At 42.2% G+C, this 72,089-nt stretch overlaps 2 protein-coding genes across 2 annotated transcripts; both read left to right on the forward strand.

The window, feature by feature from the left end:
- The first annotated feature begins 4,134 nt into the window (after positions 1 to 4,134).
- Positions 4,135 to 32,133, forward strand: acsl3a (acyl-CoA synthetase long chain family member 3a). The gene is made up of 14 exons (XM_079571531.1): positions 4,135 to 4,627; positions 7,317 to 7,494; positions 11,183 to 11,292; positions 11,487 to 11,625; positions 13,597 to 13,747; positions 15,263 to 15,386; positions 15,478 to 15,549; positions 21,745 to 21,884; positions 23,201 to 23,373; positions 26,200 to 26,274; positions 29,677 to 29,868; positions 31,064 to 31,178; positions 31,595 to 31,752; positions 31,828 to 32,133. The coding sequence occupies exons 1-14, from the start codon at positions 4,253 to 4,255 to the stop codon at positions 31,983 to 31,985; spliced, it is 2,160 nt and encodes a 719-aa protein (XP_079427657.1). The 5' UTR covers positions 4,135 to 4,252; the 3' UTR covers positions 31,986 to 32,133.
- A 6,736-nt stretch (positions 32,134 to 38,869) lies between these two features.
- On the forward strand, positions 38,870 to 41,267 carry kcne4 (potassium voltage-gated channel, Isk-related family, member 4). The gene is made up of 2 exons (XM_079563307.1): positions 38,870 to 38,970; positions 40,410 to 41,267. Exon 2 carries the CDS (start codon positions 40,442 to 40,444, stop codon positions 40,934 to 40,936), a length of 495 nt encoding a protein of 164 aa, XP_079419433.1. The 5' UTR covers positions 38,870 to 38,970; positions 40,410 to 40,441; the 3' UTR covers positions 40,937 to 41,267.
- The last annotated feature ends 30,822 nt before the right edge of the window (positions 41,268 to 72,089 follow it).

A 72,089-nucleotide genomic window follows, 5' to 3' on the forward strand; every position in this document is an offset into this window, starting at 1 on the left:
AAAAAAGAGCACATTTCAAAAGGTCTGTGTTACTTAATGAACACTCCCTTCAGAATTCAACAGTCCAGTGACAGGGGGTCAAACCGCACCTTGTCGTCAATCCAAGAACTGAGTTCTTCTCCACCACTTCAGCCACTTCGTGGTGAATGACACTGCTGCCCAGAGAGGGCGCTGTGGAGTGTTCAAAATCAATAACCATGTCCTTGGTTTTTGAGACGTTTAAATCAAGATAGTCACACATTAATGCTCCAATTACTCGATGGTTCATGATAAATTAAGAAAAACAAATGTCAGATTATGTGATTATAGCTCAAATGTATTGCACATATAACGTTAAATTTGAACATACACATTTCATCACTTTCTCATGAATTGTGATTCTTGGCTCATTTGCTGTTCTTGTGTTTATCTAATGGCCGTACAGCGTTATTGACACAAATTACTAGTATTTTCATTCTTAACTTTCCAAAAGTATTTCTAACCTCCCAGTTCTGCACAGGAAGGGGCACATTTTACAGCTTTTAGGGAGTAATACTGTCACGACAACCGGGCTGCGAGTTCACCATCGACAAAAATGTTTTATAATTCGTTACAGAGCACACTAAGGTCCACTCCAACAATATTTCCAACTTTCATTTAGTGACATCTTTAGTGTGCTGCTGAGCAGCTGTCACAAACAGTTAATGCCATGTACCCACTTGTAATACTGAGGCTAGTTTACAGTGACCGTGAGAATTTTCTGTTCTTCTCCTGGGCCAATAACACAAACATGTGATTCACTCATTTCACAATAATTCAGAATGCCAGACATGAAGTGGCTGGAGCTGAGTAACTCTTAAGTATCTCGGAACATAATCCAATTTGGCAAATATTCACCAATAACAAGGAAGGAGAGAATGGACTGGAGGCCATTTATACTCGGGCAAAACATTCAAAACAGACGGGTTAGTACAGGAAAATACTTAACATTTGTAATACTTATACACACTTCTGGATTTGTTTAAGTAGTGACATACCTTTTATCTGCTTTTCCAGCAATTTTGCACAAATGTAACTGACCAAACATTCGAAAACCGGCGCACAAGTAAAGCAGAAACCACGAGTGAAAGGTTTTTGCACAGAAAATGACTTAGTAATGCTGTTCTGTTTAAATTTTCTTTTTTCCCTTTTTAGAAATGTAGTAAAAGTAGAAAATTCTCATCACAAATACTAAGTAAAGTACAGATCCTCAAAAACTCTTCTTCAGTCCAGTATTTAAGTACATTTACTCTGTTACTGACCACTTCTGCCACTGAGCGAATGGAGATGAATACAATACAAGTTTTTCTAGCTAGCTTCTTTTAAAAAACAAAATCAGAATCAATATAAAAGTGAACCAGTCTTTTTTTTTTTTTTAAAGATCACAAAGATCCAGCTCCAACAAAAGAGCCGTAAGTCCCATCACACGCCCATGTGACTAAAGAGCTTTTTCTATATCCAGAAAATAATGCCATGTCTAGACGCCCAAGGTCGTCTTACATCAGTGACACAAAAATACAAAGTCAGAAACTGAGACATGTCGAACAGATTGGACAAATTACAAAGGTGCTCAAAACTTTGTTTCATCACTGAGTAAAAGTACAGATACTACCGTACTCGTCAAAGATGACTTCAGTATAAGTAAAAGTTGCTCTGTCAACTATTTACTGTCTTGATCTTCACAAACATGAAGATTTCGCCTGATTTCCCCTCCTGTACGGCAACACGACTGGGACAAACATTCTTCTGTGATGTGAGTTAGTGACAGCGTCAGTACATCTACACAGCGCCCCCTGCTGTTCTGGAGTTGTGCATCATAAAGCTTATTATGAACAAAACATGCTGCCAACTTCAACCTTTAACTTTGAAGCCTTTACTATATATGTGTATAAATGTCAAATGTATTGGAATAATACATTTTCAATAAATAATGTACTCAGAGTGCTGATCCTCACAAACTCAAGTACAATGCTTAAAGGCACACTGCGTAACATTTTGCGCTATACTGTTGCCATCAGTACGAAACCTGCTCCAAATGACCAGCTCAACATAGAAAATGCTATTTTTGCAGTGGGTAATCAAAGTATGGATCTGGATGAGGACATAACCTGTTTAACCTCTTAACTCCCGCCTGAACCGAGAGGATCTTTTTCCTCACGTCATCAGATTTTTTTTCCATAATTTTTTTGTTGGGTGTTCAACTAATTTTTGTAACTTTTTTGTAACTTTTTTGTCATTTTTTGTCCAATTTTTGTCATTTTTTTGTCAAATTTTTATCACATTTTAGGTATTTCTCTGTCACATTTCGTCACATTTTTGTCATTTTTTGTCACATTTCTGTCCTTTTTGTCGTAAATTTTTTATCAAAATTTTGTCATTTTTTTGTCACATTTCTGTCAATTTCTTATGACATTTTTGTGACATTTTTGCCACTTTTTCATCAATTTTTCGTCGCTTTTTTGTCAACGTTTTCTCACTTTTTTGTCACATTTCCATCCTTGTTTTCGTCTCAGTTTTGTTGCTATTTTCACAGCTTTTTTCCAGAAGCTTTTGGACTGGGGTAAAGCCAAACTGGAGAAAATGTGCTCGGTTCAGGTGGGGGGTAAGGGGTTAAATCTCAAATTTAGTCACATCTCCATGGAGACAGGCTGGAGACGTACCCACTCCCGGTAAAGATACAGTCGTGTCTTTTTTCCCCCTATTTTTCAAAGATGAAAAAATATCTGTCATAAAATAATTGCTTATATTTCAATATTATTTTTGGGTAAAATTTTCCGCGGTGTGGCTTTAAGTAAACAAGCTTGGTTACAGACTACCTCGGGTGATTTATGGTCACAGTGAGTCGGCTTGTCTAAACTGGTGAGTTTGGGGTTTGCATTCTGAAATGTGGGAATGAAATGAGCCAGTGTTGTGGAGCCAGACGTGGCAAGATGAAGCAGGTCGGTCAGGTACAGAGGCGAGGCTTTGAATGCGAGGACAAGAACTTAACAGACATTCAGTATCTCCAGAAAGTAACAGTTGCAGAATGACTTCCTCTGATTGGATTGTTGATTTATTAACCAAATCTTTTACCACAAAACAAAGAACAAAGGTAGAGCTGCTAGATTCGCAATCCCAGCCTTACTCAACCTTTAGCCTCTTAACCCTCATCTGAACCGAGTGCATTTTCTCCAGTTCGACTTTACCCAAATCTAAAAGCTCCTCGAGTGGAGTTTACAGCCTCTAGGCCAGAGTAACGCCTCATTTGAAAGCTAAGACCTACAAAACTGATCTAAACATTTTTTGTCACATCGCAGCATTTATATCACATTTTTGCACGCTGTTTTGTCCTCTTTTTGTCGTTTAATTCATTGCTTGTTGTGTTTTTGATGCTTTTTTTGTCCTGATTTTGTCACATTGCGTTATTTTAGTTAGTTAGTTTTTGTCTACAGCCTATAGGCCAGTGCCATGCCTCATTTGAAAGCTAAGACCTTGTCGTTTCTGATGTGTAAGGTCTGTGTGGGTAAAACACAGGAACTGGTTTAAAGGGGGGGTATTATGCAAAATCGACTTTTTCAAGCTTTACATCATGTCATTATGTCATTCCCTCATTAAAAACATGCCTGAAGTGTTGCCTTGGCACATTCACATATTTTTGAGTAATCTGTAAAAACTCTGATGGCGGCCATTTTAGGGATAGGTTTGCCTGAGTCCTCCTAGGAACGCCCCCACCTCCTGGAGACGCCTCCGAGCTTTCGTCACCAGCCGAGTAACCAACCACTGCTCCTCAGCAGAGCCCCCTCCCCACTGATGCCACAGACAGCGTGTGGAGGGGGCGTGTCTGAAAGGGTCAGAGGTTCTTAAAGAGACAGAGGCCTATTTCAAGACATTCACTACAGCCATTTTGAGAGAACAATGTTATACAAGGCAGTTATTCTAATTTACTGCATTTACAGACCAACAGTTTGGTCATCATTGTAGTGTGATATAGACTGGTGCTATGTGATTGAAAAAAGCATAATACCCTCTCTTTAACCAATAGGATTTGACTATTTTACTCACACCACCAATTCATGGAGAAGTTATTGAGTTTTATTCTAATGCCGAATGTTTGTTTTTCTTTGTGTTCTCAGGAAGGTTCAGTTGGGGACCATTTTTTTCTTGAACAAGCCTCAGAAACACCGAAGACCCCCAGACTGACGGCACTTTAGAAAAAAACGGTGCGCGAGGAAAGCCCCGTCTGTTGTGCTGCAGCATGAAGCTAAAAGATGAACTCAACCCCGTGATCGTCGTCCTGTTCCACGTCCTGCTCGGGCTCTACACCCTCATCACCTTCGTGCCCTCCGGCCTCCTCAGCATGCTGTCGTCGTCGGAGCAAATCCGCTACGGCACGGAGGAGGAGCGGGCCCGGAGAGCCAAGGCCAAGTCCGTGTCCGGTCACCCCGAGGGACCCTACAGGGCCGTCTGCGCCGCCAAGAGGCTGCTGGCCACCATACACCCGGGAGTGGACACGCTGGAGAAGATGCTGGAGTACTCGGCCGCCAAGTTTCCGCAAAGGGACTTCCTGGGGACGAGGGAAATAATCTGTGAAGAGGATGAGAAGCAGAGCAACGGGAAAGTCTTCAAGAAGGTAAATGAACGAACAGTTTATTCCTGGGCTAGTCCTGGTTGTGTCCTGTAATGAACCAGTGACACAAAAGTAACTACTAGTCTACTTAAGCCACTGTACTTGAGTCATTTTTGTAAAGAACTAACTACTTTTACTACATTTTAAAGACAAAAATAAAACCTTCTACTCCACTACATTTCTACAAAGACTGTTCACATTAAAAGTCTAAAATGACATATATAATAATAATCTATGAACAGTAGGTGGCGTTGTGCAGGTGTATGGTGTAAAATGCATCTGACTCCTAACAAGGAAAAACTAAATTCAGGCGCAAACTTCGTGTTTTTGAAGCTTCGAAGTTGTGAAATGATTCCTTAACACTGATTGATACTTCCTACTTTAGTATTATCGACAGTGATTACTTCTGTACTTTCACTTATGATTTGACTGGGGAACTTTAACTCGTACTGCGGTAATGTTTGATCGGTAGTACTTAGGGCTCGGCAATCAGTTGATATCGTAATCTCTACTTTGGTGGTCAATCTCAACACTCGTCATGGGACTTTAGAATCGTAGGGTTTACAGCCAGTTCTTTGGCACAAACAGCTTTTGGAGTTTGGACGATGGAAGTTTTTTCTGTGTTAAATGAAACTTTGTTTTTTTCTGAGCTGAAGTTTGTATAAAAGGTCTGTCTAAGTTCATGAATCAGCTGCATTTATTAATTTTTTAGTAAAAAACAAAACAAAAAACAAATCAAGATCAATCAATATATAAAAAACATGTGATTCATTTCGCCATTATCGTCCAGCCCTAGTAGTACCTGTTCTTTACTCAAGTAATGAGACCAAGTCATTTGAACACCTGCATCAGATGATGCAGATGATGTAAATGATGCAGATGAGTTGATGCAGATGAGGTGATGCAGGTGATGCAGATGAGTTGATGCAGATGAGGTGATGCAGGTGATGCAGATGTTGCAGGTGATGCAGGTGATGTAGATGATGCAGGTGATGCAGATAATGTAGATGATGCAGATGTTGCAGGTGATGCAGATGTTGCAGGTGATGCAGATGATGCAGATGTTGCAGGTGATGCAGATGTTGCAGGTGATGCAGATGATGCAGGACTAATAGTTTCAGCAGCTCAGATTACTGAACACATTAATATACATCCAGAGGTCTAAGTTCATGGTCATGAGATTTGGGCAATGACCGAAAGGACGAGATCGCGGAGTGTCCAGGACACGCTGGTGGGACTATGTCTCCGAGCTGGCCTGGTGTCGCCTCAGGAAGTCTGGGCATCTCTGCTGAGACTGCTGCCCCCGTGACCCGGCGGGGATGGATGGAAACTTTTGGTTTCCATATTTTTTACATTATAAAAAATATGTGTAGAAAATTATAGCTTTTATTCTTCTGGAATTTCACAAATAGAAGTACTTTTTTTAATTTTTTTATTCTAATTAATCTAAGAAAATAAAAGTTGATTCTGGTTTCATGTCAGACGGTGAGAAAAAAAATAAAATGTGTCTTTTACTGAAGTGTATGTAAATATATGGTTCTTGCTGTACATTTTTCAGTCAAACTACTTTAGTGTTTGTATGTGGACATAATAATGCCTGAAATTCACAAAACACTTAACTAACCAAATCCTTTCACTTGTAGTTTTATTTTAGTGCTGCCCATATTTCCACATTAGGCATTAGGCTTCGATTGCTCCACTAATCTCATAAATCTGATGGGAATAAGCCATTTACAGCTCGCTGTTGAAACAGACTGTGTTAAAGCCAGGGCAAATCTCAGCTGTTCAACACAGCACGCATGTTTCAGTGCATGGATGATTCATGACCAGCAGGTGGCAGTATACACTCATTAATGGAGTAAAGAGACACTGACTATAACATGCGATTGCTGCAAACTCTTAGAGTTTGCCATAACATGTTGTGATCTATAGGTTTTCTAGTAATGTAGTGCAAGCTGTTCGTAGTTGTAGAAGTAAATAAGGGCTGCAAGTTTCATAGAAATTACATTTAAAATCATACTTTGAAGAATTGCATATTTGCATCTCACTAAGGCTGCAATTATTGTTTTTGTGCTGAAGTGCATGAGTCTGCAGTTTATGTTTCTTCTTACTTTTGTATTCATTCTCCTGAATGGATTGCACTATTACTCAAACTTAATATCAATAAATATGTCCAAATTTAATCGCAATTGCAATACTTCAATTATAAAGAAAGAGTCTATTAGGTTTAGTGATAATAGCAAAATAAATGTATTAAACGTAGTAAGAGCCTAATCAATGCAGTGTTTCCGTGGTGATAAATCCTGATTCACTTTGGGAGACATTGTTAGAGCTAGAAACGAGTTGGAGCAGCAACATTTCATGGAGCAGCGGTTAGTGCTCGTGCCTCACAGCTAGAAGGTCCCGGGTTCGATTCCCGCCTGGCGATGGGGTCTTCCCGTGTGGAGTTTCCATGTTCTCCCTGTGTGCGTAGGTTTCCTCCGGGTACTCCAGTTCCCCATACCACTAAAAACATGTACAATAGGCCAGGATGAACGAGAGAGTGTTTGATAGTGTGAGTGTGGGACAACAGTTAATTTCATGCATGGATCACTGTATGTTCATTAACCTGCACCAAATAAACTCCTTTTGAAGGATAATACAGCTGGTAATCATCGTCCCTAACACGGCTCCTCTGCGTCTCCCCCTGCAGGTGATCCTGGGTAAGTACCGCTGGCTGACGTACGAGAAGGCCCACCGAGCAGCAGCGCAGTTGGGCAGTGGGCTGGCAGCTCTGGGACAGCAGCCCAAAACCAACATCGCCATCTTCTGCGAGACCCGCGCCGAGTGGATGATCGCCGCCCAGGCCTGCTTCATGTACAACTTCCCCCGTGAGTCCCGGCGCGTTCACTTTGTCTCTATCTCTTCAAGTGCTCTGCCACAAGCCAATTTTAGGCTTGGTTTAGCCCTTGCACTGTCTGATCTCTGAGCTCTCGAAGGCAGTGGTTTAAAAGTGGGTCACGGGGGCCATTTTTGATCGGGTCGCGACGTAAGACTGAGTAGTGAGTAGGAAACGGCAAGTTAAGTCACGATCCGATATGTATCGCAATATTCAGGGGCCAATCTGTAATTATGAGAAGTTATGTTTACCTTCATATGTGTCAAAAGAAAACAGTCGTGTGTCCAAAGTTTATGAACCAAATGCCATTGTGTTATGAAAAGTGTTGCAATCTGATAATTTGTCCAAACAAATACTGTACATTTAATGCCACAGAAAATGCTTTTCTACTTATGTTATTTCCTAAGACTTGCAACCTAATAGTTAATATATTGGGGTTGTGGCTCGTCAAAGTCGGCTTAACTAAAGCTCTGCAAATGTTATTAGTGTGCTGTCATTATTAAGTGTAGCCCTCCTTGTCTCAGCGCAGTAAGATAAAGCATATGAGCCGTATAGACATGGCCTCATGAAAAAGGCTGTCTTCCTGTGTGCATTGAGTTTATTAGGTCTCGCAGACTGTCCCCAAAGGATCCTGCTCCTCCTCCTCCGTTTCCTTCATTAAACTGTCACATTCTTAATACACTGCGTCACCAAAGCCTCCAACGCACGGCTATAAAAACGCCTGTCGCAAACACAGACAGTGACAGATGCGTCTAGTGAGGGCTGAAGAATGAAACCACTCGGAACAGTCAAATATCAAAGTGGAAGATGTAGTTAAAAAATGTATTGGCAAAAAACCTTCATCAAAACTCTCTTGTTTACATTTCTTAAAAATCGTACATTTAGAAGGGCTAATTCTATGCTTCCCTCCTCTAGTTAACCCCCTGCTTTTCTTACTCCTCATCAGCATTAAAGACTCAATACAATCCAAAGTCCGCACCAAAATCAGGACTAAACAAAGACTTAACTATGAGTAAGCTGTTGAGAACCTGTAGATCTGGATATTTTTGATTTACTAACACCTGGAAGAGGCCAAATATTTTCTTGCGATATAATGAGTTGATACCCCAGTGAGTCCAGAGACGGCACAAAAGAAAGTCAGTTGTCAGTATAAATGGCACACACAAATCAAAACTATTCGCCTTTGTTAGAAAGAAGGAAATTCAGATTGATGTTATGTGCTATGTGCAACATAGCGAACAACAAACGCTGGTGTGAGGCCTGGTGTGTGTGTGGGGTGGGGGGGGGGGTGACAGGCCTGGACGTACACAGGAGGAGACAGGGAGGGCCGTGGAGACGTCAGAGCGGAGCTGAGAGCTGGTCTACGTGAGGATCTGGTGTTGACAGAGGCTTCAGGGAGTCAGTCCCCGTGAACCCAACGCCGAGTGCAACTGTCTGTGCACTGCGGAGGAATGCACTGCAGCCACATCCAGACCTTTAGGCTGCATGAAGCAAAGGACACACAGAAAGTTCAGGTGCTACTCAGAACCTTGGATAACGCTTCTCTAAAAGCCATCTTAGGGTTAGGGTCTCCAACGATGCCTATGCAAATCTCAAGGCGTATTGACAGGAGAGCTTATGTGCCAGGATTATATCAAAAATGCAGGGAAGTTCATTGATGGACTGCAAAGGTCAAGCAGATTACAGTTGGAGATCACTTGCATTTCCGAGACAGTTCTTTCCTGTTTGAATATGTCAAAAACAAAAGCCAGACTTTTGTTGAGCGTTTCCATGGCGCTTGCTACTGCTTTGACCTCTGAGAATGTCACATGAAAATCTATCTCATCCTCCGAGAATCTGAAGCCCGTCTTTCCCACTTCATTCCGTGCCTGTGTGCCGGAGCGCGAACCCGCTGCGTGTTCGCTTGTTTACATCCCTCGGCGGGAGGTGTCACGGCCCCGTCCACTCGTCCGACGGAGCAGGAAGACGATGACGCAGAACGGTGATGTCAGCGCGCCCTGTCCCACAAACCCAGCGCCTCCTCTCGCGCTCTGCCCGCACCTCGGCTGTTCACACTGACGCCTCGGACTTTTCCATTGTGTAATCGCCAGAGCAGACGTATAAGGGAGGCTTTGACGGGCGGTGGAAAAGACTCCAGTCACTGCAATAATGCTAAGTTTATTTGAATAGGCTTTATTCTTTTGTGAGTTCTTCTTCTGCGTTATCAAGTGATGTATCTTTGGAACGACCGATGTGGGTTTTTCTTTGGCCAATGGAATTTTAATTGGCTGATGCCGATATGCACGGCGGATATTTTTCCAAATATCTTGTCTATTATCTTGTATATGAAGCTTCTAAACTGTACAATGTGATGAACTGTGACAGCAGGGGGCGTTTTATTTGATTTATTAAAAACATTCCTTTCCTGTCTTTCTCTGAGGGAAAAAGTGAATAGTGCTCTTTTTTCTTTCAAACGAGATGTTACCATGTATCAATTATATCAATTAATATATAATTAAAATCAGATAAGTTGTTTCATAAACAAAAATACAAATACTTACAACTATTTGTTTACAGCTATTTAATTTGATTTCTTTACGTGATCCAACCATCTTTTTTGTCCCAGCATACTGTTGCTAGCTTAAGAATACTGTTGCTAGCTTAAGCATACTGTTGCTAGCCATGGCGGTCAAAATACAATTGCGGAGGTTAACTCAGCGATTAAATTCTCCAGGTTCTGAGCCTCAGAATGAGGTGCAGCATGTCCACATTGACTGAGGTTTAATAACGATTTTCATTCCGATCTTTCTCAGTCCCCTTGAGGCCTACGAAGTTGTTGCATAATAACATAACGACATATTAAAGCTCTGACTGAGCCCTTTCCAGTACAAAAAACTACAAGTCTCTATCACTTTCGGTTCCGGAGAAATCCCAAAATCCAAAATATCGGCCCGATGTATTCTCTCCAGTTCAGCTTTACCCAAATCTAAAAGCTTCTCGACTGGAACTTACAGCCTATAGTTCAGTGTAACACCTCATTTGAAAACTAAGACCTACAAAACTGATTGTAACTTTTTAGTCAACGTGTTTTTGTTACATATTTGTCGCTTTTTGTCGTGTCTGTTTTTTGTTGCTTTTTCATCTTTTTATTCTTTTTTTTTTTTTTTTTGAGTTTTCGTATTTGTCACCTTTTTGTCGCTCTTTAGTTGCTTCTTTGTCAGTTCTTCTCGTTGCTTTTTCTTCTCGTTTCGGTCGCTGTTTTGACGCTCTTTTCAAGGAGCTTTTAGATTTGGGTAATGCCAAACTGGAGAAAATGTGCCCGGTTCCGGTGGGGAGGTTAATGAACACAAATGCGGGAACTTGTAAGTTTTCTCTTCGCCGCAAATTCATTTGAACAGATATTCAACTTTTTGCTTCTGTTATTGTAGCAAATATATTTTACAAAACTGTTATCGCTCTGTTAATTCAAGCTTTGATGATAAAGCTAATTAGGCTAATAAGGGTGTATATATATATATATATATATATAGCCCTGTTGACTATTCACAATAACATGCCAGCTCAGGGCTCTTGTACACAGTCAGCGAGAGAGAGCTTGCAATAACATACGCAGTGTATCGACCATATAAAGTCATTACTGCAGGGTGAATATAGGCTAGCTTTCAGTCATCCTAAGCTTTCTTCTTCTGATGTTTTGTCAGTGGTGACGCTGTACTCCACTCTGGGAGGTCCGGCCATCGCTCACGGACTGAACGAGGCCCAGGTCTCCCACATCATCACCAGCAGAGAGCTCCTGGAGACACGGCTCAAGGTAGAGTACAGTACAGTACTTAAGGGTTTGTTGATCTTGGACATGCCATCTATGTTGATATCAAAGCATACCCTGAGTACTGAACTTAAAATAATGTGAATGGAAAAGAAATGACAAAAAATGAAAGGCATGAAGGTCATACGACTTTCTTCACGTAAAAAACTCTGGTCCGTTTGGTTTGTGTTTCAATCCAGGCAATCCTAATAGAAGTCCCCCGCCTGCAGCACATCATCGTAGTGGACGATACTCCGACCTCATGGCCCGGCTTCCCACGAGGCATCAGCGTTCACAACATGGCCGCCGTGCAACAACTGGGAGCCAAACCTGACAATGGTAATAGTATTGAGATGTTTCTGCCTTCTTTGTTCAATATAAGAGTGGGTAACATTAGGAATTGGTCCATCATGTTTCAGAGACATGTAGAGATGAGGGACAGGGAAGATGTGATAGAAGCCTGCTGAGGTTAAAGCTGCCAGGATACATTTGTTAGAAGATAAGATAAGAATAAACTTTATTGTCCCCTGAGGGATATTTGTCTCGGACTTGGCCGTTTCCACCACACATTGTCCTCACAACAGTTCACTCTCTACAGAACGACATTAAAAATACATAAATGTATTATTATTATTATTTATGAACAAATAAACAAAACAACACATGTATTCCTATGCAGAGCTCTCCTGGATTCAAATAAAGTATAGAATGTTTATAAAAGCTGTATAATCTAATGTTAATAGACTAAAATGTTATCGAACGCACTAAATACAACAGCTAAACCAACATTAAATATAAGTGAAGACTGAAATATAAACCAAACGTTTCAGTATAAGTTAGAATAGGTTTTAAAGCTGCTCTAAGAGATCCCGTTTTGCTGGTCCGGCACTGTTGCATTGCTGCGTCTTGAAGCAGAAGACGCAGCAACAGTTTAGCATTATGACAGAAGTTTACAGAAAGCTTGTGAACTGATAAACATCTGACCGACCTGCTCTGATACAGCTGGAACACTCGTGAAATGTCTGTTTGTTTAAAAATCCAATATCTACGGGAGCTGCCAGGTCTTTTCCCACCTTGTTATCACAATAAAGCAAAGCAGCACCGGAGGAGAGGTTGATGAGGCAGAAAAGAGAGACTTTCATGAAAGTTGCAGTTTAGCAAATAAGTCTCAAAATGTTTACTTTACTACATATCTTATTTATGCTGATAAATGTGTGTTTCTCACAAGATTAATAAGATTTCCGTGTCTCCTTGAAGGCAATCAGAGCAGCGTGTGGTCTAAAGCGTGGGTGACTGGGTAAAGCCAGGTGAGGGGATGGGGGTGGTGGTGGAGCAGATCAGTTCACTGCTCCCCACCTACTGATGAAAAAAAATCAAAAAGACATCACTTAAGGCAGCTTTAACTTTAGGGGTAGCAGGTTTTATACATAAAAAAAAAAACTGAGCCAGGACTTTTTGTTGTTTACAGAAAATACACCCTTGATCAAACCTTGTTAAGTCCAGAAATTGAAGAGCAAGCCATTTATTAAACACCAGTGTTAATGAAACTGGCTGTTCATTTGCTCTTCAAAAACCCCCTTCTTGTCTGCATTGTGAATTTATTTGCATTCATTCCCAAATAGCCCTGTGGTGATACCTAAAATGTAGTAAACAGACAGAGAGAGGCCGTATTTTGCTACACATGTGACCATGCAAGTGTAGCCTCATAATGCTAAACAAAATCATCACATGTTTTTACCACAAAAATGTAAATAAAACGGGGATACTCGTCCCGTCACAGAAGTGCTGTGTCTGCGTGCGGTGGTCATATTGTGTGGTGATTTCCTGTGCTGGTCGTTTTGGGTCGTGTGAATGAGTGGCCTGCACATGTGGGTCAGATTAGATTCAGTGCCTGCCTGTGACTGGGAGAGAAAGCTTGTCTCCCATTTGTTTTTGCTGTGAGCCTTTGAACCGGTTGACCTCAAGCCAGGGGCAGAGAGGAAGAGCTGCAGGAAAAGGAGGATTTAGCTTCTGCAAGGGGAGGTTTTGTTTGTATGAAAGAACAGTGATTTCCCAGAATTAGCCAACCGATTGTATTTACAGTTTTTCTCAATAGTAAGACGCTAAATGCCTTGATTGAACTCATGTCTCAAAAGCTTTTTTTTTCTCTTTTTGTCAGAGCTCTGGGTACATTTTCACTCTTTTGAACACATTTGTCAGTCACAGAACACAATATCCAAAACGGGCCCCCGCACCTATTTGTTTTCCATTTTCAAACGTCAACATCTCCTTGACTTTTTCTTACCGCGTGTGTGTCCCTGTGTCCCTCAGCGTCCCGTGAGCGTAAGCAGCCCCTCCCCACGGACATCGCGGTCATCATGTACACCAGCGGCTCCACAGGGATCCCCAAAGGAGTCATGATCTCCCATAGCAACCTCATCGCCGGCATCACGGGCATGGCAGAGCGCATATCCAACCTCTGGTAAGTCGAGGTGAACGCAGGAGTGAAACCACAGATTGATGCAGGAATATCGGGGACGACACTCGGGATGCGTGACTTTGGAGAAAATATCGGTGCCATTTGCTTTAACGGAGACATATAATGCATAATAGACTCTTAGCCCTTGTTTCCGTCACTCCACACACCTGGAGTAGTGTTTCGCTTAATTCGCGCGGATTTGTGTAATCCTGTTCACTATGGTTGTCTCGTCTTCTACTACCAAAGCGCTCCGATCTGTATTTCTATTTTTTCCGTCATAGAGTGCTCATAAAACGGTCCTCCTCATTTTCAAAGCCCATTATCCGTCATCAGACTTGCGCTGACCACTTCTGCGCTCATAGGGGGTTATTTACCAAGCGTTTGCTCATGCGCAGACTCATTAATGCTTATTTTTTATTCGCACACAGTTATATACATATCAGATTCCTGTTCCTACTCTCCTCATTTTGTGAACCAGTGGTGCGTTCTAGGTAACTGGCAACTGGGAGATTTCCTACCTCCCACTTGGAATTGCCTTGCAATGCCGCTCGAACTGGTAATTACAACTTGTAAACTCGGAGACCTCAAGACTGCTACGAGTTCGGATGTGAAATAAAGACAGCAATGGCGCCCCCCTCAGTGGAGGAGCAGCTAATGATAAAACTGTAACAAAAGTGATGTGAATGTTACTTTTGGTCACAGATTTTAACATAACTTTATGTCGCGTGATGTAATTATATCTGGTTTGGAGAAACGTTCATATAACGCTAGCATTGTATGAGCTAGCTGTTGCAGCATTGGCCGTTTTGTTGCACAAGTTTAATCACCTGGGACGCTCTGAGGTCGTAAGTTGTGATTTTCAAGTGGGAGATACCGTAGTTGCAAAATTAGAAATCCAAGGCACACAAAATCAATGGTGGTCTTTATTTAACACCAACTCATTTCATCCGGGCATTAAGACGCGTTGGCCTTAAATAAAGACCACCATACAGCTGATATTGTGTGCCTCGGATTTCTATTTTTGCTACTATATTTTTCTCTGCCCATGCGGGATCCTGGACAGCACCAGATCGCTGATACAAGGTTGGATCCGGGCAGCGCTCCTACAAGTTGTTTGTATTCTAGGGAAAAATATCTGTTCCCTGGAGCGCACCATTAGAGGGGAGGAATTTGATTGTTTACTTAAAAAATTCATTCCATCTCTCCTCAGTTTGCAGACTTACTGACTATCACTTCAAGTGCATGCCCACAAAATAGCAGATTTTATTTTTCCGCTTGCATCTGTTATTTAGCACCTGCCTTGATAAATGACCCCCATATTGTGCTCATCACAGTGCTATTGATTTGCCAGCATTCCGTAAAATAGCTAAAAAAAAGTCACGGCTTTTGTTCAATGTGTCATTGCCGTTGCTACATTCAGAGAGCGCTCCAGGCTAGTTCGAAAGCGTGACCGTCCGTGTCTCACTCCTTACTGTTGTGTTTTTCATTTGTAATAATGCAGTTCCACTCATTTCACAGTGAGGATGACACGTACATCGGTTACCTCCCGCTGGCTCACGTGCTGGAGCTGAGCGCGGAGATGGTGTGCGTCGCCCACGGTTGTCGCATCGGCTACTCCTCACCCCAAACGCTCTCCGACCAGGTACGGGCATCGATCCAGGATTAACGTGTTGCTGCTTTTTTTTTTTTATGCCACATGAACAACTATCTCCCTCTTCTGTCTCTCTGGACAGTCAACAAAGATCAAGAAGGGGAGCAAAGGAGACACCAGCGTCCTACAGCCCACTCTGATGGCAGCTGTGCCAGTGAGTCCAAAAGGTTTCCCCAATTTTCGCCAGAGTTGGAGGTAGATGAGCATAAACTGTTCGCTGCAATCCCAAGTCGTTTCTGGCTCTCACAATACCTCCTGCGCACCCCGATTCTTCACATACATACAGCGCCTCTCGAAAGTATTCATACACCTTGAATTTTTGCACATTTTGTCATGTTTACAACCCTAAACATAAAGATTTTATTTTGATTTTTTTACTGAACGTTCACACACAAGTAACAGACAACTGTGAAGTGAAAGCTAAATGATACATGATTCTGTTATTTTTCAAAAAATAGAAAACCGAAGAGTGGGGCGTGCATAAGTACTCATACAGCATGAATGAATACTTTGTGGAACCCCCATTGTAGATGTATCTTTGTATTTAGGGTCATTGTCCTGCTGAAGGTGAATCTCCGCCCCAGCCTCAGTTCTCTTGCCGACTCCAGCACGTTTTCCTCCAAAATGTCCCTGTATTTGGCTCCATCCATCTTCCCAACTATTCTTACAATCTCCCCAGTCCCCGCTGAGGAAAAGCAGCCCCACAGCATGATGCCCCCCCCGTATATTTGACACTGGGGATGGTGCACTCAGGACGATGAGCAGTGTTAGGTTTGCTCCATACATAACGTTTTGCATCTGGGCCAAAAAGTTACATTTTTGTCTCATCTGACCAAAGCTCCATATGACTCTTAGCAAACTTCAAACGGGATTTCTTATGGCCTCCTTTCAATAATGGCTTTCTTCTTCCACTCGTCCATGAAGGCCAGATTTGTGTAGATACAACTTATCGTTGTCCCATGTACAGATTCCCCCAGCTCAGCGGCAGGACTTCACAGCTCCTCCAGAGTTATCTTGAGGCACTTGGTTGTATTTCTGACCAGTGCTCTCCTTGTTTGATCTAATATTTTAGATGGGCGACCGTGTCTTGGTAAGTTGGCAGTGGTGCTACACTCTTTCCATTTCCGAATGATGGATTGAACAGTTGCTCCGAGAGATGTTGTTTTGTATAACTTAACGCTGCTTTACACTTCTACAGAGCTTTATCCCTGATCTCTCTGGTGCTCCTTGACCTTCATGATGTTGTTTAGTGACCAATACACTCCGACCATAGCTCTGAGGGCCTAAAAGAACAGCTGAAATTAAACTGAGAGTACAGTACACACAGGTGGCGTCTATTTAACCGTTAGGCCAAGGTGTGAACATTCTGCCGTCATTAGGAATGTTATAAAGGTAATTTAATGCACTAAATGCTGTATGAATACTTATGCGCCCCACTTTTCACTTTTCTATTTTTTGAAAAATAACAGAATCATGTATCATTTTGCTTTCACTTCACAGTTGTCTGTTACTTGTGTGTGAACGTTCAGTAAAAAAATCAAAATAAAATCTTTATGTTTAGGGTTGTAAACATGACAAAATGTGCAAATGTTCAAGGTGTATGAATACTTTCGAGAGGCACTGTATATATTAAATGCATGTGTCAAATGGCACAGTGAATAAATAAACGTAAATTCCGCAGAGTAGATACATTAAAATGTGCTATATTTAGAAACAGCTTGTATTTTTCTCTTCCTTTTAAATATAGGACATAAAAAGAATTTACTCTGCTACAAGAAATCCACTGCATTTAGCTTTAAGAGTCCTATATTGTGTAAAATATAGGACTTTTATCTTTTATCTATCAAAGTTGCTATTCCAAAGAAGCACGACTTGATACTTTGGCCTGAAAAACATCGGGGATGCCTGAAGGCTTTTTCCGAGTGTGGCCTGTCACTTTTCTAGTGATGGTTTTGAGTCCTTGAAAAGTCCTGGAAAAGCATGGGAACATCCTCTGACTCAAGCCCCCCTCCCCCCGCTGCATGTCCCAGCGCTGATGCCGAGGTCGTGGGTCCACAGTGTGAGGCGGTCTCCAATGTAAACACAACGTGAGAACTCGCCATGAGCCTCTATCACATTCAGAGACGCTCTCATCCTGGTTTGGAGCCATTGTTTAATCTTGCGTTTGATTTTCGCGTGGTCCTTCTGTGCACACTTGACTCACTCTTGGTTTAACTGTTGTCCAGTAGCAGGCTGTAATTTTCCTTTGGCCAAAGTTGGAGGGGCTCTCGACATGGTAACCCAAAGTTAGCTGTTGCTTTTAAGATATACTGAGACGAGAGATCTGGGGGAATTACATGGGTCCCAATAGGCTCCTACAGATGCATACCTCTGTTAGCACGGCTTCCCAGACCTGTTGAAATTGTGCGTTCTATCCCCATACCAACAAATAGTGAAGCCCGTCCCTTTATTAAAGTAAGGTGCGGTATGGCATGTTCGTTTCATGACATTTACAGTGGGAGGGAAAAGTGCGTAAACCCTAATGTAATTTCTCACATTTCTGCATAAATTGGTCATAAAATGTGGTCTGATCTTTATTTAAATCAAAAGAATGAGTAAACAGTGTCTGCTTAAACTAACACCACCCACACGATTAAATGTTGCATATATTTTTTGGCCATAACATGTAAACATTCACAGGACAGCGTGCGATAAGTAAGTGAACCCTTGGATTCAATAGCTGGTTGACCCACCTTTGGCAGCAATAACTTTTTAAAGAAAGACCAGACCACATTTTATGACCAACTTAGGCAGAAATGTGAGAATTTCCCAAGGGTTCACATACTTTTTCCTCCCACTGTATTTAGTTTTTGTGGTTTCTCCATCGTGAACATAAGAGGAGGGTTTGGTGGTTGTTGGATGTGTATCTGACCCCTCAAAATGTTTTAACTTTACCGAATGTGATTTAGCATTTAGCTCAGAGGCCACTTTTAGTTCAGATCTGAAGTAAAACGCCAAACGGTCTGCACATTTATTAAGGATTTCTACCCAGGCTTTAATGTGGCCGATGGTTTGACAACGGCAGAAAACATCTGGATCATTCGTAATTTGCGATGTTTGATGGCTAAATGCTAGCGGCTATAGGAAAAATACATTGAACAGACTAGCTGGCTTGCTAACTGTCTGCCTAAGTTACGATCAAATGCCATTTTGCCTTTTTATTAGGGGTGTAACGGTACGCTAAAATTGTATTCGGTTCGGTTCACGGTTTTGGAGGGCTCGGTTCGGTTAATTTTCGGTACAAATAAATAAGAACTAACAAAATTTTTCTTTTGAAAAGCTGCCAATACACAATAGAATTCTTGCATAAAATGAATAAAAGTGACCCATTTGGGTGATATTTTAAATAAATTGCACTCTTATAATGAGTTACTGTAACGCATGAGAACCATGTGGATTCAACTCAACAAAAAGGCCACAGTGAACGGCTTTTTACTCTCGTCTACTCGCCAAACTACTGTCCTGATACTCTAGACTCACCAGACACAATAAGAAGAGAGTTTAAATGAGAGTGAGGCCCAGAGTCCGCGCAGAGAAAACATGAGAGCTGCGCCCGGGACACAGGTGACATGATGCAGCCGCGGAGGAGCCGCGCATGAGGCGAAGCGAGCACCGGGAGACAGACGGCCGAGCGGGACACGAGCGGAGAAGCACTCGCGCTTTGGATGAGACAGGGGGAAGGCGGTCGGTCTCTCCTGCTCATTCACTTCACCAGACTACTCCGTTTTGGTGTTATATGTGGCGAAGAAGGCGGAGAGTGAGTGCGCGTTGGAAGAGCCTGTCCCCGTAACAACAACGCGTTGATTAATCAGTGAAACAACACTACGCACCTTGCGTAGTTTGCGTATAGGAAGAACCGGCTCTGAGCGCTGGTATAACTTTTTGGCTGAAGTGCGGACGTGACGGGATATTGTAGCGAGGCTCAAGACTTTTAATCAAATACTTAAAGCCAGCGCCTTTAACGACTGTAGTTTCTCTCGGCTACTCATGCAGCTTCAATGTACGTCACTCAATAGCGTCCGTGCGGAAACTCGCGTAGGAACTTTGTTCCGCGGCACTTAATATGACGCTAATAATAAATTTACATTATTTAATGAAAATAATACACCGAACGGTACGCAAGTGGACCGAACCGAACAGGCCGAACCGAACGGTTCAATACATTCCCGTGAACCGTTACACCCCTACTTTTTATTATTTCTATAGTGGTTTCTGTGGTAACTGTCAAAATGCACATATTTCGATTTAACTTACGGCTAATATGTCGGTAATCTTTGGGTCTATCCACATGAGACAAGCGCTGGCACAAAGCTCAATGTCTCTTCGGTCCAAGATCCAATTATTTTCACAACAAAAGTGTCCAAAAGTGGTGACAATATTCAAAGATCTAGGTGGAATACTGATTGACGTATGTTGGCCACTGCTCAAAAAAAGACAAAGACAAATACTTCCCGTTGGCATCATCCCATCAAACTACGCAATCATTTTAGTCGTTAATCTTGCATTACTCCGTTCTTAGTTTTGTACCATTCTCACTGTTCTGTGGGACACTGACTTGCAGGAGCCACTTCCTCCTCTCCCAGTACAGCTGTTTTACATCTCCCTGCCCTTTCCCCTATTTCTCTATGAAGTCAAGTTTTGGCAGCTATTTGTGTAAGTGTGATAGATATAAGGCTTTTTGTTGTAAATTTCCAGTTTGGGGGGGTGTTTGTCATGTTTAAGTGGAAGATTACTGGTTTACCATAATTTCCTTTTTGGGTTTTTCCATTTCGGTAGTCAATAAACTTGAAACATTTACATTAAAATGAGCGTTGGCGGGATCAGTCATTGGAGTGCAATAGTCATTTTTCTACTGCTGGGCAAGGCAAGGCAAGTTTATTTGTATGGCACATTTCATGTACAACTCAATGTGCCTCACAGCAACACCAAACACAATAAAAAATGCAATAAAAAGCATTAACACAATCAAAATCAATAGAACAAATCATTCAATGCAATGAAAAAAAAAAATGCGTATACTAAAATTCATTAAATTTACAATCAATCTCCATAGGCAGCAGTAAAAAGGTGTCCTTTAAGCCTGGACTTAAAAATACTCAGGGTTGAGGCCCGTCTCATGTCCTCACTGATTTCTAACTTGACTTTTGGGTCCCAGTGAAAGAGCTTCAAGATGACCAATGATAACCTCTCTGTGTTTTTGTGGGCAAAGACAATCATCTCAGTTTTATCAGTATTTAACCGGAGGAAGTTGTTTTGCATCCACACACTAATCTGTTTGATACAATGACACAATGTATCAGCATAGAGCTCAGTATCGTTTCCATAATTGTGATAAGACACATTGTTACTTGATATCAATTGACCTAATGGAAGCATGTACAGATTGAACAAGAGGGGCCCCAGAATCGACCCCTGGGGAACCCCACAGGTCAATGGCATTTACTGCTTTATTTCAAGAATACCGTATTTATTTGGTAAAGCCTTGAGTTCTAAACCAGGTCAAATACGGTACTAGTCTAAAGTAGAAATAAATCAGGCCTTACCCTGAACTAGGTCTAAACCAGTTATGCTAGCATAGTTAGCTAGCATAACATTATTCTCCTGATTTTCGAACCCATTTTTATTTTACATACAAAACCTATTCCTACATTTCCGAATGCATCTCTAGCATCCCAATTATTCAACAAGCGAATAAGTTTATTCGCTTGTTTTGCAACGTTTAGCATTATTATCAATATAATGCTAACAACACCTAGCCTGCTACTTCACAACCAATAAAAAACAAACTTTATAAGAAAGCAAATTCGAGAACCAGAAAACATTACTACGAAGCCCTTGACCTCACATTAGTTTTGTTGTACTTGTGTATTGTATTGTATTGTATTGATATTGTTCCTCCTTTGTGGAGGACAACATTTTAAAACCGTCTTAAGTGTCCATCTGAGCTATATCACTGAAGTAGGTTTGGATTTTACTTTCTCTGTAGTGAGTCATGCCTCCCGTCCATATCCTCAGGGGTATTTTGCATGCAGCACATTTATTTTGAGCGATGGAGTCTGAACTTGAGTTACTTGAGTTTGTTCCTTTGGTTTTTTGTGGGTCACTCCGGACTGTGTGAGGTCCGGTGGGATCATTCAGTTATGCAACCAGGAAAGAACACATGTGTTAGATTGATTTTCTCACCAAATTTGTCAACAAACAGGGCATTTTTTTTAGAGGGTACCAAGAAAGAAGCAAACAGAGGACATGTTTCCCTTTTCTTATTATTTTGATTACACGCAATACAAGTCATTTTCCTTCCCCGTTGTAGGAGATCATGGACCGCATCTATAAGAACGTGATGGCGAAGGTGGAGGAGATGAGCTACTTCCAGAGAACCCTCTTCACTTTGGCCTTCAACTACAAACTGGAGCAGCTGAGCAAAGGCAACAGCACCCCTCTCTGCGACAGGTGGGACAGGACTAAAGCGGGTCTAAACCAGATCTCAATTAGGACGGGACCAGGGCAAAACAAGAGCTAATTGGAATATATGATCACTAAACCGGACTAAAACAAGACTGGGATGGAAGGGAGGAAAAGCTATATGACGAAAATAGAGCTACAAAGTCTATACCAGGAGACTCCAAGTAAATTTACCCGGGGGCCAAAATATATCCGGAGGGTTTTGCCGGGGTCCATAAACAAAAGCTCCAGTAAAAAAGGTTTTGATTGTGAATATTCTATTGAAGAAACCCTTTTTCTATAAATGACTAATAATGATCCGGACTGTAGCTTCATAAAAAACGGCTTACACTTGTATTGCACTCGACTTGTGTCCCAAGTTTCTGATAGTCATTATTTATTTATTCCACACTTGGTGGTGGTAACTAATGTAGCCACAGCCGCCCTGGGGCAGACTGTCTATTTACCATATGACTTTAATGTGTTGTTTATATCCTGATCGTGTGGATTTCTTTACTTTCTTTATTTAAAGAGGGGGGTATTGTGCTTTTTTCAATCACATAGCACCAGTCTATATCACACTACAATGATGACCAAACCTTCTGTTGGTCTGTAAATGCAGTAAATTAGAATAACTGCCTTGTATAAAATTGCTCTCTCAAAATGGCTGTAGTGAATGTCTTGAAATAGGCCTCTGTCTCTTTAAGAACCTCTGAGCCTTTCCGACACGCCCCCTCCACACGCTGTCTGTGGCATCAGTGGGGAGGGGGTTCTGCTGAGGAGCAGTGGTTGGTTACTCGGCTGGTGACGAAAGCTCGGAGGCGTCTCCAGGAGGTGGGGGCGTTCCTAGGAGGACTCAGGCAAACCTATCCCTAGTTTTTACAGATTATTCAAAAATGCGTGAATGTGCCAAGGCAACACTTCAGGCATGTTTTTAATGAGGGAATGACATAATAACATGATGCAAAGCTTGAAAAAGTCGATTTTACATAATACCCCCACTTTAAGCTGCCCCCTAGTGGCGAGAATGAGCATTCTGGTTATTTCTTTAAAAATTCATAACTCCGCACAGGAATGGGCTAGAGACGTACTCTTTTTTTGTGCTCTACAAGTCAGGGGCCGTGGGCTGCCTGTTGGAGACCCCTGGTATAGAATGACTAAGCAAGTAACAAAAATGCTCAGACTCAGAATTTTATTTATAACTGTTGTTTCTTTCTGGTTGAGGAAAGAAGTAGCCCCGATGTTAAAAACAACAGTTGATGAGAGATGTGCTCATGAACAAACGGCAATCATGAATGAAGATGCCCTGTGTGTTTCGTTTTCAGGTTGGTTTTCAAGAAGGTGCAGTCTCTCCTCGGGGGTCGGACGCGGGTGCTCCTGTCGGGCGGCGCGCCTCTGTCTGCAGCCACTCAGCGCTTCATGAACGTGTGCTTCTGCTGCCCTGTGGGACAGGGCTACGGGCTGACGGAGACCTGCGGCGCCGGCACCATCAGTGAATGTAAGCGCGACACTGCTGCTAGAACCAACAACAAAGATCATTCCACAGATTTATTTGGACATTAAACATTTCAAAAACTGTTTTACAGATTTAAAAAAAAACAGCCTAAGAAATGTAAGAAAATCCTGACGTTTCTTTTCCTGTGGCCTGTATGAGTGTCTCAAGGGAATTTCCTGAAGAAAACTCCATCCACTTAAATCGATAGTGCTCGGAAAGTGCGTCTTTTTCAACTTATCTTCTTCCTTTGACTCCTGCTGCTCTAGACTCTTGTGTGCCTCCCAAATTATCAGTCTGTGGATCAGGGAGGAGAGGTTCCCAGACGTCCCAGAGAATAATGGAGTTTCCACACAGCACAGATAAAGACGTAGAACTGTTTTTGTTTTGTTTTTTTATGGAGGGATAAAGGACGATTTATAATAACTGAGTGTGTGGGACCAAAGGGTGAAGAGATTTGCACTAATAAGCTTTAAGTAAGTGCTTTATTTGTCATTGTACAAAACGAAAGTGCTTAGACAGGACAGCTCAGAATGAAAGTGAATGAAGAGCGGAGAGAGGCATCCAGCAACACATGGCAGCAGCCTTAACCCCTGAGGTGTTACACTTTGTAAGATCATTAAACGTAGGGATACTATTCATTTTTAGGCATTAACTGTAGTAGTTAAGTAGTGATTGAGTGTCACCGATGAAAGGTCAAAGGGGCAAATCCTCATGTAACAGGACGTTATATAAATCCTGATTGGAACCAGGGATGCTTTGTGAGTCATAGGTCGCGTTTACTTGACATCACAACATTCTAAAGAGTCTATAGTTTAAGATTGAATTCAACGATAACTGTCAAACTGCAGATTTTTTTGTCTTGGTTTTTTGGCAAATATCTCTGACGTTACTGGGACGAGCCACATGAAACAAAAACAGCAACAATGTCCAGGACTAGGGCTGTGCAATTAATCGAAATTCGATTATGATTTCGATTATTACACTAGATGATCACAAAAATAGCATAATCGAGGAACAAACGATTATTAAGGATGCCCTCCCGCTCTGATCAGCTGAAACACCAGCGCAGCCTGACAGAACTGTAAATAATATCGTACTAATATTTTTTATACCTAACTCTTGAGAAAACACCTCTGTTAAGAGCTCACCTTGTGCTGAAAGGAGAACAGCTGTTTAGAAGCCTCGATATCCTTTGCTCAGGCTCTGGTTTTGTTTAGTAGAAAAGTCTAAAACTCTTCTTCAGGAGCAGATCAACGGAGCTCAAACAAACTCTTATTATTTCTGCTGAGATGATTGTTTCTGTTCCCTTCACATTTCACGTGCTAAAGGCTCAGGCTTTGGTTTGACATAAAAACATCAGCGCTGTGTGATGATGTCATCAGGCCGCGCGGCTCTGTTGGACAGGTGTGAGGGCTGGACAGCAGGGGGCAGGTGTCCCTATAGGATTAGTTTAGAAGCATCTAAAAAAAAAAAAAAAAAAAAATGCTTTTATTGTCCAAAGAAAATGTAGTCCATAGTTGTTTTTTAAAATACGAATAAAAATGAATAAATAAAATAAAGATTTTTTTTTTAAGGGAACAAATAATCGTTTGAATAATCGTGATTTCAGTTATTACTAAAATAATCGTGATTATTATTTTTTCTATAATCGAGCAGCCCTATCCAGGACACATGATAGATTTTCTCATGAAGGTTAGGTTGCTTTATTTGTACCTGTTGGTAAATTTATTTTGCAATTCCGAGAAAAAGTTAGTCAAACATTAGTCAAACTAGTCAAACGCATAAAGAATAAACATCACCACACACTTCTGTAAATATAAAACTTGTAAGAGCTCCAGATACTAACAGGATGTGCTTTCACTAAACATACCAAGGAGGTTTAAAGGGGCTGGAAGCAAGTTCGCCATTTTATACTCACTACTGCCACCTCAGGCCATATGTGTAACTGCACCTTCTATATTAAGCTCGTGCATGACGGCAATTCGGGCCGAAGTGACACATTTTTGAGTGACAGTGCAGGATTTTAGAGGCAGTTGTGGTGAACAGGTCTGAGCTCATTCTACACATTAGGACATGGCTGGAACATGTTGGAGGAAAATACTTAATTTTAACATTTTTAAACTCCTTATAGTCCCTTTAAGTCATCAGAGCATAACAACAAAGACAGAAAAGAGACGATTAGATCCCGACTTGTTCATCAGGGAAACGGCAGCAGGAACAAAACTTTGCTGAACTTTCAGGACATCAGAAAAACCCATGTCCCGAAGGAAGCAAACGAAACTCCAAATACAAAGGGTGCTCAGCGTCCAAAAGTCGTGACAACAGACAAAAACATGTCAAGTTTGTGAATCCAAATCCCAAATTATGATGAAATTCAACATTTGTCCATTTTCTTTTTGGGAATTTCTTTTAAAACATGTATGTAGGTCGTCGATTATGAAAAGTCAGATCCTACCATGAGCTGTTTTAAGCCGAGACTTAAACTAGTTACTCTTCTGCATGCGTGCTGCGACCTAACCCCTACTCTCAGTCACCATGCGGCGGCCCGACACAGATCAGATTTGTTGCAGCCCTGTCACGAAGATAAGACTCGTTTCCCAGTATTCCCCAAACCAAACGAGCCAAATGTCCAGCTCAATTTTTTTCCCCTCTGCGTTTTGAACCGAGGGCATGCTCTGTTTGAGTGTGTTGTTTCCTCTGGGATGCGGTTGCCATGGCGAGGGAGCGCGTGAGGTCGCGTTGCCGTGGGGACAGGGCTGATGGATCCGGATGATGTGGTGTCGTGATCCTGATAATGTCATGTGTTTTTGCTTTGTTTTGTTTTTGCAGCGTGGGATTACAGCACCGGGAGAGTGGGAGGGCCTCTGGTCTGCTCTGAGTTCAAGCTCAAGGACTGGCTCGAGGGTGAGTCGGACTTGAATGTACATTTGAACGCTTGGAACCTCCAGAGTTTCGGTCACTGAGCTTTACTACAGGCTCTATGCACATGAGTGACACGTGATGACTGTGCGATCTCCGGAGGTCGCGGTCCTTCCTCTCGCTATTTTCCCAATTAGTACTAGCGAGGTCTTGCACAAATCAACGACAAGTTCAAGAAAACACCGCTGACACGTGTTAAAAACATAACTTTGGATGCATAGGCGCCGATTTATGTTTTTCCCAGTGGGTGCCCAAAAAGAAAAAAAGACCGGGTCAGAATTGATCTCACGATCTAGTGTTTGTGAGCCGTGTGTTCTTCCTACAGAGCCAAACAGGAAAAGCACCTATATGGATGTAATGGACCGTCCCACAGAAAATATATATCTATTTAATCATTTTGTAATTAGGGAAAATTGGCAGTATTAAGTGGGTGCTCGAGTCCCACCGCACCCACAGGATCAGCACCTATGGTTAGATGTAAATACTTGACTGCAGGAAACGTCTGTGTTTATCGAGGAGGACTTTTTATCTTAGGCTAGCATAAAAAAACAACAACACCAAAATTAAATGAGTATTTATACTAAAGTATTTTTGAGTGGCTCATTCAAAATCTTGTTATTTCAATTTTAATTTACGGTTAGCCGTTAGCTTCAAGACAAAAACATCTACAGTGATGAACATGGAAGAATTCCTCCAGTGAAGTCTTTGCTCCTGATGCAGTATTTTAACATGATGCTGAAACTCTCTGCTCGCCATGGAAGCTGTTGAATTGTTTGGACAAGACATCGATACTAAGTCGTTGGGAAATGACGGGACAAGAAGAGCAGCGCCTCCTGAGGATCCACTTGACTTCACGTGATGCTCCGTGCATACGTATAGCCCATTAGGCCAAAACAAGCTCATAAACAGGCATGTCCGAAGAGTCTGGACCCACAAGGGGGTCGGGAAAATATTTCAAAATGATCTCATTTGAATTCATGAAAGACCTGAAATGACAGTGTAAACAGCTAAAATACGCATTATTAAATGTCTTACCATTGAAATGACAAACACTAATTACACTTTACTGTGGGGGTCCCCAGTTGTTTATTGCTTTAACTGCTTTCCTTCATAGTTGTCTTTTACAGTAGTTGGTGCTTTTCTCGAGCTTTGGGCACTTCAGAATAATTTAAACTTCATCAAAAGGTGGTATCTGTCCACAGTGTTCACCTCGCAGCCCACAGACTTTGTTTTGATTGTCTTCATCGTGTGTAAGGCAGCAGCCGTGTGTATCCTGTTTCCTCCGTGGCACCGCACACATGCCGTTTGTTATGGGAACGGTAGTAGAAGTGAGTGGAGTATATTCACTCTCTGAAGAGCCACGTTGGGTTAAAGCATTGCTTCATGGAGAACCACTATTTGTGTCCATTTCCCACAAGAACTGGCAAAACAAAATATACAATTTAACATGAATTATGGATTATAAATTACATCATGCAACATGTGTTAAACCAATATTTCATTTTGAACAGGTTTATCTCAGACCTGGAGATAATGTGTTTATGAAGTATTTACCAAAAAACAACAACTTTGAACTAAACCAGATAAAACCACAGACTGGGTTTATCCAAGTTGTTGATATTAAAAAAAAATGCCAGAAGGCGGCAAGAGTCTTGTCAATCCAGTATAATGACATATACTGAGTCAGAGCATCAAACTGCAGCTCTTGCGGGAGGTTCCTGGACAGGGCCCTTGCAAGCTATTTAGGCGCCTAAAGCAGAAAAGTTAGAAGAATTAAAATTAATTAGAATTAAATGAATTGATTTTAGATGTAACAGGTTAACAGTTAGTGCCCCTCAGAACCTGAGTTTCTGAGGACATCTGAGCTCGAGTTTGCTCGTGAATTTACTTAGTTTGTATGAACGAGCCGTGCGTGAAGTCTTGTCGGGCGGCACCGAGATTCCTATTCCTGTGTTGTTTGTAAAATCAGTCACATTGGCCACATTTCTATAGCTCATTTTTCTCATTGTTCTCATTGAATACAGGCCATTCTTTCGTCAGCTGCGTTAACAAAACAGCGGCGCAAATACTGTACAATGCCATTCGATCACATTGGCCTCAGTGTGGTGCCCACAGAGACTTGATGCCTGACGTTATGAGCCTGTAGGGAGCGGCGGCTGCAAGGCTTGTCAGTATCCATCAAAAAGCCCTGGAGAAGTTAATGGATAGAAAGAATTTAGCCTTAATTTAGCCAAAATATCTCAAGTTATATTTAGTCTGGGAACCATCCATTCATTTTCTCGTCCTCAGAGAGGTGTGGTTTACGATTGTCCATAGCCGTTTAATGGGCTATACAAATAGCGTCTGCACGTAGCCATAGCCAATCGTATCAATTGTACCTGATGATGCATGACGTACCCAATGTTCTTCTTTTAAAATAAACTTTCGAGCTAAACTATCTCTAGCACGGGCTAAAGCTTGATCGAAAGATGGCGTTGCGTCTGCTGCTGTCATGTTGGATCTGTAAATAAACTACAGGCGTCCATCTGCTGAATAGCGCGTCATTGTCTTGCCGTTCCTCCCCGTTCTGTGATTGGTCCCCAAATCCATGTGAAGATTTCAGCCACGGTCCCCAGTAGTGATGCGCGGTTTGACCCCCCGTTGTTTACATACATGCACATACAGTCCATTCTTATCCATAAATGCCACAAAAGGCGGCTGTGTTTAGTTGAATGTTTAGTTTTATGGGGTAAAGGTATCATTGATGTCACCTGGCCTTGATCACCGCTACAAATGTTAGCCATGCCCAAGCACATAATGACACGCACATGTCATTATGTGCTAGTTTCTTTTATTTTAGGTAAAACTAAAACTAACTGTAAACTTCTGCGCTCAAGTTTCAGTGACAGCCAGCTGCAGCGTGACTCATACTGCTGTTTTTTAATGTGTGCGGGTTCGGGTTGGGTCGGCTCGGCAAACTGAGAGGCTTTTCTTCAGGTTGGGTGGGTCGGGTTTAAATTACAGTGGGTCGGGTTGGTGCGGGTCAGAAAAAAAGACAACCCGTGCATCTCTAGTCCCCAGGCTGCTGAGCAGTTCGAAATGATTCGAGCACGCAAAGCATCATGGGTATTCACAGGCTAGAAAGAATTCACATTTAGAATTGAATTAATAGGGTTGATTTGATTCCTTTTTTCCACTTTGTCCTGAAAAAAGGCACTTAACCCAAGAGCACATGGCAAACTACGCTTGATACACTCAACAAAGAGGGCTATAGGTTGCTACATTGCTCGATTCTAATCTTCTGTTTCCACTCTAAAGGCGAAATGAAGGCAGCAAAGAGTTTTTAGATGTTGCAGAATGCAAGTATTTAAGCTGCTCATGTTTTACTTTTTTTTTTTTTTTTTTCAGGTGGTTACCGGAGCACAGACAAGCCGCACCCCAGAGGAGAGATCCTGATCGGGGGCCCGAATGTGACCATGGGCTACTACAAAAACGACCCCAAAAAACAGGAGGACTTTGTGGTGGACGAGAACGGCCAGCGCTGGTTCTGCACCGGGGACATCGGGGAGTTTCACAGCGACGGCTGCCTTAAAATCATCGGTGAGGATGTAGATGCCACTCTGCAGTTCATGTGCGCCTCGAGAGAAACGTGACCATCCCCCACACTTCCTGTCTGCTCGTTCACACACATTATCGCCGTGTTTAGTATGTGCCGAGTAAACAGTCATATGTAACACGCAGCTGGACACGTGCCATGTCATGTTGACCAACACAATCAACTTAAAATCACTATTTGAAAACCTGGAAACAAATAAACTTGACTGAACAATATTTTGAAGTTTTTTTCAGAGGGATTTTTTAAATATCTAATTCCTAGCCTTACCTTTACAGATTTTTCCACAAATAAACTGCTTATTTTTAAACTAAGCAAGATATCCAAAATCCCCTCTGAACAAAAGTTTTTGTAACTAATGAAAAAAGATTAATGGGACTATACAGAGTTTAAAATTATTAAAGCTAAGTACTTACATCCCCCTAAATGTTCCAGCCATGTCCTAATGTGTAGAATGAGCTCAGACCTGTTCACCACAACTGCCTCTAAAATCCTGTCACTCAAAAAGGTGTTAATTCGGGTCGTCATGCACAAGCTTAATATAGAACCTGCAGTTACACGTAAGACCTGAGGTGGCAGTAGTGAGAACTTGCATCTAGTGCCTTTAAATACATTTTTCTGATTTTGTCGCCAATGCATTTTTAGGCATAAAACGCCTTATTTTATATGAAAACATAAAATGACCGTAAACTTCTACAATACATTTTTCCCCACATATTTATGGCAGTAATCTACAGTAAGTTCACTGAACGTAAAAAGTTCACCTGCAGTGTCTCGCCATAATACTATTCTCATTACTTTTATATCAAGATAGATTTACATCTTCCCACTCCTTTTGTGCATCTCCAAACTTGGAGATGTACATGAAACAAAATGTATAACTTCATGTAAAGATTTCTTTATTTTATTATTTACATTATTTGAATATATATATATATATTGTGCATCTGTTCATTTGCCAAGGGTGCCTATAATCATGAGAAATTTGTCATGTAATTGTAACTCTAAATAAAAATCATCTAATCTAGATATTGTCCAGGTTTGTCACAGACCCCCCCGTATATATTACATTGTGTACATTTTTTAGCCGTTAGATTTTCTTCTATATACTGATTGCACAAAGAGTTTAAGAGTAAGTTCCTACATTTTACTTTCCTCCCTCCTTTTCTGTCTCGTTCTCAGACCGAAAGAAGGACTTGGTAAAGCTTCAGGCCGGAGAGTACGTGTCTTTGGGGAAAGTGGAGGCCATGTTGAAAAACTGTCCACTCATCGACAACATCTGTGCCTACGCCAACAGGTAGAGTACAAGGTCACGTGGCTCCATTTATGTGTACTGCAGGGGTGTCCAAAGTGCGGCCCGCGGGCCAAATGTGGCCCTCAGACCAATTTTTGGTGGCCCTTGGGCTGCTTGCTGAATCGGTTCACATCATCAGAGATCGTCCTTTTTATTTAATATGTAATAATTCTACACAATTCTAACCTAACAACTAGCATTATATTGTGAGACTGAGCTGGCATTAAGGTTTTACGCATAAATAAAGGCATGAGGCACAATTTAAACCTCTGCTATTCGAAGGTTTCGTGGAACTAACCACCGACCCATGGCCCTTTACCCCGTGTACGCTCCAATATGTGGCCCCCCATGAAAAAAGTTTGGACACCCCTGGTGTACTGTATCAATGGGCCCAGGGTCACTGTTTTTTTCCCTTGCAGTGACGAGACGTACGTCATTGGCTTTGTGGTGCCCAATCAGAAGCACTTCATGGCTCTGGCCGAACAATATGGCGTCCGCGGATCCTGGATCGAGCTGTGCGACAACTCAACGATGGAGGAGCTCGCGCTGAAGGTCATCACTGAAGCTGCTCTGGCGGGTGAGATACGCGAGAACATATGAATGTGGTGAAAGGGGACATGGAGTTAGCTTGTGTTTTCCATTTTTGTTGCAGCCCAGTTGGAGCGCTTCGAGATTCCTCGGAAGATCCGGCTCAGCCCTGACCCGTGGACTCCTGAGACAGGGCTGGTGACGGACGCCTTCAAACTCAAGCGCAAAGAGCTCAAGTCGCATTACAAAGACGACATAGAGAGAATGTACGGAGGGAAATGACCGGGACCAATCCAACGGTTTTAAGAAGAAATTTCAACCAACATTTGAGTTCTCTTTACACGACCTTCTCCCCACGAAAATGTCACACCCGTTGGTTGTAGAATCTGTTTACATTACAGTGTCCTCCACTAATGTTGATCATAGACAAATATATGCAAAAGTTTGTTCGTTTTTATCTGTAGCACCTTTCTTAAAGGAACAGGCCACCATTTTTCCATACTGTGATACTGTATGTTCTTACCTGAGCTTAGACGAGTTTATACATACCTGTCTGGTCTTTGCGCCCGTGGAAGAGCTTGGTTGCTTCTAACTAATAGGAATATACTGGGAGAGGCCAAATGCTAGCAACATCTCATTTTGCATGACTGAGGGCACGCACAAAGACCAGACAGGTACAACTCGTCTAAGCTCAGGTAAGAACATATCTTAGTGTGGAAAAACGCTGGCCTGTTACTTTAACAGCGCAGTAATAAGATGGTAATAGTATAGTAACTGCTCTTGGGGAAACATACGAGTTGCCACATTTCTATGGAAATTCAATCCTTTTCATTTTGGTGGAGACATAGCAACCTACAGTTTCACCATGAATGCAGTCACTGTTTGCCTATTTCTCATAGAAACAGGACCCACAGGCTATTCTACTTTAGTATGTAAGGTATCCAAGTTCATAAAGAAAGACATTACCAAGAAACATTGTGGAAAAAGATGGAAATAGGGCTGCAAAATGATCTAGTTACCACATTACCCTGCTCTTTCGAACCATGTTTTTATGAAATTCCAACCAATTTCTTTCTTTTTGGTGGAGACATTCCAGCCAGTAACTGTGAATTTTCAGTAAACTGGAGAGAGGAGCGCCGAGAGTCGAAAACCTCCATAATACATGACTGCAGAGCTCGGGGTCAGAAAGTCTCCGGCGTTACCGTCATTAGTGGAGGACATCGTACATGCATAGGACAAACCTCCCCCTTATACTTGAATCTGTGTCGTGATTGAAACTGCACGTGTCTGAAGTGATCCACGGGGATGTTTTGTTTTGTTTGTCCGCGGCGCCCCAAGTTTTGTCTTTTCACGCAGGAGAGAGAGAGACGGTTGTATTGTTTCAGGTGCGAGTTACGAAAGTGGCCTAACAACGGACGCCAGGCTCCTCCTCCCCCGCTGGTTACTGAGATTATTTATTTAGTTGCTTTTGCTTATATTCAACTAAAGCTGGTCTATGGGTTTTGTTTCTGCTTTCTGTGTGGAGTGGGCATGTTCTCCACGTGTCTAGTTGGGTTTCCAAAACGTGCACAATACGCTAAATCCTGCAGCTTTTTTTTCCTTTTTTCGTTCTTTTTTTTGTTTTCGTGCCAGATGTTTTTCCTGGTGCAGCGTGTCAATATTGTGACTGAACTTGGTCAATGAAGTATCTCGCGCAGGAACTACATTCTTTTTTTTTTTTAAATGTGTCAGGGCAGAGTGTCTCAACTGGTGGCCCGCGGTCCGAAAATGGGTCGATGAACTGAATTCAGTGGGTCGCGATTCTTTCCCGGAAGACATTTTTTTCCATTTTTATCTCCTGGAAATGTATAGAAGCACTACCTGAGTTTGTTGGGTTGTTTCTGTCATGATTTCAGCGTTTTAGGCTCATTCAATGCTTTTTCCAATAGTCATTTGTGGGGAAATGTACACAAATTGTACATAACCGTTGAACTCTCATTGGGGTCATGGCGTCGTCCTTGGTTGATGGTCAGTCCCAACGCCATGCCAGTTGAGAAGCACCGCGTTAGGGTGAGGTTAAGCCCACCTACCCCCTTGCTAGTCGGGGGAACAGAGGTTCAACAGCCTTGTCTGCTCATGTTTGCGTTTTCTGAAAAGCCTTTCTGCGGGTCGGAGATGGCTGCGCCTCCTCTTTGGCCAAACGTTTTGTCAGGATGTCTCAAACAAAGCACAACAGGATGACCATCGTCGTCTGAGATTTTAGTAGTATGCAGCACATTAAGTCTGTTTGTGAACTAAAATAGCCCTTTGGTACAGGCAAGTGCAAGTGATTTCTTAACGTTGAGCTTTTTAAATCCTTTTAAATCTGCGATGTTGGATCACTGTATGAACAAATGTACTTTCTTGTGATATCACTGATGACGTTGGAGGAATCATTGTGCAATATGAAGATGTATATGATTTGTGCCTACAAGCAGCTGATTAAATAGAGGAAAAAAAATGTACGCGGAAATCAGCCAAAACATTACAACCACTGACAGATTCTCTTTTCATCATGGCTATTAAGAGGTTACAAAAAATGTTACCGCGAAGTTGAGTTGAACACAGAAAAATGGGTTTGCTTGAGCTACTTTAAAGAGATTAATTTCTTGTAAACATTAGCCAAAAATGCTGCACTGAGCTTGAGTTCCCGGATGCCATGACCAAAACAATTTTCCAATACTTTAAACATAAAAGGACTCTCTCTGATGTAAATTCTCATTATAAAAATGTCAGAAGTCCCGAAGAGTAGCTGTTCCTTTAAATACCGTATTCTGAAACTACCAACAGTAACTCCTTTCCCTTCAGAGACCGGTGGTTGTAATGTTACGGCTCGAACGTGTTTCTCTGTGATTTTTACTTTTGTTTGTGTGGCTGAGGAAATCTTCACTGTTGCCTTCTTGTGACATGGTGATTATTATTTATCGTCTTAACACGGAGATGCCTTGTGTGTAGGAACGAGCCACGTTACGTTCTGTTTAATCATGCTTAAAGCCACACTGCGGAACATTCCAGGTTATATGTGTTGCTACATCACAAAAGAAACCAAGCTAGAACATAAAACGGACATGCCAGGGAGACGGAAACCCAGCGACAATGCGACTGTTGCAATGGGTTACCAAAACCAAGTATTTGGATTGTGACCAAATATAGTATAACTCCATTTGAGGTATTTTTCCACCCGTGAGAACACTTGTAGTGTATTTAATTCTGGAAATGTTACGCAGGATGACTTTAAGACGCCTGTGTGTAGGATCTGCCTGTAACTTTCCGTGAGTGCGTCACTATTTATTTCTAACCTGCGTTTGGACAGAACAGCGAATGAATAAAAGTCTGTTTGGTCTATGTGTCTGCGCTGTTATTGTTTTGGGGGGGGGGGGGAGATTGAAGAGCCCCCTGCCATTTCACAGTACAATGTGCTCTGTTGCCTTGGCCACATCATCTCTACTGTAGATATGAACATGTGCAGACCGAGGACCTCAGCCATTGACGGTATATGACCTCAACAGGCCCGTCATAGAAGTAAAAAGGAAGAAGCGGCAAGCCTGGGAAACTTTTCAGCGTCCATGAGCCTGCTCAGTGTATTTTTCAGCATTTAGCCATCAAACATCACAAGTTATCAATCAATCAATCAAACTTTATTTATAAAGCGCTTTTCATGACGAAAGGTATCACAAAGTGCTTTACAGATTACAACATTTAAAACAATGCGCCTGGGACAACCTCCCATATATATACATTTTATATATTAGGATTAAATAAATAGATTAGTCAGTTAAAGGCTAAGCTAAAAAGGTGGGTCTTGAGCCTGCTCTTAAAAACATTTTCGTTCTCTGCAGCCCTGAGCTCCTCCTCAGCCCTGAGCTCCTCCTCAGGTGGTTCCAGAGGCGAGGGCCGTAATATTGGAAAGACGCCTCACCATGAGTCTTTTTGGTGACTTTAGGAACAACTAGGAGACCCCTGCCGGAGGAGCGAAGGGGCCGTGAAGGTTCGTAAGGTAAAAGCAGTTCTGAAAGATAAGAAGGACCAAGACCATTAAGACATTTAAAAAAGTTAAAATCAATCCTGAAACACACGGGGGCCAATGCAGCGATTCTAAAACCGGTGTAATGTGGTCCCGCCTCCTGGTCTTCGTCAGGACACGAGCTGCTGAATTTTGTAAAAGTTGTAAACCTGAGATCCTCTTTTTGGGAAGACCAGAAAGCAGGGCATTACAGTAGTCGATACGACTGGTGATAAAAGCATGCATGAGCGTCTCCGTGTTGGCCCGAGAGAGAATGGGGCGACTCTGGATCTTTGTGATATTCTTAATGTGTGGAATAAAAGTCAGCTCAGAGTCAAAGATCACACCCAGGTTCTTCACCTGTGAGGAGGGATTCATAGACAGTGACTGTAGTTTGGGTAAAAGTCTCTCTCTCAGGGCCGATGATTAACATTTCAGTTTTGTCCTGGTTAAGCTGGAGAAGAATTTTGCTTTAGATAAGATTTGGCGTGTAAAAGTGACCAATGAGCTGAATGCTAAGTCATATTCAGTTGGGTTTCAGCTTTTCGTGGGATTGGATGAACACTAAATATTTTATAATGATATGTTAATGATAAGAAAAAAGGCTGTGTCATACTTTTGCATAGGGCCTGGCTTCTCTATTCTGTTCTCTATTCTTCTCTATTTTGTACGTCGGCTAACAGACATTTGTAGGAACTGTGTCGTCTCGTGATCGGAAGGTCGGGGGTTCGAATCCCGGCTCCGGCAGGTGCAGGCTGTCGTTGTGTCTTTGAGCAAGACACTTCACCCAATGCCTATGTGTGAGTGGTTGGTGGTGGTTGGAGGGACCGTTGGCACAGATGTGTGCAGTCTATCTTCTGTCAAATCCAGGCTGTGACATCTTCAGTCATTTCAACAAATAAGTAAGTGATATATTTGTCATTGTACAATGAAATTGTATTCAGGTGTTAGTCCTGAGCCGCTGCAACTGAGCACGCCGCCACTGTGAGCCATTCTGACCAAATCAACACATATTAAAGGTGCATTATGTAACTTTTTATTCTGAAAAAAAAGTTTGATATTTGTGTGTATTTGACCTTGTAATTACCCAGCAGCTGGTTCCATCACAGAGGTCTCTACAGCGCTCCAAGACCAATTGTTTGGACAGTTTTCTGGTGAGAGGGTCCGTCTGCAGTGAAAACCTTCCAAATGGGTCAAATGCAGAAAGCTAACTTCTCTACAGAGATTAATACAGTATAACTTAACTTAACAATTGATCCTGGAGCTTTTTTTTGCATAAAAAGTTGCATAATGCAAATGAGCCTTGTCTACAGACACATGACGCAGACACAGTGTCCTTCCCATAAACCCCTTTGCTCCGCCTCAGAGTGATCCAAACTTAATAGTTTTGTCCTTTTCTCTTCATGTTTACTGTGATAAACCCACATTAACTCAAACTTAAACACATCTGCTGGTCAAAGCCAATATGAAGGACAGCACTGGGAATCGAACCCCCGTCTCTCAAACACTTCATGGAGCGCTAGACTGACTTTAATGCTGAGCCTACGTTGCAGTTATGATGTGTGGTCCACTAGAGGGAGCCACCATTTATCACTGTAACATTAATCAGTTCCACCTGGCACCTGTAGCACCAGCTGGAAGTGTTTGATGGTGATGACACCTCTGGATTTGGAGTCAAAGGTCTCGCTGTGGCGTCAGACCGTATGTACTCGGTGACTTGACGTAGACTATATCCACACGAAGACAAATGCTTTAATTTTCAGAAACTTAATTTTAATCCACATGGGTCGACTCAGGTCTGTGAAAACAGCGCAATTCATCTTCCAACGGCGCCATGTAGACGGCGTTTTGAGATCTTTCCACTCTGGGACCTAGTTTGGAAAATGTTCGTTCACAGACCCCAAACGCCGGGCTCGTATGAACGATACACTGGATTGATAAAACATCTTTGCGTTTGGTCCTCAGCTTGACTTCGTATGGACAGGGCCTACGAGCCCAATGTGTTCCTTCAAAATTATAAACAACTGTAACATTTCTCAATTCAACTGAAATATATAGGGGAGATTTTAGAGCAAGCTGGATCTGAATCCTGGAGCTTCAGGTTCTTAGTCCAGAGAAATACACACCAGGCCAATGAGCACAGACAGCCCTTTGACTTCAAATCCAAATATGGAGGCAGAATCATCATGGATCAGTTCCACCTGGAGCTGCAGGTGGAGAGGATTGAGCAGGTTGTGGACAAAACAGTTCCTTGGAATTGAACTGACACGTGTGAATCCTGGAGCTTTGAATTGTCATGTTTCTGAAGTGAACTGTAAACACACCACACGTGGCTATCGGCTTATCTGATTTCTAGTTGTTTGAGTTCTCTGACCATTGTAACATAACCAGCCCTATATATAATCTATAGCTCTCCTTGAAAAGACCCTGCACCAAGGAGTGAAAGTGCCTTCACTAAGGAATGAATGAAATACCGTGCGACTTATAAGGCCTGGGACACACATCTTGCATGTCCCCCAACACTTCACACACGCTTTAAAAAAAGGATTGATGCTGCTCAGTGTGGCCACAAATACACAACATCAAAACTTTAGGCTAAAGCTACACAGTACCATGTTCATCTCCTTTACCATGCCGTACCAACTTTATTATAAAGCACTTTAAAAAACTTTGCATTGGCCAAAGTGCCATACACAAAATATGTGCTATATCAGTCGTGTGTGTTGATAGGCTAACATTGGCACCTTTCACAATGCAGATGTGCTGGTTTTGACCTGGCTTAATAACAATGATTTGGACAGTGCCCATAGTCCCCATGCAGTAAAGCACATAGCTAGTCTAACTTACAGAGGACAGCTTCATCTATTAGGCTGTTATCTGATAAACCATCCTTTCAACTCTATTTGTATTAAATGCCAATATTAAATAGATGTTTTGAACCAAAAATGTAAAGTCAGGAGAGTCACAGTTATGCTGCACTGTTCTACGCAGACTGTGATCATCACAGCGATCGCTCCTCAATGGAAAATGTGAGTTGTTTTTGTTACCGCTCCTTCCCCGGCCGGACCTCCTCCCTGGACGGGACAGCGCTGGAGGGGGCGGTGGTCACATGACTGGTCACTGACGCCGCTCCTCCAAAAGTGTATAAATGTCACTGTGGTGTTAGAGAGAGGAGCCAAACCCCGCTACAGGACTGAGGAGAACCAGGCCCCGCACTTCCACATGAGACCATCGCTCCACCGTACGGTGAGGAATGATCCACAGGCTTCACATGCTTCATCGTTAGTTTGCTGCTACTCGGAGTAAAAAGTCATTACCTCTTATACTAACGGCTTTTCTCATCTTACCCTAAAAAGTCAAATGGGTAAATATTGGAACCTAATTTCTTTACGTTCTTTTTGTTGCAACATCATAAACATAATTGCAATTTACTCTGGTGGGAAATGTCTGCCCTGTCATTTGCACGGTAACTTTCTACTTCTTTCATGTTTACAGCATTTGTTTTTCTCACTCAAACACTTCTGGATCTGAAAAAAGCTATTCGAATACAACTCATGCAATGCAAACCTTTTAGAGTGGATTGTTGTTGCTTTCAATTGCCAATGCTCAGTCATTTGGGAAGGGATCGATCCTTTAATGTAAAGTATAAACAAATGTCAAAACTATGGACTGAAACATAATGTACAGCTGACAGCAAAGTGTGACTGTTCCCCGTGTCAAGGAATGTCCTGGGAGCTACAGTTATGCATTGTAGCGATGGGAACACTTGCAGAGCGTATGACATGTCTATCCATCGTGTTTACTTAGTTTGATGGAATAATGCTGGTGGAAAGTGATAACCGTCGTTTTACACCAGTGAAGTGGCAATTTAAGGAAGAAAAGGTTGAAGTCTTTATATAAGAGGGAGAGTTCTATATTTCAAGGTTTAAACTCCTTATGTATAGTTGAGGTTATGTTATGCTCCCTCTTCTTAGGTCACTACTCATTTCAAAATCTTCAAATATAATAACGTTTTAGTCAAACTTGGAAAATAACCTTTTATTTGCTTTAAGTGATTCTAACCAATGATGCCTTACTCGCTAAAAGAACATTCAAAACATCTTTTTCCTTCACTGTTTGCTTGTGGGCTCAACATAACCCGTCAGAAGCATCATTTTACCCAATTGACATATAAATTGTCCCCTTTTTATGTAGAATGCCTTTCCACAGATAGAAATCAGTTTATGTAAGCTTGGAAACAAGGGATGGGCAGAGATATAGACTAATATTCCTTTAAGCACCTTTAAGTTAATAGTTGCTCACCAGTGTTTAGAATATATTGGTTTGTACTGTTCAGTAACAGGAAACATCTCGGCTGTATTCAGAGATTTATATTTCACACATTTGCCTGTTCACAGTTGCTCTCTTGTTCCTTGTTTACATAGTTTGTTTTGTTAAAAAATGGCTCAAATCATGTTAGGATCTCGTCTTGTTCTCGTGAACCGTCCATATCCTGCATCACCTCGTGGGGTTTTCGTTTGGGACCACCCCTTTTGGAAACAGTGCGATGGTGTTTGCAGGGCCCTATCTAGCCTCTTAGGAGTGGGGGGATCACGAGTTACTGACGGCCCCCCTACAAATATGTTCTAATAATGTTGGCAAGACTTTTTCAAATAAATGTAAAAGTTGGTCTTCTCATTCCCCAGATCCACTGTCCATAACAAGTGGTGCCGAACAAATGGAGAACTCCACATCCACACAGCAGCGGCTCCTCCAGCAGCTCCCCTCTGCCTCCGGCCCGCCCAGCAGCGCCTCCTCCGACAGCAACGCCTTCCTCTACATCCTCATCGTCATGTCTTTCTACGGCTTCTTCCTCTGCGCCGTCATGCTGGGATACTTCCGCTGCAAACGCCGCGAGAAGAGGCGCGTCAACGTGTTCACCAAACTGGTCCACGACAAGGAGAAGCAGGAGTGGGGGGCGCTGCCCAAAAAGAAGCACACGATGCCCTTCCCCTCGCCCGCCACCGCCATGCCGGGACTTAACTCCTTGACTTTGCCGTTTTGCAGCGGGAGTAGCCACCCGGGGCACTCGTCGCCGCTGGCGTGCGCCCTGTGCACGGAGCAGAGCAGCGTGAGCTCCCTCTGCTCCTCTGCGGACACTCGCGTCGCCATAGAAGAAGAGGACGTCGTAGCCGAGGAGACGGGGAAAAGCAGCGGAGACGATTCAGGATGAGCCGGACTTCAGCCAGAACTTCCTCGGCAAGGATATACTCGTATTTCACTTGTTGTTTTGGGTTTGCCTTTGACCAGGGCCGCTTGTAGATAGGCAAAGTCTATGCGCGTTTGCCACGATGGCCTAGTGGGTTGGCTGCAGAACACTCACGCGGAGCACAGTGTTGAGAGAACCCGTCCCAGACAAACTGAAACAAACACTCCATCATCAAAACACAATGCTGTCTAAATCCTACAGGTAAAAACAAACAAAACAAAGTACCCTGCGCAAGCAAAAGACCCCCAGTCCACCAGGGGGCGCACCAAAGAGGACGTATTATTATTATTTTCAAATCTTGAGTTACTTTTTTGTTTTATTGTGACTGATAAAAGCAACCTGTGCCTCTGTTCAATTTAATATGCATTTTCATGGACCACCAAAAGAGAATAGGGGCCCCAAACTATACTTTTGCCTCGGCCCCCCCATAAAGCTAGACTCGCCCTTGCAAATAACACAAACAAATCTGGACTTTATTTACATATCGAGCATTTCGATGCTTAAACTGCCTTCAGCACAAAGCATAGACTTCATTGCGCTCACCGGGGTAACTTTCCTTCTGCATTTGACCCATTCTTCAGTGTCTTCAGTGGTTTATAATCCGGAGTAGCTATAGCTGGAGGACCACGGGCCACAACTAGGACAAAAATTAGAGCTGAAAAGCTGTTTTTAGTGATTCAAATACGCCCTTAGCTAAAGACAAAGGGGTGAATCAGTGTTTTTCCTGTGCTCCCATCTTCTTCAAAACCCTCAACAGCTTCTGATAACTAATGCTGAAGGCTTTATTGTCATTTTTAGGGACTTTTTTTGTGTGCTCCTGTCGCATAAAATCAAACCTGGAACAGACTTGAACTGGTTTTGAGTGAATGTGTTTTTTTTTCCTGTGTTTTGAGGATGTTTCTTCGTAAGTAAAGCGTGTTTTCATTTGCCGTTTCCTTTTATGTATGCTCACTTTGTAATTTAAGCTCTGTAGCGTTGAAAGATGAATAAATAAGCAAATGAAATGCCTCGCTCGTTCCATTGGAGGGCACTGGCGCTGCTCCGAACGCCACAGCAGAGGATGAAAGGAGCGGAGATGAAAGCCGCTCTTCTGTGATATTTTTAGATCTGGTTACATGAGACGGGAATAATTAACTGGAGAAAGTAAATGAGTGAAATTTAAAAGGCCCGTCTTACTGTTTCTCACACTGTGGTGCATGTACAAAGGTGTTGGTCATGACATATAAACTGCCTATAACATATACAGAAGAAGAACTTTATTTGTATAATACTTTATTGTATATGTATTAATTATAATACATATACATTATTATTATACATTATTATAATATTCTTTATCCCGCTCTTCATTGCTTTTGACAACTATTGCAGACACCGAAAATTATGTTTTCCACCAATTGAAGTAGCAAGCAAACAACAGTATCTCCACCTCAGCTCCTACAAACTTCACATTTTCCAGTCCTGGACTTAAGAAGTCACTTCCTGTTTCGATCCAGAACGCCAAATTAAAAGCCCCATCTTATTCATCAGTTAATTAATTTAAACTTTCTTTCTGCCTAACTGTTAACAAAGACTCTTCTTGTAATGTTGCAAGTAGCTATAACCATAACTAATCAATGAGACGAGCTGTGTGCTTTTATTTTGGCGTGCTGGATCGAAACAGGAAGTCACTTCTTAGTTGATGATGATTTGAAGTTATGCACAGAGTCAATTCCTACCCAGATTATTTTAAAACTATACAAGATATCCAAAATCCCCTCTGAAAAAAGACTGTGACTAGCAAAATAAAACCATGCATTTTTTAGGCATAAAAGGCGAAAAACTTGCAATGCATTTTTCTCATATTTACGTCAGTCATCTACAGCAAAAGTTTCAAATCGATATCTCAAATTGAAAGAAATTCCCTGTTGACCTGCAGTGTCTCGCCTTATTTCAACCTGCATCGACTCAAACAGACAAAAGCAGTGATTAGGAAGATTTATTGACATCAGACCCCGGTGGTAGACATCGATGTATGAAAGTCATGGATGAACAGCTTAGAGTTATGGAGGTCTTCCCCTGAGCCTGGACACTGGTGGTGGTGAGGAGACCCGTGAGGATGCAGCAGGGAGAAGCCGTGGATGGAAGAGGTGGAGATGGGGTGGAGGTGGGTCGCAGCGCAGCTGGGAAGCAAAAGAACCATGATTGCTGGGGCTTAAAAGAGGGACTGAGGGCGATGATTGGCTGCTACGGAGGTGCGGCTCTTACGCTGATGGCTGAGGTGGAGGTGTGGCCCTCTCGGAAGCGATCATTGGCTGGAGGTATGTGATGCTGAAATGAGTCTACCAGGTTGAATTAACGCCTAGGCTTCATATAGAAAATGCATTATTGTAATGTTGAAGTGTCGTGAGCTGATTTAGGAGCTGAATCCAAAAATCACACTGGTTTTGCTCAAGCAGGTCAATTTTTTTTTACCCCTCGGTCAAAATTGGGTGTTGGTTGTTACATCATTTGCATTTAAGCAGATATAGTGCTCACCAGTCCCACCCACTCCCGGTCATGTGTCGGGGTCCAACATGTATTATTAGCATTGACTTTTCGAAAAAGTCAACTATCAAGAGTAACATCACGGCACCGGCTAATCAGCTATGTGCTAACTCACGGACATGAAACATACAAGGTCAAATTAAAGATTTGTCTAAAACGTTAAAAAATGCAAAATTATAAAAGTAATGTCGTCATATTTTTAAGTATTGTTTGTTTCTTTCCTGTAAAATAACCCTGCAAGTGTCGCGGTAGTTAGCACATGGCGTGTCAGTGAAAAATGGCCAAACCTATTCAGTACAGAGAGGCTCTTTTACTATTTGATGTAAGTTAACTTCTTATAAATGCCAAAAACTAGGACATAAAAAGTTGAAAGCGTCTCCTTGGCTGGAGCTGGTTGTCACATCCTTAATGTCGGTTTTAACAGAACGACAAAATGATGTGCCTCATGGAAGACAGAGATTGGAAAATCCACTTAGCACAAAATCCTGACCTGACACAGTAAAATGGATGTTATTTTCTGTTGCAAAACTGTTTTTACGGGTTTGTTTTGGGTGATTTTACCGAAATATGACAAAACACACATACTCATTTGATAAGCAAGTTCATTCATCCCTGGTGTCGAATCCTAGCACGACTCAAACTGAGGGGGTGCACCCTTTCACAGCCCTGTACAAGCAAAAATCACACAGTCAGTTGACGGCAATAATGTTATTTTGGTCTCGCTGCAAAAACCCGCAAAAGTGCTAAAACACTGAGTCAATAGGAGGATGATGAGAAAGAAAAATAACATGACGCTCCGTGGTTTTCAGATCCTGCCATTATCCCGCTGCGTCACTCCCCCTCTCCCTGTTATCAGCGCCTCCTCAGCCCACAGGAACAGTCGCACCGAGGGGGGAGGACGAGTGCAGTGACGTGCAGCTCTGACGTGGGACAAGCCAGTGTCAATGTAACCACTCTGCATCTGGGGACATCATGAACACGGGGCGGGCGCTGGTGTGAAGGCAATTACCGGGACACTGTCAAAGTGGCGCTATCAACATTATTACGACAACTGAGCCCCGGCGCTCAGTTCGCTTTCATGCAACGATACCAGAGCTGACGTTGTCAAACTCAAACCAGGTGAAGTAAGGCCACTTTCCCCCCAACGACGCCAAGACCTTTTGCTCATTCATTCATTTCCAACAAATTGTGAAGGAAACATAACACCGTCTGTGAAGAAGCAGACGCTACAAAGGAAAGGGCTTCTACACATGGGTCATGATCGTAAACGCGCTTCAAAATCTACAATAGACGACGTCAAGAGGTGTCGTCTGAAGGCTTCGCTGTGGCCTTCACGGTCTGCCGACGCAAAAGTCATTGAAGCAGTGTGTGTGCAAGAAATCTCCTAAAAAAAAATCTCTTGAACTTGAACGGAAAGACTCTTGGCTTCCTAGAAAAGCCTTTAGCTTTCTAATCTGGCCCATAAAGCATTTCCATCTGCCCACCAGCTTCAGTTCAGAGCAGTTCTGGGAAAAAATGCCGACTGTGTCAATAATAAATTTGATGTATTGGTGATGCGTTGGCTAAAAAGGGTGAACAACACTGCTCTTCTCATTGATGTATAGAAAGGTAATTCAGCTATTTTTTGTTGTTTTTTGTTTGACAAAGGCCCTCTGGTTGTGTAAAAATCCCAATGTGGTCCTTGGGTCTATAAGTTTGCCCATATGCCATGTTAAAACATAATTTAGGCCCATTTTGGTCCTTAAAGGATCTGTGTCATGCTATTTTAGCTATGACAAAGTAAAGTATAGGCATTTATATGATATATTTCTCACAAAAAATAGTACTCTATAGTAGTAGAGGTACAATATAAGGATTTTCTGAGGGTATTTTGCAAACCTGGAAGACACAACACTTCGATTCAGTTAACTCCGCCCCCTCTCTCCGAGCTAATCCGCCCATGCATTATTAGCAGTAAAAAATATATAAATATCACAGCAATAAGTGAAGTTACTTCACAATACAGCTATAAGGAGTTGACATTTGCAACACAGCTTCATAAATGGCTAACACACAAGCTAACACACAAGCTAACACACAAGCTAACACACATGCTAACACACAAGCTAACACACAAGCTAACACACATGCTAACATACACGCTAACACACACGCTAACACAGATGCTAACACACGTTTTGATTGACTCACCGCTCTGTCCTGGCTGTTCCATCGAGTGTTTACGTTATGGGACTCGCGTTGGTTAGAAAAGTTAATCCACTTTGGTTCTGGCGAAGGTTCAGTAAGCATCCATCAGTGACAGTCACAGAAAAACACTATTTTGGCTGATAGTCGCCAAATCCTGGAAAGAAATTCCAACTTCTGGCGAGTGGCCTCTTCTTTAGGAAGGCTGAATAAAGTTCTGTCCTCGTAAACGCACATTACTCCATGACATTATCGTTAGGTAAGAAAAAAGAACAAGCGTGTCCAGAGTAGGTTAGAAAGAGCTCCTTATTCACAACTTTCACTGCAAACATGACATCTGTTCAGACGCTAAAGGGGTGCGTTTGTTTTCCCTGCAGGGACAGCGCAGACACGTCGGACACTTCCCATTTTTTCTTTCTTACAACAGAAATAATGAAAAAGCTGTGTTATAAATTAAAATCAGGCCGTATAGCATTACATTACAGATGCCGGGCTCTTCCTCTTCCAAACATCAGATTGTCACAACTCAGTCGTTTTCCAGGAGAGATCGGAGCAGCTGCTCAGAGAGCAGGATTCAGGAGGATTCAGGAGGATTGCTCTGGGGGTGTTTTTGATAAGGAAAGAACATTACAACATGGTTAAAGCTCCATAAAGTCGATTTTGCTTGATATAGGACCTTTAAGACCATTTTTAGACAGTTTTGGTCCTGATTTGATCTTGATCTGGATCTAGACCTGGTGGTATTTAAGGTCAAATATTTTATTACTGGGTGTGAAAAGTTTGAAAAATTTGCCTATTGTGCATATTATGGGTTGAAGGAGGAACCCAAACTACAAAGAGAAAACCCACAGAGAAAACCTCTGCTCCATGCAGAAAAGTCCCACTGAACTGAAGCAAGCGCTTGTCAACCTGCTACGATCTCACGGAGAGCTCCACGACAAACTGGAAAGACATTTATTGACTCCTGTAGAGGGGATTAGTCTCATATGTTGTTTACATCCTCACCATCACAGCTGCTGAACTCATTAGCATCTCCTTGTCCACTACTGCACAGATCGATCGATGTTCCTCGTGCTGGAGTTCAATTAAGAAGCCTCTCTAGACTCCCGGATTAAGCGAGCTGCCGTCAATAACTTTGGGCGAGTGAAGACCGTTCCCACATGGAAATGATTTGTGTGTTTTCCTGTTGTCATGATTGAAGAAATCTGCAGGACTCATTGCAGCAGCAGTAAGCCCGCGAAGTGGCTTGATGTCAACTTCTAAAGTAGGGTGGTTCACAATATTAACCGGCCACATTTTGCCTTATCGCTTTTTGCCCTGTTCCAGGTAGAGTATTTGAAGCATCTGTACCAAAAATGTCAATTGGTCCACATTTCGGGGTGGCCCACTGTGTCACAGTGTTGACATAGTTAACGATTGGCTGGTCATGATAATTACTGTTCTTGTTGACAAGGTTCTGATTTATGATGAATTTTGTGTGTTTTCAGAATATGTCCACGAAGTATAATTTAACTTTATAGTAGCTTCACTTTCTATTACTATAATAAAGAACCCCAGCAACAGCCTAGCAACCAATCACCATTCACCTCCCTCCTCTCCACCAATCAGGAGTCGGTCTCCATCCCAACTTTCAGGCAAGTCAGTGTGCAGGTATCTTTCAATCCTCCCTCCAGCAGTTCTGTGGAAATAACTTTTCCTTTCTTCACTTTTGTGTTCATGACTGTTGTTTGGTGTAGTTTATCGCTGTTTCTGGTACTTTTGTCCATTGATGTCTAATATTTCCAAAGCTCGTCTAAACTCTGATTATCAATATCTGCTTATTATTCATATTTCCATAGAATTTGCCACTGTCCATATGTTTTAGAGGAGTTTGTTCTGTTTTCACCATGTTTTCTTACGAGTGCATCACTGATGCTCAGGCCTCTCTACCCACGTGATACACGTGATACATCCAGCCAAATTTAACCCTTTCTTTGTGAAGCCTATTTTTATCCTGTCGTAGTTTTGGGCTGGTTTTCAGAGTTCACTATAAAAACTAATTCACAATGTAACTAAGACATGAATGGCATCTTTAGTTTTATGTCATTTGTACACTTAGAAGTCATTTAGATTTCCTATTATTGCATTTATTTCATTGTTCTAATTTAGTCTTAATAATCATTGCTCCTTATTCTGTTTATTCCATTTATTTATAGAAACTGTGAAGACCATGAACATCATGTACAGCGCCATCTATCTCAACCTACAATAAAGACTGGCATGAGTGTGAATCCTGTCTTTTTCATTGTTCTGGCCGGACAACCTGGAGAGATTGAAGAATTTGAATTACTCCTAGATACAGTCCTTATATGAGGTCACAAGTTTGGGTCTCCTTTACAGTACTATATTGACTTATCGCTCCATGAGTAAAATAAAGGGCGACAAATGCACGATATATTAGTTTTGGTGATCAGACCCCGGCGGTAGACATCGATGTATGAAAGTCAGTATGAATGAACAGCTTGAAGTTAGTGTGACCAAGTGAGGGCGATGGCGTTATTTTTCATACAATTATGTTCGATCCATGACAATGCTCTAGGCACCAAAAGGCTACGCAGGTTCGTTGACTGAAGTGACAGAAACATATGATCACAGGACAGAAGTCAAGTTTCTTATGTTAATTTATTTTTCGCTTTATAAAACAGCATTTAAAATATAATTCTTTGACGTTTTATGGATCACGTCGTGCAACATCCCCATTCACAACCGGTTATAACTAAATAAAATGAAGCAGTCGCATTAGTGAGTCCAGTGGTCACAGCTGTGCACCTGTATCCGAAGGCCACACAGTGCACACAGAAAAAGGGGGAGACTCCTGTCCCGCCAGCAGAAGCCTGGGCAACATTGATGCATTTAGTTTACATACAAATCATGAATAGGCAACATGAGCATATAACCAAAAAGACATGACACCAAGGACATACCGAGACATGGAGCGATACCGCGCCACCCTTTGGCCGTACCGCAACAGTCGCAACAATCCCCGAGCCGCCGAGGACGAGAAAGAATAGGGACGTTAGCCGCACGCCAGACAAGTTACTAAAACCACGAGACTGCTCCATAGCTTACCCATGATGCCCGTGCCACCATCTCTAACTACTGCGCTTGGCGCCCTCAGAAGCTCCGGTGCGCCTTATCGTGTCCAACGACACCTTGGAGCCCCAGTCTTGCTGCAATGACAGCTGCGCCAGCATGTGACGTCACAGGGTGGTAGGTCAGGTGAGGGAAAGTGCAGATGAAGGTAGTGGCCTTTTATAGGCAGGGAGGGGTAGCGCACCCCGAACTACCACATTAGGGATGTCTTCCCCAGAGCCTGGGCACTGGTGGTGGTATGGAAGACCTGTGAAGATGCAGCAGGGTGAAGCTATGGACGGAAGAGGCGGAGAAGGGGTGGTGGTGGGTCACAACACAGCTGGGAAGCGAACGAACCATGACTGCTGGGGCTTCAAAGTGGGGCCGAGGGCAATGCTACGGACAATGGGCACTGGCTGCTCTGCTTTATGACCACGACACCGGGGGCCGCCATTGCTGTAGTACCTCCATATCGCCGTTAGGGCCCCATTGAAAAGCATTGGAGTTTAGACACCTTAAAAACAACTTTTACGCCTGGTTTCAATTTTTTCAACACTAGACTAGGCTAGATATTCCTCCTGAGATAACGCTGGGTTAGTCACAATATATGAAACCAGGCTGGTTTTCGTAAGAAGAATTTTAGAAATCTCGTACTTAATGAGGGTCGGACTGTTAGCATTGGAGCAGCGCGAGCTACACGTCACGCAAGGGCCGAGTCTACAGTGAAAATCCCGCCCTTATGCCCTTTTTAGGAACATGCTTCGTCAGAGTTGGGGAGGGGGAGTCTGTAAATCCGCCATGACTTCCCCCACGACCGTGGTCATTATGGTAAACGGGGAGGAGTGAGCAGAAGACGTTATTATTATTATTATATACATTATTTCTTACAGTCTATGGCTACGGAGCTCTTACACTGATGGCTGAGGTGAAGGTGTGGCCCTCTCGGTGAACTATATCAACTTATCGCTCCATGAGTAAAACATAGGACATAAATACAGAAGAATTAATGCTATCATCACACAGAGTGAGCTGAGCTCCATCTGCCAGTCTGTGGGGTAAAACCAGAACCACAAAAGTACCTCAAAAGACTTGATGCCGAGTACAACCATAGTACTAGTATAGGACGACCATACTATAGCAGTGGTATGGGCGGCAGAGTGGTGCAGCGGTTAGCCTTTTGTCGATGATAGACAACTGCTGTTAATAAATAAACTGAACACATTACAACAACAGCACAAAAGAGGAGAGCCAAGGCAGAGCGTTCGGCCTTGCTGTGAGAGAGCGAGCAGACAGAGGTATGCCCGGATTGTTCCGTTGTTTCATTTGTCTGCAACACAAACATTTCAGATACTTATTAAATATTGAAAGCACCGTAAACAAGGGAGCACTGAACGGCACTTTTTATTACCGAGGCCTTAAGCGCTATCAGAGAGGGAGAGGCGGTTTACACAGGCCCGGGGGATCAGAAAGAGAGGGTATTAAGCAGCGGTGCGTTCACTGTCCCCTGTTTAAAGCCGGATGTTTGTGTTTCGTTTGCTCCTGTGGGAGTGTGTTCTGCCTCGGGCCTTTACAGAGATCGCTTTGAATGTATTTATGCATTTTCAGGACAGCGCTGGAAAGTTACCTGCTATAGCATGAATAATGTAAACACTGGGTTCTGACCTTTGTGTACTCTTGCATTTTATTCAGAAGTCTCATAAAAATAAAAATAAATCCTCAAATGATGACAATACATAGTTAATTCAGAAGGGACTTTTAAAATATGAACAAAAAGTAGACAGTTTAAAATTCTCACTGTCTGTCCAGTGCAGCAAATAAAGTAAACAAAATAGGACAAAATCAAGTAATTTTCTTTGACTCTGAATTGAAATATTGATATATTTTGGCTTCAAACTCCTCCTAACGTATCGTATTTTCTGGACTTTATGTCGCTCCGGAGTATAAGACGCACCAGCCAAAAAATGCATAATGAAGAAGAAGAAAACAACAGGCTGAATAGGCGTACACTAAGCTAGCGTAATACATTGATGGTTAGCTACACGGCGCATAAACAACGAGCTAAAGAGGTGTCTCGTATGCTAGCGTCACATAAACAGATCAGATAACTAATAGCTTAAAGAACATACCAAACTCTCCATCTCATTCCAAATCAATCGCCTTGGCAACGACCTGAGCACGGAGGCGTAACTGCACCGTTGACAAGCCTCTCCCGGCAGCGCGTTTTCCAAGCTCTCATTTGCGAAGTCGTTCGTTTCGCTGTGACCATCCAGCTTTTAGCCCGTGACGAGTTTTGTTTTCTTCATTGCAGTTTAAAGAGTGATGGCATGTGAAGTTAAATATTTAAATTTTAAAACAGAAAAAAAAAATACTTATGTAAAAAAAAATGAAAAAAGTGCGGAAAATACGGTAGTCTCATCGTTACACAAGTGTCTTGGAAGCATGATGGTTTTGGTATGTACTGTAAAAGTCGCTCACCGTGTCAAAAAGGCTGGAGACCCCGGTGCAGATTAATGTGCAATTAGAACTGACTTTAGCTTCATTTACAGACAAATGAATTGTGAACTATTTTGAAAAAAACATGCCCCTGTCCAGGTGTTGTCTTATGTCGCGGGTTTAACCTCTTCGCCCTCGCTTTAACCGAGCACATTTTCTCCTGTTCAGTTTTACCCAAATCTAAAAGCTTCTGGACTGGAGCTTACGGCCTACAGGCTAGAGTAACGCCTCATTTGAAGGCTAAGACCCACAAAACGTATCTCAAGATACGTTCTTACCTTAGCTTAGACAAGTTGATGCGTAGCTGTCTGGTCTTTACACGTGCGCTCAGTCACGCAAAAAGACCCAACATGTTGTTAGCATTTAGCCTCTCCTCCTCTCCTCTATGGGGCCAAACGGGGGTGAAGTTAGAAGCAACCAAGCTCTTCCACGTTTTTTCCCTATTTAAATACGGTTACGTGAGTAGTTACACGATCCAAGTATAGTTACACAAAATTTAAACATGTCGATTTTCTAAGCGGATAAAAAGGGGAACTGTCGAAGTGCTCCTATTTCTTTGGCCTCATGTCTTTTCACTCTGCTGATAATGATTGGAATTCTGCCCAAAATAAGCTAAAGCTAGAATCTCTGACCTCACTCTCTGCCTACAAAGACAGGCTCACGGATGTTTTTAATAACTGGTGTAAATGTGTTACTAATGCATGATTCTAAGTCCCTGTACATACTGTCACTATTTGTTTGTTTGTAAATACACATTTATTCAGAATGTTTTGCCTGATCAAATAAAGGAAATGAATAAAGGTCAGGCCCTGTCCATACGAAGTCAAGCTGAGGACCAAACACAAAGATGTTTTATCAATCCAGTGTATCGTCTGTACGAGACCGTCGTTTTGGGGGTTTGTAAATGAACATTTTCCAAACTAGGTCCCAGAGTGGAAAGATCTCAAAACACTGTTTACTTGGCGCCGTTATCTCTGCAACTTTTACTAAAACGATGACATCACAGCTCCAGAGTGGTGTCTGTTATCCATAATCTATTGACCTTATAATGAGTTTGACTCATGGATCTATGATGGTTTTGCTCCGATCCTCTTTGCTCCACTGCAGTCCACAAGCCACAGGTGACGAAAGAAAAACACGACCGAGTCAGTCTGTGTTTTTGGACTGACAGTGAAAGTCACTGACAGGTTTTTCTGTTTTAGTCCTGTTACGTCTGAAGAATGAACTCCCCTCCTTGTCTCTGCTGTAGATCCTAAATCCTTGAATCAGCTTCATTTTCACTGTTTACATTCCACAAATGTTTACTGCACTCGCGCCCTCGACATCATGTTCTATTATCTGTGTTAGCGTCACAGCGCCTCACACAGGCCTGGAAGATGAATTGCGCCGTTTTCACAGACCTGAGTCGACCCATTTGCTGGTTTCGTGCTTACAAATAAAGTTTCCGAAAATAAGTGCTTTGTCTTTGTGTGGAGCCAGAGTTTGTTTGAGACAGTCTTCTGCATTTCAGCGAGGCATGCGACTTGTTTGTGCTTTAAGCCACGTTATAATGTTTTTTCCCTCGTCAAGAATATACCGTACTTTACTCCATTCGCATAGTTTGGAGTAATCCTGTTCACTTTCTTCATCTACTGCTGAAGCACTCCGATTGCACGTCATATGAAACACAAAACTGCATTTTTAAAAGTGTGTAGCTATGACCACTGCTGCCTGCGGGGGGAGCTCCGGGCAAACTCCTGACCGTAAAACATACAAATATCAATCTCTCTTTGGTAATTTGGTCATTAGAAATCAACACTCCCTCATTTCACTCCGTCATTTATTTTCTTTCATTGTGCATCAGAAACCAGCCCCGTTTGCCCACCTTCCTCCTCCTCCTCCTCCTCCTCGTCTCTCTCTTCGTTCACAAACACGAGTCAACCTTTTACCTAATGAGCGTTGCCGTGGTAACCCGAGCAGAGGCCAATTTGCATAAGAGATCCAGGTCTGGAGGGATCAGAGCAGGCAACAAGTCACGACAGAGGAGCGAGGAGTGAAGCAGCCTATTAGCGGGTTTCTGTCTGGTGGAAGCGGGAGTTAACATGTGCGTTTTCATGAGGCGCTAAACCAGGACCAAATGAGGACTGTAAAGGGCTAATGAAGGGCTAAACCCGGACTCAAATCCAATCCGACAGAAGGGCTGAGTTGGAAATGCGAGTTGGGTGCAGAGAAAACTTGCTTAGATTAAAGTAAACAGGCTTCAACTGCTAAATCATGTTTGCTGCAAAAGGCTTTCACGGGTGTTGCCTGCTTCCAGTGTTAATTTTGACAACATATTTTATTTTAATTTTAGTTTTAGTCTTTTGACTAAAATGTAATTTAATTTTAGTCGAGATTTAGTAAAAAAAAAAAACGTTTCAATTTTAGTTTAGTTCTAGTCGACTAAAATTGCATGTCAATTTAGTCGACTAAAATTAAGACTAATTTAGTCGACTTTGCATTGATAATATTCATTATAATCATATTTAATCAGGTCCTCGACTTCATGGAGCTGCTCCACATGAATAAAACACAGACCTGTTCATTTGGCAGTGAATTTAAATGATCTGAGGCTCAGACGGTCAATAGAAGTTTGGATGATTTTAGTCTCTCCCTTTCATTTTTATTTAGTCTTATTTTAGTCGACTAAAATATCTGGACATTTGAGTCATAGTTTTAGTCTCATGAAAAACTTTAAATTTAGTTTTAGTCCAATTTTAGTCAATAATATCACTTTGACTAAAATTAAGACGAAATAAGACGAAATTAACACTGCCTGCTTCATTGTTGTACTATAGCATTCTACATTTTAGAGATTAAAGTGATGATCTGTAAGTTTAAATGTATCTCAAAATCAATACATTGTGTATAATTGACCGCCTGGGTCTGAAATGTGAGGTAACATAAGTAACATGATTTTTTTCTTTTTTTTTCTAAAGTCCCTCCCTTCGCTGATTCCAGACACTAACCCGGACCCCCCGGGATACCACTTTGACCAATGAGATGGGCTTCTCTGTGAACCGGCCTGTCAGGTCCAATCAGGAGGGAGGGGGAGGAGCTTGATCGTTTTACTTTTGATCATTCTGTTCCTGCTCTCCTCATTTTGCAAACTTAGAAGGGCCTCACAGAGGGGAGGAATTTGATTGTTTCGATCACTTTAAGATTGCCTAGTCTTCAAGCTGAAACCAGTTTGGAAGTGAACATAAAGGGATGCTCTACTTGCACAATTTCAGCCCAAAAAAACATACACAAAAAAAACAATAAATAGAAATAAATAAAGATTTTCTAGAAATAAGAGCAGAAGTAGAAAAAAAAAATGAATGCTTGAATTCAGAAACTAAAACTAAATATTGAATTTCAATGTACTGTTTTTTTTTTCATGGCAAGTCAAAATGATTCAAATAAGATAAAATATTCTTAATGTGAGTAATTTCATTTTTCAAGATATCTTTATTTTTTCACTATAAGTGCCTTTCCACATGCAGGCCCGGTGCCTGGTCAACCCGGTTTGGGGAGCTTTTCCATAACGGAGGCCCGGGTCAAACCGGTCTGACCAAGTACACGTTTTGAGACTCAAACACTTTCACTCACAGCCGTTAAACCACAGGCTGTGCTGCCCAATATTAAGTCCAAGTCCAAGTTTATTTATCATGTGCGTCAAGTACAAGTTCCCAAAAGCAATGAAAGCAGACGTCTCCTCGAAGGGAGGAGGAGAATGAGAAGGAGAATGTGCGGGACGACTCGGGTCCTCCATAATACTGAGAGTCTGTTTATCGTGCGGGTCCTGTATCTGAGTTTTGACTGTCCTCATCAGAAAGGTGTGGTCATGTGATGTAACATTTCCAAACCACACCAACAAACTTCCCGTCAGAACACTTTCGATCGGACATCTGAGGAAATGTGTTTCTTTTGACAAACCATGTGTTTTGAGACAACTTAAGAAATAAATTATATGCTGAGCTTTTTCTATTTCAATGTTTTAAATATTACCACAGCTAAAAGAGTGGCACTGGCGATGAGTTATTGGAATCTAACAGAAATAACACCTTAAGACCAAACAGGAATAAATGAGGTAGTAGATTCTGTTTCTAATGAACAACACGTCTCTTTCATTCCTGTTGCAGCTGCATCAGGTGGACCAGACAGGGCTCTGCTTCATCTCATTAACATTTATGCAATTTAAATGTCATCGGGACTGTGCACGATGCATAAATGTAGACAGATGAATTTAGACATTTCATTTCGCGTTCATGGAAACAGGAGGACGACAGATGGAAATGGACAACAGTCTGGTACACCAGCTTAATGTAATAGTACATTGTCCTGATAAACAAATACATAAATATGGTTCACTGATATGACCTGATAAGACATAACATGAGCAATGAGGCAAACCGTCACTATTTGGTCATTGAAAAACCTACTACTACCACTACTACTACTACTACTACTACTACTACTACTACTACTGTTACTACTACTTCTGGATCTGTGGCTGTCTGTTGTTTGGTTACACTCTCATTACTGCCTGGAGCTGTTCCTTTGGGACAGTTACTGCAGCAACAGTGTGATGTAAGACCAGCCTTACGGTAAGTACAGTCACATAATCGTTCATGATTCATGATGTAATAACATGCCGATAATGCAATCAAATGGTTCAGTCGAAACTGAAGCAACTGTTTGCCAGTAATGTGAGAATTCATGATCATGATGAAGTTGTTTCAGAAACAAGGTTAACTAGGATGGATTGTAGTGATGGGATTTACGGCTCTTTACTGGGAGCCGAGTCTTTGGGATCCGTTCATTTCAAAGAGCCGTTCAAAAGACTGTCTCTTTTTAATAAATATTTTAATGCCAGATAACTCACAATCGATAAAATGTGATCGGTAATAGGCACCGCATTTAAAATCATGATGGGAATGATGTTTACGCTTTGAAAAACACGTTTGTGAATAAAATCTTGCGCCAAAAGTAATAAAAGAGGCTGCAGCTGTCTGACAAATCATTTTTAGTGCATTGAGCTTTGACTTGTGTGGCCTGCTCCATCGTTGGGCTGATTCTTGTGTTCATTCGTGGGAGTTCTGGGTGAAATTGACTTGAAAAAAAGATCCAGCTCTTTTCACACCTGTCACAACAAAGAGCCGTTCAAAAGATCCAGTCGGTTTTGAACATCCCATCACTAATGTTTTGGAAAACTGATCCAGTCGACTAATGAGGCATAACATTAATGCCAACCAATGGCATTATGTCATTGTAACATTTAATCTTGGTTGAAAGTTCAATTGATGTGATATTTGTGAGTTCAATATATGTTCGGAAAGTAAGTAATGAATTTGGACCACATTGATTTAATTTAGTCATTTTGATGCAAATAATCAACCCGTTTTCTGTGTTTGTTTGTCTGTCTTGCCTTGTTTGGACTTCCTGGGCGGGGCTTCTGTTCCTGGGCTGATGCATGCCTTGTCCAGCATAAGTGCAACAGCCTGAGCCGTTGACCATTTATCGTTTTTGCCTTCACGCGAGTAAAGTTGAGAACGGGGAACGTACAGAGCCGGTTTTTCCTATAGGCAAACTATGCAAGGTGGGTAGGGCCCCCGCAGCTGCAAGGGCCCCGCATCTCAGTCAAACTACGTTGTTTCACTGATTAATCAACATGTTGTCCGTGGCCTATATGCCTCAATGCACACAGTTACTTACAGTAACTCTGGTTCTCTGAATGTGCACACTCTATTGGGCAACTCAGGCTAATTCCCAGTGGTCAGACAGAAATAACCGTCAGGTGCAGGTGTCAGTCAGTTTTAAATCAGCGGTTCTCAAACTGTGGGTCAGGGACCAGAGGTGAGAGAATGTGACCATTTATCATTTACCATTTTAAAAAGTTGGGAAACAGACTAGTAGTTGTCCTAAATCCCAGTCTCACAGTGGCTTAGTGGTTAGTGGTTCTTGCACAAAGGGACGGGGCCTGAATTGAGGTCATTATTTTCCACTTCTGCCCTGTACTGCACAGTGGCCATAAATGGATTTGCTCTTCGTCGACTTACCATGGGATGTGTACTGTAGGGCCCTAATCCGTGTGGATTTTTGTTTGCAAAAAGAAACCATGACTGGCTGAGTGTCTTGGAAGCGTTTCTCCCACTCTCCTGTCTCCTTCATTAGCCTTTTTTATATTGGGAGTAAAAGCACCTGCCCGGCGTGTCCAATTAGCAGCCCTCAGCCTGACTGTGTTCTGTGACAGCTTGTTCACAGCGGCGCGGCTAATGTAGCTTCAGCGCGCACAGCCGGCCAACACAGTATACATCCAAATGAACCAGGAGTGTGCCCAACTCTGACACGGCGGAAGAAGAGGAGAGAGACTGCGCTCACGGCAAAGTGATAAACTCAATCCATCTCAAGAGCTCAAAACACTTGTTCTCCAAACTCAAACTCACACTTAATATTACAAATCTATCTTAAAAGCCAGAGTCTAACATGTGACAGTAGACTGCAGGCACCATTGAACCCAAAGCTCAAGATCTGGAGATTGAAGGTGAATTGAGCCTTTCCCAGGGCGCGCATGTTTCAATATGAATCTGAACTGAAAAGGTTTGAAAACACGGCTTCAGTGCGGTGAAAAAGGGCAGCCCTGGCGGAGACCAACATGCACTGGGAACTGGTCTGACCTAAAGCCAGCAATGAACCAAGCTCCTGCTGCGGTCGTACACGAAACAGACCGTAGCAGATTAGGAGCACCCCATAAAGGACACCACGAGTCCTGTGAGCGCTGTATCTCAGGGTCTTCTTCACGACTGAGGGGCGGATGGAGCGTGAGATCGATAGACGGATCGGTGCGGCGTCAGCAGTGATGCGGTCGCTGTGTCGAACTGTTGTGGTGAAGAGTCTGGGGTCGAAGCTCTCGATTCACCGATCGATCTACGTTCCTACCCTCACCTATGCTCATAAGTTCTGGGAAATGACCGAAAGAACAAGTTACAGAGGCCGAAATGATAGGGTGAGGAGCTCAGTGACTCTGAAGGAGCTCAGAGGAGAGTTGCTGCTCCTTCACGTCGAGACGAGCCAGCTGAGGTGGTTCATGCATCTGTTCATATGTGCCATGTTGTTGGTCCGACAGCCCATTAGTCTGAAACTTACCATTGAGCAGAGGTGCCATTAGTCCGAAATGTTTAACCCAGTTGTGTTGTGGATTAGAGAGCCATACCTTTGGCCCTTACCTCAAGGTCAGAGGACTCTTGCCTGAACCTAATTTTGGGAAGGACAATTTCAGTTTTACGCATACATTTTCGGAACAATGGGTTGTCGGACTAATGTATATAATGATTTCAGTAAAAGACCTTTTTACTGTAATCATTATACAATTGTCTCGTGGCCTCGTGGAAGGCCCAGGACATGCTGGTGGGACTATGTCTCCGAGCTGGCCTGGTGTCGCCTCGGGGTCCCCCAGAACAGCTGGAGGAGGTATGCGTGGATTGGGAAGTTTGGGCATCTCTGCTGAGACTGCTGCCCCCGCCACCCCGCCCCGAATGAAGTGGAAGAAAATGGATGGATGGATGGATGGATGGCATTATACAATTGTTCCGCAGCTGCTAGTCCCACTATTTCTGTTACTTTAAAGGGACTATATGGAGTTTAAAAATGTTTAAACTAAGTATTTTCCTCCCCCCACATGTTCCAGCCATGTCCTAAATCCTGTACGGTCACTCAAAAATGTGTCACTTCGGCCCGAATTGCCGTCATGCACGAGCTTAATATAGAAGGTGCAGTTACACATATGGCCTGAGGTGGCAGTAGTGAGTATAAAATGGCGAACTTGCTTCCAGCCCCTTTAACTCCTAACTACTGCAGTTCTGACAACCATCACTGCTGCTATACATAAGAAAGCCACCTATCTTCAACCCAGACGCGTATGTATTATACAAGAATAGTCATTAAGAAGCATTCACAGGGAAGGAGCGACCATCAGGGGCTTCTTATGTGAGCTGCATCGGGATTGGCTTTTTAAAAGACTCAATATCGATCTCCTGGAAGGTGCTCAGACAACAACAGTGAGGCAGGCACACGGGAGGCAGAGCACAGAGGGTGACACACCGATACACAACGCCTTTGTGAGAATAATATTTGTCTTTTGTCTGAATGAAATAATGAAGTTTGTTGATAAAGTAAGCACTGCTTTCCAACGAGGCCATGACTCATCCACTTTGGTATTTTTAGACCGAGCCAAACAACAAGATGTCATCAAGGCTGCGCTCAACTTTCCTTTTTTCCATCGTTCCGGGTTAATGGACTGCACATTTAAGAGAGAAAACTGAACAAATATTTTGTATTGCAGACAAACATGTATATTAGGTTGTGTTCATGTGATGTTTTGGAAAGGGCTTCACTGAGATGGATTTGTAAATAATTTTGGTGGAATTAGCCTTTGAACAGACTAAATGTAGATTAAGGTCTAGTAGATGAATTACACATGAAACAAAAACGGACACGAAGCTTGACCTCTTCTCTGTCAACAAAGATATACTACGTCTTTTTGTATGTATTCTATTTCTTTGACTGAATACGTCAAATACTTTCTCACTGATCTGTGGATTATATTTATGTATATATGGCATATGATTAGAAAGATGTTGTTATGAGCGTATTCACTACTCTTAAAGGAACAGGCCACGTTTTTACTGAGATTTGTTCCTGCCTGAGCTTAGACGAGTTGATACGTACCTGTACCTGCCCTCAGTCACGCAAAACGAGCAAAGATGTTGTTAGCATTTGGCCTCTCCCAGCATATTACTATGGCTCCAAACGGGGGTGAAGTTGGAAGCGACCACGCTATTCCACAGGCACAAAGACCAGACCGGTACGTATCAACTCGTCTAAGCTCAGGTAAGAACAGATCTGGAAAAACTTTGGCCTGTTCCTTTAAGGAGCACAAAATGACACTTGACGGGGGAGACCACGAAACATGATATGATACACGGTATCAAGAAGTTTTACATCGTTTTGGAAGGAGAGATGCATAGATCATTAGTGAACCACTATGAGCTAAGCTTTTCCATAGACTTTTCTTTATTTAACGCTGCAAAAAATAGAGTATCTCAAATTGAGCATAATAATTTGATTTGTTTTGACTAGTTAAGATGTAGTTTGGCATTTGACCTAGATTATTTCACTTGTTCTGAGATTTTAATGTGTTTTGTCTTTATTTCAGGATGATTTATTTGCTCAGTTATACTCTCAGTTTTACTCTCTTACTTCAAGCAAGATTATCTTAACCAGGCAAGAGCCAGATTGATATTCCAGAGCCAATAACATTTTCACTGACATCAATCTGGGACCGCGCCGGCTTGAATCATTCGAGGTCACACGTTTGGATCAAGAACACGGCAAATCCACTCAGGGTTTAGTTTTGAAAAAAAAATCATGTGTTTGTGTGTGTTGCAGCACGTGGTGTTTTTTGTCATTGTCTTGTTCTTAATCAGTGTCAATTTTGGTTTAGTTCCGAACGGTGAAGGCGAGAGCGGTTCAAGATGGATTCTCCTGTGTTTATAAACTCACAAATACCGCGAGAATTCAGCTTTTTACCTTTAGAACCAGTCTGAAACGTCAAACAAGCAAAGCATTCTCGGTCTGATCAGGAAAAATGTACATTTGTGAAAAACACTCAAAACAAGATTCATTTTCTTAAAGGGGCTAGTTGCAAGTTCGACATTTTTTTTTTTGTGATCAATTTTTTATTGATTTTCCATTAAAGTATAGGGTGAGAATCCACATATTCAGCATGTATATAGTACATCGAGAGATGCACACACAAAATATATATATATATATATATCGCGGGTACATACTGCAAACTCAAAGGCATGCTACCCCACCCCAACCATTGCGATCCAACTCCCGCCCCCCATCCCCACCACCCCTGGACCCTGACCCCATGGTATTTTCTATTGACAAAATTCAGAGTTGACATTCGATGGTTATTTGTACTGTCAATTTCTTACCCTTAATTGATTTAACCAAGATTAAACAGAGACACAGATACTGAAATAAAATAGTAAAATTACAGTGGTGAAATCAAGGATATAGATGTTCAATGGAACATCACAGGATTTATAGCAGTAAATACTTTGTCCCAGAAAATTATATTTTTTGATCTTGCATTATGCATTTGTGAGGCCCATTGTTCCAGTTTTGCCAAATCTAAGAAATCACTAAGCCATTTTTGCCTGGTGACCAAGTGTGGAGTCTTCCATCTACAGGCAAGTATTCGTTTGGCTGTGTAAGACCAGCTCACCATACACACTTCTCCATTACATTGAGGTCTAGAGTGGAGCTATCATTGAGGAGTAAAACTTCAGGAGTTCGCCATTATATACTCACTACTGCCACCTCAGGTCATACGTGTAGCTGCACCTTCTATATTAAGCGCGTGCATGACGGCACTTCGGACCCGAAGAAACAACATTTTTGTGACAGTGCAGGATTTTAGAGGCAGTTGTGGTGAACAGGTCTGGGCTCACATTAGGGCTGGAACATTTAGAGGGAGGAAAATACATATTTTTTTACATTTTTAAACTCCGTATAGTCCCTTTAAAGGGGGGGTATTATGCAAAATGGACTTTTTCAAGCTTTACATCATGTTATTAAGTCATTCCCTCATTAAAAATATGCCTGAAGTGTTGCCTTAGCACATTCACGTATTTTCGAGTAATCTGTAGAAACTCTGATGGCGGCCATTTTAGGGATAAAACGCCTGATTCCTTCAGGAAACGCCCTCGACCTCCAGGATACGCCTCCGACCTTTCGTCACCAGCCGAGTAACCAACCACTGCTCCTCAGCAGAACCCCCTCCCGCAGTGTCTAGACCAAAGATGTAAACAGAGTCATCATGGAGGATTAGCTTCATGTGTTGTGAACCGGAGTTACAGCAGTTCTGAAACTTTTACAAAGACACACATCAGTGTTTCTGTTACCGAAACACCCAGGATTAAAACCGGTGACAAGAACACTTATTTCAGTGTCTGGTTCTGCGCTGGGCCTTGATGATGCACAGAGCCTCCGGAGAAAGCTAATGCTAAGCTAAACCTCGAGTCATCACGTGAAAACGAGAAATATGCACACATAAAGTCAATAAAACCACCACACACATAAAGAACCGTTTAACAATGATCACACACGGAGCCTGGCTTGTTGATTTGGAAGTTTATTGCTCACATTTCATCTACAATGGGTCGTAGCCGAGTGGTTTTCTCCCGGAGCTAACAAGCTAGCCGCGACAAGCTAACGGGAAAATTCACTGAATACAAGCAGCATATTATGCATTGAAAACGTCACTGAACAGGCAACTGCTTGAAGCAGCCTTTATGATGATCACACACGGAGCCTGGCTTGTTGATTGTGTAGTTTATTGCTCACATTTCATCTACAGTGAGTCGTAGCCGAGTGGTTTTCTCCCGGAGCTAACAAGCTAGCCGCGATAAGCTAACGGGAAAATTCACTGAATACAAGCAGCATATTATGCATTGAAAACGTCACTAAACAGGCAACTGCTTGAAGCAGCCTTTATGATGATGACACACGGAGCCTGGCTTGTTGATTTTGTAGTTTACTGCTCACATTTCATCTACAGTGAGTCGTAGCCGAGTGGTTTCTCCCGGAGCTAAGGCACTATTAGCCGCGACAAGCTAACAACCTTCACCTTCACAACATTCATTGAAAACAGGGAGCATATTATGCACAAATAACGTCAATAAAGCAGCAACTACTCGAAGCAGCCTTTACGATGATCACACAATGAGCCTGGCTTTACACATTTGTGGTTTATTGCAGACTTTTCATCAACAATGAGCTGTAGTCGATTATAACAAGCTAACGGGTAACCTCGAAAAACCACTGTCCACCTGCACAGATAATGTCCGTCTTTTGAATCGTATGGGCTCCTGCAGATCCTGGTGTCGTCCATGGGGGTATAGTTAGAGATCCATAGGGCATGGCAGATGCAAAGAGATAGCCTCCAAACAGCAGTTATTTTTCAGGCAAGAGCCCCTTCCAAGCGTCCGGTGTGGAAGGTTCGTCTCCAAATAATATCCTGTGTGGCCATTGTTCACAACGTGATAAACAGTAGCTCCTTTCCAACAATAAAAATTAAAATGCACCGATCGTAGTTTCAATTCTGTTGAGACAAGCGGAGTGTTGTTGTGATGCCACTGACAGCGTGTGGAGGGGGCGTGTCGGAAAGGGTCAGAGGTTCTTAAAGAGACAGGGGCCTATTTCAAGTCATTTGCTACCGCCATTTTGAAAGAGCAATTTTATACAAGGCAGTTATTCTAATTTACTGCATTTACAGACCAACAGAAGGTTTGGTCATCATTGTAGTGTGCTATAGACTGGTGCTATGTGGCTGAAAAAAGCATAATACCCCCTCTTTAATGTAAGTACTTTATACCCACACTTGATTCACTTTTTGAAATGAACATCAAGACGATTTTTTTCATCACAAACAATGAAAGAGGAAGCCGCTAAATTCATTTGTTATTTGTGGTCCAAGCTCACACCTATCTTTGCTAACATTTGTTACATCCTAAGTACGAGTTTATATAGGCATATTTCACAACCTGTAGGGCCACTTCCACAGATATGCTCAAAAAGCCGCCTGCAAGTTCATGAAATTGGCACAAATGCTTTATAATTAGAGGATAAAAGAAATTTGGTTCCACCACCTGCGACTTATTCCTTTGATATTAGGAACGTACTGTATTTTAAATGCTCTCAAATAAAGGACTGGAATACAGTTAACACATGTATTCCTGAACAAACTACAGGTCTTCCTCCTCTGACAGACACTGACACTGAGAAGAATGGCTTTTGTCTTAACAACATAAAGCTGAAACAAACATCTTCTTCCACTGTAGCTTACATATTACAGGTTTATCCCCAAGTACTGCGAGTCGACTTTATTTTTCCCATAAATCCACCTGATTCCCCAACACTGCTCGCCGGTAAGAGGCAGAACTATCAGAAAGTAGCAGGGACAGTGAGGCTTTTATTCCCCGTGAGCATAGAGAGAGCTTTTGAAGTGCCGGGAGGTGATGCGCTGGCTCTAAAGCTGTAAAGTCTGTAATGGCTTGGATTCAGCTGTGGCCACGTCACAGTGCGCCGGGCCAGTCTCTGTTAAAACCCCCCATAAACCTGCACTCAACAAAGCAAACAGTGGGGAGAGCTTTACGACGCGCTCAATACTCTGTCACCGGATTCAACAGGAAAGTGTGGGAAAGGTCTGGAGGCTCGAGATTAAAGGCTGGGCAGCTTTCCGATTGAGACACTTGCCCTGGTCAGAAGGTATTTCATAAGGGTGGGAGAAGCTTGCGAAGCACTGCCACAGACTTCCGAGAATGTAAACATGCAGGGCCCGATCAACAGCAGCGTCAGCGCAGAAGAGAGTGACATCTTGAGTGTAAACGTACTGCGTGAACGTCCCGCACTGGTCAGCTCCGCCTTCCTCTTCCTCCTGCGCAGCTCCCTCCGCTCCACAAAAGTCTCTCATCATCTTCCCCTCATTTGTCCCTCTTTTGTTTCCTGGAGCGCCTCCACTGTGCTGCAGGTATGGGGGGGCTCTTGGTGCCTTTTTGGAGTTTCAGAAGGAGGAAAATGCGTAGGTCTCAAATGTCTTTAGCTCATTAGTTAGCTGTTTGTTTACTTTTTGAAACCCTGGGTTCTTCATGGCTAGGATGGGGAGTCTGCACTAAAAAAAAAAATCCCCGGAACCTCACAAAAAAACACAGCAAAGATGTTCAAAAGTCTTCATCAGGCCCAAAGCGCCGTACAGGAAAGGCACCAGTCACCCATTCACTCTCTCATTCATGCACCAATGAACCAATGAACTGTTGTGTAAAACAATGTGGAGCAAAGAGACTACAAGTGGAAAAGGAAAAATGCCTCTACCACATCTTCAAGCTCTTTCTCTAGTCCACTGTGAGTTAAACATTGTGCTTTATAAACAAAATTGACATTGACATTGACATTGGCCGTATCCAGAGAGAAAGAGAGTGTGTGGGGTTCTACAAGCTGCAGAAACGTACTCAAAACACCTGCACGTATGCCCCCCCACACACCCCTCATCCACCGCCACCCCCGTCCCATTGGTCTGTTTGGTGAAAAAGCTGTTGCAAGTAACTGTCCCATTCATGTCCAGCCCCTGCAGGTGAACCCACTGGAGCTGCAGATTGCCCTACTAAAAACAAGGAAAAAAATCTTAAAATACGACATTTTGTCTTGTTTTAAGGAAAAAATTCTGCCAATGGGGTCAGCATTTTTTTCTTGCTAAGAATTCTTATTTCTAGAATATTTTTCTTATCATAAAACAAGAAAGAAACACTAAATTAAAGCAAATAAATAACTAGAATTAAGAAAAATGTCCTCAGAAAATGGAATAATTTAAGGAAAACATTCTTATTTAGTGAAAAATTGTGGGATATTTTACTAAAATGTTGCTTGATTTAAGCAAAATGTTCTAAATTACACACATTTTTGAGCAAAATGTTCTTGATAAATACTATATTTAAGGTAAATATTGCCCTCGCCCCGGGACCCATGTCCATGATGTGGAGCCAGGCTGATGATCAGAATCACCTGGCTGGAGGATTCACCTATTGTACATGTTTTTAGTGGTAGAGGAAACGTACGCAGACACGGGGAGAACATGCTCCACACAGAAAGGCCCCGTCCTGGTGGGAATCGAACCCAGGACCTTTGAGCTGTGAAGCTGAGGCTAAGAAGAATGAATGGAATGTATTATCTTTCTGTGAGAATCAGTTCTTAAATTAAGAGATGTTGTGATCTTATATTTTCTTAAAATAAGAAAATATATTCTTTGTCTAAAGCTGAAAAAGATTAAAAAAGTTTTTCTTTCTTCTTACAAGAAAAATTAGCATGTTTTTAGCAAATTTATCTGAACAAGAAATGGCTAGATTTTATTTCCTAAAACAAGATATTTTTTCTCAAGAAAACTTTGCTTGGCAAGACATTATTACTTTTTAGGGAAAAAATAAGAACTTATTTCTTAAAGTAATACATTTTTTACTTGCTTAGAATCCACTTTTTGCAGTGCAGAGAGGCCCTCGTCAGCACAACGGTCTTCCAAACACCTTGGGCCCCAAAGAGTTTACATGGGGTCAGTATTTGCTGTTAAAAATATATACGTATTCAAAGTAGAAAGTGCAAATCAGTTCAAATAAGTCATCCGGAAAACAAAAAGAACAAAACTGCCCCCTCAGTACGGCAACACAACGGGAGCAAACCTTCGTTCCTTGTCAAGCATCAGTAACATAGACAGAGCCTCTGCACAGCGCCACCTGCTGTTCTGGAGTGGGGATTATTAGGCCTTTAACATGAACAAAACACATGTACGAACTAAACTCTGTTACTGACCACCTCTGCACATTACATGTTAAACTGTGGGAAAAGATTATACCCAGCGCTGTGGCTCCTGCAGAGTGTTGTGGATCCACGCGTATCGACTGCACACCGATGAACAGCTTGTGCCTAAATTAAAAGTGCTAATTCTTGTTTGTTGTTCTTGTTGTTTACAGCCTGCACCTCTGTTTTCATCGATCCGTACTCACCCCACACTTCAGCTCACGTCTTACATCCTCCTTCTACCTTTAGTACTGAGTAAATGTTCCCATCGTGACATACTGTGAGTTATGAGAAACATACAGAGGTGGGTACAGGAAATATTCAAGAGTATATTTATATTTAAAGGGGGGGTATTATGCAAAATCGACTTTTTCAATCTTTACATCATGTTATTATGTCATTCCCTCATTAAAAACATGCCTGAAGTGTTGCCTTGGCACATTCACGTATTTTTGAGTAATCTGTAAAAACTCTGATGGCGGCCATTTTAGGGATAGGTTTGCCTGAGTCCTCCTAGGAACGCCCCCACCTCCTGGAGACGCCTCTGAGCTTTTGTCACCAGCCGAGTAACCAACCACTGCTCCTCAGCAGAACCCCCTCCCCACTGATGCCACAGACAGCGTGTGGAGGGGGCGTGTCGGAAAGAGTCAGAGGTTCTTAAAGAGACAGAGGCCTATTTCAAGACATTCACTACAGCCATTTTGAGAGAGACATTTTATACAAGGCAGTTATTCTAATTTACTGCATTTACAGACCAACAGAAGGTTTGGTCATCATTGTAGTGTGATATAGACTGGTGCTTTTTACTTGACATTTTACTTGAGTACTGTGAGAATTGAGTAACTGAGAGTAAAAGTTTGATTCATGTTTAATTATAAGCAACAAAACATGGAATATTGTGAAAAATGCAATAGTTTCAATGAAAATCATTATGAAGAATTACATAAACAAAACTCAAAATACAGGTATTTTAAGCATCAAAATAGATTTTTAAGTAGAAGTACAGAAACGTATTTGATTAATACTCAAGTAGCAGTAAAAATTACTGCATGAAAGTATATCTTGCAAAAGTGACTTAAGTGCATGTACTTGTGTAAATATAACTACTATAACCTCTGGAAACAAAGCAGGAAATAATGTATGAACCTGAATCTGAAGAAAATGCCTAAAAACACATAAAAAGAATAGGACATTGTATTCCTTTTCAAGCCCTTGACCGTTTTAAGTTGAGATGTTTCTATCTATAGTCTGCGCCATTTGTTTCACACTCATATATCACCCGCGGGATATATTACTTAAACACACCTGTGGTCTCCATGGCGACCAGAAACTAATGCACATCTGGACCGAGTGTGAGATTGCTGCTGAGAGGAGTGAGAAAACGTCTGACCCGGTTTTAGAGGGAGGAGATCACGAACAATCCCTTTTTTTTTAAGTTTTCTATGTTACAGTGTTGTTTCCTTGATAATAAACATACTGGGCTTGTGTTTTAAGTCATCTTTGACTCATTGTTTCATGTATAGCCAAGGCTAAAAGACTGTGGTACTAGTCAAGGTCAATAAGGTAAAGGCTGATCGAACTTTATCTAACATCAGCTGAACCTCCGCTCATTGATCAAATCTAGAGTAGCCTTGCTGGGCCCGTATTTGGAAAGTTCAACTCAGCTTGTGTTGAAAGCCAATGCATGAAGGCCTGTTTTTAAGAGTGACTTAAAGTTCTCAATGGATGACACTGATTAAATGCTTAAAGGAATAGGCCACCGTTTTTACATACTGAGATATTTTCTTACCTTAGCTTTGACGAGTTCTTTAGGACCTGTCTGGTCTTCACCCGTGCCTTCAGTCACGTAAACACAGCGCAGACGGCGTTAGCATTTAGCCTCTCCCTCTCTCCACTATAGCTCCAAAACAGGTCAAGATAGAAGCTACCAAGCTCTTCCACATTTTCCCTATTTAAATATGGTTACGTGAAGTGTTCCACTACAAAGTATAATTACACAAAATTAAACAATGTGGATTTTCTAAGCGGATAAAAGGGGGAACTATATTGTAAGGCGTAATAATACCAGGAGTAATTTGGCATCCACACAGTAAAGTGAAGATTACTGCTCAGTAAAGTGAAGATTACAGCGCGGATTTCGAACTACTCCTTCGAACTACTCCGTCTGCGCTGTGTTTACGTGACTGAAGGCACGGGTGAAGATCAGACAGGTCCTAAAGAACTCGTCAAAGCTAAGGTAAGAACATATCTCAGTATGTAAAAACGGTGGCCTTTTCCTTTAAAGGGAGCTCGTTCTAAAGTTTGGGTCCAGCGACCTCAAACGCCTCAGGTCACCTCCAGGTTTTTTTTTCTTAGAGCGGGGACAGGTAAAAAGCAGCTGGCCGTGTGACCGCAGGGCTCTCCCAGGAGAATACAAAGTCAATATTTCAGACAGATACTCTGGAGCCAGGCCATTCAATGGTTTAAAAACCAACAGTAGGATTTTAAATTGAATCCTGAAGGGCACCGGGAGTCATTGAAGAGACTGTAGCACAGGAGTGATGTGGTCATAGCGCCGGATGCAGCTGCGTTCTGTACTAGTTGCAGGCGACGAATGGATGCAGAATCAAGACCGTGGTACAGAAAAACACAACAGTCCAGACGTGTAGAGATCATCTCTGCTGAGACTGCTGCCTCCGCGACCCGGCCCCGGATAAAGCGGAAGAAAATAGATTATTTCTTCTTAGAATACTTGAGTAATTTCTCAAGCAAAACAAAACATCAGTACTTTCACCGAAGTAAAACATTTCACAGAATTTTTACGTTTTCCTTTTATTCTAGTAATATTTGACCATTGTCCTGTATACGCTCTGTTATAATAGGACATGTGTATGAGATTGAGCCGCAAAGTTTTTCGCTGGTAAAAGTTGTTCTTCTCTCCTGTTGTCTCCTTGGAAACTCCGCATCTTCCTCAGTTAAAAATATCTCCTGATGTTGCCAATGAAACCAAAGTGAGTAGGATCCTGTGATTCTACTCACCTTATCAGTAACAAACTTTTCTTTTGCAATCCTACAATCAATGGCGATTCCCATCCAGGGGTCAGGACAAAGGTGAATGAGGCAGATATTAAGACGTTGATGAAAACTGTCGAGAGATTAATGCTTCCAACAGATTTAGAGAAACTGTGGGAATTTGGTGGAGCACATGATGGGCTGCAATGTCATGAAATCTAAAATGAACTCTAAATAAGCAGTTTTTTAATCATTTTAGTATTTTCTGAGCAGCTAAATGTAAGACAGTGAAGACTACCTGCGAAACCGTCATACGAGGGGGCGTGGCCTAGCTGAGATTGAAGAACGCCTCTCATGGGAATCACAATTTTTCATTCTTTTAGCCGTTTTCTGGCGGACTATAAACCTGTTTACGCCCTGCACTGGTCAGCTCATCCACCTCCTCCTTCTGCTTCCTCCTGCGCAGCTCCCTCCGCTCCCTCCACTCCACAACAGCCTCCACATGTGTTGCAGGCATGGTGTCTTTGAGTAAATTGACTTTGTTACTGACCACCTCTGCTGATACTAGTTCCATAGTGCATAGTGGTCGAGTAAGTTTAGTGCTTAAAAGAGATAAAAAGTATTGTTCCCCCGAGTTTATTATTTCGAGTTATCATCAAATCTGTGAATGATTGAAAAAGTTCCTTCGCCGATAATGACCGTTTTGAAATGCTGCCCTCAATGAGCTTGTCTATCTCACCACAGGCCCATTATGAGATTATAATGACGAATGAAAGGCCGTTATCGCTGTGTGCTATCAGCGCGCACTCTTTCCTCCACACACAACTCAGCGCTCCGGTTCATGGCGGCTGCACATTTTAATATATCCCAGCGCTCCGGAGCAGATGGACAACAGCTAATGGGATATTCCTGTGTGATCAATTAGACTGCTGTTTGTCCATATCGATAAACAAACGCAGCCATGCATCTGAATACAGGCGAGCTAGAGTGGCACGAGGCCCATTTGAAGAGAGCCGGAATCCACGCTGCTAATAAGACTTGACTTGACTGTCTCCAAGGAACATTTGGCCTCTGCTGCGATTGACGCGTCTCTTGAGTGATACTAACCCTAAAGTTACCCTAAGTGATTCTCTATGACCTATTTCCGCCAGTAGGTGTCAGTCGTGAACTCTGGTTTGCACTCCCTTGCCCTTTAATGGGAAATGGATAACTTATTTATCTAAAGCACAGCAGAATGAGTAACACGTGTAGCAAAGTAAACATACTGATACTTGATGTTTATCAGTTCAGTTTATTTACCATTTACAGTTGTCGCAGTATAGACTTAAGCCAGCAGGTGGCAGCACCTTAGGTATAAAAGCACTCCTCCCCATACGAGCGATCGCTGTTATTCTTTACTTCCGTTATTTTCACCGGATGTTTTGGTGAATGGTCGGCAACAGCTGATGCATCCAGGTCTCAAACTCGGTTTTATAAAGTGATAGATCTGTTATAGTGCAAGAGAAGCAATGACCTGTTTATGGACATTGTTTTTGCCGATCATAGGATTTTAATAAAATGTTTATCAAATATGAAAACGTAAAATGCCTACCACGGCCAATGGATGTGACGACATCGCGATCGCTCGTATTCCCTCTTCTTCTGCCTTCCACACTTCCTCTTCTTGTTGGGTTTGGCTACACCAGGTTGTCTGCAGGTTCAGGTAGAAATCCTTCTGTTTGTTCAATCAGATTATTTGAAATATGTAGTTGCTGAGCCCTGTGCTGCACCACTCAAATGGCGCACTGTTGCCCTCAACTCTGGTTGTCGGTCGTGCTGCATAACTGGGGTCCAAGTCGCCAGCTAGGAGGATGTTGGCCATAGTCATTGCTATTGCAGTGGTGGGTTTCACTATTCATTGTAATAGGGGTAACCCCAAAAGAAATCCTCTTTTTAAAACAAGTTTCCTCCTTGCCTTCCATCTGGATTGTTGCCCTAACTAAAGATCGTAAAGATCGTGCAACAAAAATGTTTTTTGTACAACAGAATGGACTCAACTCATGTAAATCTGTGAACTCAATGGACTCAAAACATAGCTCAAAGTGATTTTATTTACAAAAAGCTGAATTAACTTGCATTAAAATCATGGTAAATAAACATAGAGTAACTTAAAGTGGAGCTTGTCCTGCCTTTTTACTTAATCTGTACAAACCTGCGTCCTGTGTTTTATTTTATTTTAAGCTAATGTTAATTTGCCAAACTTCTACCACTCGTCACAAAGTACAAGAGCAGATTGGAGGGGGGAAAATGTGCTCAAGTGCACTGTAAAAGGACATTACATGACATAAAAAACGAACACATGCCACATAAGAATATGTAAGGGTAAAGTGCAGCACAAGAAAAAGTCCCCACAGCA

The sequence above is a fragment of the Gobius niger genome, assembly GCF_951799975.1.
Source record: "Gobius niger genome assembly, chromosome: 1".
In the NCBI taxonomy this organism is placed as follows: domain Eukaryota; kingdom Metazoa; phylum Chordata; class Actinopteri; order Gobiiformes; family Gobiidae; genus Gobius; species Gobius niger.

Bases quoted from the DNA above. Each gene is read 5' to 3' on its own strand.
- acsl3a (XM_079571531.1), top strand. From the start codon at position 4,253: ATGAAGCTAAAAGATGAACTCAACCCCGTGATCGTCGTCCTGTTCCAC. The intron at 26,275-29,676 runs GTGAGTCGGACT...TTTTTTTTTCAG, and splicing joins GCTCAAGGACTGGCTCGAGG to GTGGTTACCGGAGCACAGAC. The intron at 29,869-31,063 runs GTGAGGATGTAG...TCTCGTTCTCAG, and splicing joins CGGCTGCCTTAAAATCATCG to ACCGAAAGAAGGACTTGGTA.
- kcne4 (XM_079563307.1), top strand. From the start codon at position 40,442: ATGGAGAACTCCACATCCACACAGCAGCGGCTCCTCCAGCAGCTCCCC.